Source organism: Rutidosis leptorrhynchoides, chromosome 4, assembly GCF_046630445.1.
Source record: "Rutidosis leptorrhynchoides isolate AG116_Rl617_1_P2 chromosome 4, CSIRO_AGI_Rlap_v1, whole genome shotgun sequence".
Lineage (NCBI taxonomy): Eukaryota > Viridiplantae > Streptophyta > Magnoliopsida > Asterales > Asteraceae > Rutidosis > Rutidosis leptorrhynchoides.
Window position 1 is genome coordinate 228,597,927 of NC_092336.1, and position 72,089 is coordinate 228,670,015.

The 72,089-nt window shown below is 33.1% G+C and overlaps 1 protein-coding gene and 1 long non-coding RNA gene across 13 annotated transcripts; both read left to right on the top strand.

The window, feature by feature from the left end:
* The first annotated feature begins 36,148 nt into the window (after nt 1–36,148).
* Nucleotides 36,149–40,867, top strand: LOC139843355 (uncharacterized). 11 transcript variants are annotated; one of them, XR_011757529.1, is made up of 13 exons: nt 36,149–36,350; nt 36,451–36,499; nt 36,606–36,639; nt 36,718–36,802; nt 36,946–36,990; nt 37,411–37,762; nt 37,877–37,951; nt 38,500–38,748; nt 39,125–39,242; nt 39,652–39,812; nt 40,197–40,335; nt 40,473–40,574; nt 40,653–40,867. It is a non-coding gene; the product is annotated as an uncharacterized lncRNA (long non-coding RNA). The 11 variants fall into 11 exon arrangements; XR_011757528.1 differs by lacking the exon at nt 36,946–36,990; XR_011757533.1 differs by lacking the exon at nt 36,946–36,990 and having other exon boundaries at nt 39,703–39,812.
* Nucleotides 40,868–41,321: 454 nt separating this feature from the next.
* LOC139843357 (poly(ADP-ribose) glycohydrolase 1-like) lies at nt 41,322–47,392 on the top strand. 2 transcript variants are annotated; one of them, XM_071833438.1, is made up of 11 exons: nt 41,322–41,690; nt 42,569–42,769; nt 43,358–43,461; nt 43,657–43,861; nt 44,535–44,639; nt 44,922–45,040; nt 45,191–45,334; nt 45,422–45,563; nt 45,784–45,897; nt 46,553–46,615; nt 46,978–47,392. In XM_071833438.1, the coding sequence occupies exons 1-11, from the start codon at nt 41,442–41,444 to the stop codon at nt 47,140–47,142; spliced, it is 1,611 nt and encodes a 536-aa protein (XP_071689539.1). In that variant the 5' UTR covers nt 41,322–41,441; the 3' UTR covers nt 47,143–47,392. The 2 variants fall into 2 exon arrangements, with proteins under 2 accessions (XP_071689539.1, XP_071689540.1); XM_071833439.1 differs by lacking the exons at nt 46,553–46,615; nt 46,978–47,392 and adding an exon at nt 46,013–46,515.
* The last annotated feature ends 24,697 nt before the right edge of the window (nt 47,393–72,089 follow it).

Consider the following 72,089-nt stretch of genomic DNA (forward strand, 5'->3'; position numbering starts at 1 on the left):
TAGCTTTTTTCTGTTTCAAATACGAATTGCAGTTGATAATAATAGCTATAATTATTGATTGATAATAGTGATGGAATAATCGAAGGGTTTATCAATAATGTTGAGCTGATTGCTTGTCTTATAGAATTATGAAGTCGACAGAAAATTATAGAACAGACAGAAAAAAATAAAAAAAATGAAAGGGATATGAAACAGAGTCGTACTAATTTGATATCAATTTTCAACAATTTTTAGACCAGAAACAAAAAAAACACAACAGTTGAAAGTGATCTGCATTTGGACTTGGAATCTGTTTGTACGATTTTTTTTATTTTTTTATATATATAATTAATATTAATAATTAGTAAATGTAAATGTATTAATAATACTTTTAATATTACTAATAAGATTAAAAATAATAATACTAATATTAATATCAAGTACATTGATAATTATTAATAATAATGATATTAATAATAATAAGTTATTTTATATCAGTAATTATAAAATTTTTAGTAATTTTAGTAATAATGATAATACTAGTAATATTAAGAATAATTATATTAGTGATAATAAGAATAAATTAATAAAAAAATTATATCAATAATATTAATTATGATAACAATAATATTATTAATAATAATACTATAACAAATTAATTATATCAACTTTAATATCTATATATTATATGTTGAAAATAATAATATAATTAATATTGATTTTAATATTAATATTAATATTAATAATGAAAATAATAATATTAGTATAATAAATTAATATTAACATACTAATATTTACATAGACTAAAATATTCTAATTTCTTCATATAATATTTATAAATTATATATATACATATATCTATAATAATTAAGTATAGAAATTATGTAAATAATTTATATAATAACTTACAATTATATTTTGTATATTTATAACTATTCATTTTAAATAATAAAAATTATTATAATTCATAACGTTTATTATTATTTTTTTTAAAAATCTTAATTTAATATAATTCATTTATGTGCCAGCGTTTATTCTAGCTTCTCAAACATTCTAATTAACTTATCTAAATATCAATCGAATCAATAAGTAAATGGCACTAACGTTTACTAAGTAACTTGAAACTATATATTCAATATACTTAAACTCGTTTTTAAATACACGTTGTAAGTTATTTATACTATTTATATATCTAATTCTAACAGTTAATATTCTAACTTATTGTATATATCCAAATTACGTTATTTAAACAAAAACATTTTTTGTAATCAAATCCTATTGTATCGAGAAACGTTTTCGCACGTTTAAAACTAAATCAATTCAATATTATGAAATTTAGTCCTCTACTAACTTTTGTCTAGCTTTCGTTATTTGACACTTTGTTCCTACTTGCAGATCACTTTACCATATATTTCGAATATTGTTAAAAAGAAAAGATTTCTCAAATCACAGTGGACCTCACAACAGAAACTCGTAATCATATCACAATGTATCTGAATATTCAATCATTTGATATTATCTTCTAATTCCAAACATGTTGAACCAAATACGTTCATGTAAAGTATTATACCTAATACTTTGTTAAAGTTTTCAAGTTATAATATACACACATATACATATATAATCATAACCGTTCATTTAATGGTTCGTGAATCGTTGGAATTTGGTCGAGGTTAAATGAATATATGAACATAGCTTAGAATTTTTGAGATTCAACTTAACAAACTTTGCTTATCGTGTCGGAAACATATAAAGATTAAAGTTTAAATTTGGTCGGAAATTTTCGGGTTGTCACAATAAGCCCTTCCGGCTGAACCATATATACGTCCTCGCTTAGGTCTCCATTTAGGAAAGCGGTTTTGACATCCATTAGCCATATTTTATTATCATGAAAAGTAAACATGGCAATAAGTATCCTAATTGTTTTAAGACTCGCGACTGGTGAAAAACTTTCATCATAACCTTTTCTCACTAATCGAGCTTTAAAAGTGTTTACATTACCGTCTATATCAGTCTTCCTTTGAAGACCCATTTTTACCTCATTGTCTTACAATTGGGTAGAAGATCAATCAAGTCTCATACTTGATTATCCTTCATGGACTGCATATCTGTATACATAGAATCTAGTCATTTTCAGATTCAGGATCTGATATGGCCTCACGCAGATAGAGGGTTCATCATAATCCCTTAGTTGAGGTTTATCTGAATTAATCAGATAATTAAACCTCATAAGCCGATGAGTTCTATTAGATCTATAAAGTGCAGGTGTAACACGTTCTGGCTCACCAACAGTGCGCTCAGTTTCAACGTGTGGATTGCTAGTGCTTACTGAAGGTATGTTACTTTAAAGTACTTAAATTTCTTCAAGATCTACTTTACTCCTACTAACTTCTTGTAAGAGAAGATCTCTTTCCAGGAATTCAGCAGACCGAGCAGAAGACACGTTGTCTTCAGCTTGGTAGTAAAAGTAGTAACCCATTGTTTCCTTTATGTATCGTACAAAGTAACATTAGATAGTTCTGGGTTCTAATTTGTTTGAAGTGTCATGCTTCACGTACGCTTTACAACCCCAGACTTTCAGATAAGACAACTTGGGATTCTTCCCATGCCATAACTCATATGGTGTCTTTTCTACCTTCATAGTTGGAATCACATTGAGTATGCCTGCAGCAGACTCTCATGCATATCCCTAAAAGACGGTAGTAGAGAAATCAGACTCATCATAAATCAAACTATATCAAGTAAAGTTTGATTCCTCTTACTTAGACACACCATCGTGTTGTGGTGTGTAAGGTAGAGTGAACTATGAGACAATCCCACAATTCTTTAGAGTCCAAAAAACTCTTGACTCGTAAACTTACTTACTCCATCGAAGTGCTTTAATGGTCTTTCCAAGCTGATTATCTACTTCATTTTGGAATACTTTTGAATGTTAAAATAGCTTTATGTTTATGTTTCAGCAAGTGAACATAATCATAGCTACCGTACTCATCAGTAAATGTAATGAAGTAAAATTAACTAAATCTATACATTGTTCTTAAAGGGCTACATACAACAGTATGTATTAGTCCTAAAATATCTTTAGCTCTTTTACCTAAATTGGAGAAAGAAGCATTTGTAATCTTTTCACATAAACATGACTCGCATACATCAAATGACTCAGAGTCAATTGATTCCAAAAGTCCATTAGATTGGAGTTTTGAAATGCATTGTTTGTTTATATGACCAATATGACAATGTCATAGATAGGTCTTATTCAAGTCTTGCTTGAAGACTTTGGCGATGTAGGTATACACAGAATTCTCATTTGAAATTACACTATGCATATCAATTTCAAAAATACCATCACGTGGATAGGTATTAAGATAAATATATTATCCTTAGAAACTAAAATACCTAAGTGTGTAAATGCAAGTTCAAAACTAGCATCTTTCAAACTATGTCGCTCAAAGTATTGAGATCATAATGCTATTGTTCCAACAAAACAATAAGACCACTTAGAGAAGTAAGTTCAGAGGTACCAATAGCTTTAACAAAAGCTTGATCCCCCTTGTCTACTTGCAAATCCAGTGTGTCTTTCTTCAGTCTATTACTTCTTCTCATTCCCTTCATATTGTTACAGGTGTGAAGGCTACGACCAGTTAACAAAGATCTAGGAATCACTAGAAGAAGTATATAACTATATATGGAATATACCTGATTTGCTAGTCTCACCAGCGTTGCCTTTTCTCAGTTCAGATTGGAAGATAGGACAACTTCCTTCTCCAATTGCCAACCTTTCCACAATGGAAACATTCGGCGTCTTTTGTTAGGCTTTCCTTCTTGGAAGATGGAATATTTTTCCAAGCAAATGATTTGTCATTTCCCTTCCACAAAGTATTCCGCTTATTCTTTTTCACCCTTCAATCCTATTTCTTCCTGATCATCGAACACCATTCGATAAGCATTTTGCTGAGCAGTAGCAACTGCCACAACAGGAAGAAAGGATATGTGTTCTAAACTTTATTCAACTTCTATTTATGTTTGAAAACAGTTCTCAGATTGCGGTGTCAGTTTGGGAAGTTTGAACATTGAGTTTATCCTTCTCCAACAAAGAAGAAAGTGTTTTGGTTTGTGTTTTGATTGTTTGACATCTACAACAGATATATGATTCAATATAGTATTTTCGATATTGAGCTTTAATAAATTAACTACCCAAGTTTTTATAATATTTTATAAAAACAATTAATTTACAAAAGCCTAAGATCCACATAAAGGTTCCATAGCCACATCTGTTGATCAGCTAGCAGTTATGGAGTCTATTGGTAGGTAGCGGGTATCAATTACATTACAAGTGCAACTCTTAGATCTTTATGAGACCTTGAAATATATGTAGTTCAACAAACCACTATTATCTACTGATATGTTTGTCTCATCCTTGCCTCGAACTCATGTCTCACCGTGAATACGATTAAGTCGTCCAATTTGGAAACAGTGGAAATTCACGCCAGTCTTACTAGATTAGAAATTCCACCTCGTGGTTATAATTCACACTAGTCTTAATAGGTTAGAAAAATAACGAGGAGTGTTTGCAAGCTCATTGGATGGCATGACCTAATTTTGACGGGTATTTGAAAATGTTTGTGTCAACGAATAATGCATGCACACAAGATTCGCTACACTATTTGTTAAAAACCATTTTAACCAATTATGTATATAAGTCATGTTTATGTGTCGGGTTTGTTATTTAATTTCTAACACAAAAATAACAAATACACAAACATTTATCGTTTTAAAACAGTTTTAAAAAATGTCGTCCATATATATTATCTGAGTTTCAAAAAATATTTAACATTAAACTCGTTAGAGTTTAACTTATTTTAAAATCATCAATTTTAATCTTTGAAACTCGTTTAGAGTTTTAGTTAATGTTTCCATCAAAAAACATATACATAATTTGAGTCTCAAAATTATTTAACTTTAAACTCGTTTAGAGTTTAACTTTTTAAAATCATCAATTTTAATCTTTGAAACTCGTTACCGGTTTTATTTGATGTTTTCATCAAAAACATTATGCATATATATTAATCAACAATTATATATGAATACGAAAATAAAACACAACCATGCATCACACACACATAGCCTAGCCCAAAAATCCTATGCTTGATCTCATGAGCTGACATGAGATCAAGAGGTCAAACTAAGGACAATATCATAGCTCCCACTTGATCCAAGAACCAAGTGAAAACTTAACGAACACCATCGTTGTTAACTTGATCCATCCTCCATTTTCTAAGCCAGACTCCATGTTGTATTTTATCTTCAATCTTCATCTTGTTACATTTATTTAAAATTAAAAACTACAACTAATCTAGCACTTTTACAAATTTAAATAAATCTAAATACAATACTATGAAATTGAAAAATAAATATATACAACTTTGGCTTCAAAATGGCCTTTCTATTAGAATAAATAACCAAAATGACATAATATTGTCATAATCAACAATCACAACAATCTCACATAGGTCGGGGCATTATGGGCTATGTGTGCAATCATAATTTTAATAACTACATTATTAAAATCTAAGTATGGCTTGTCCATGGTTATAATGCATGTGTATAACCATGAAATAAAATAAACAACAATTATTCAAGCCATAGTAAATAAATTCAAAATTTAAAACTAGTGATGTTTCTTAGATCTTATTTATGCGTCGTGAGGTTAAAATCTAAATCAACTAAGTTGACTTTAAAAACCGTAAAGGTTTCAATTTTACCAATTCACCACAAAGCTAGATTTAAGAAAATCACATGACAATTAAAATGGTGTAAAAGCGGCTCTGATACCACTGATAGAAAATTGTGTGTACTTTTAAATCAAATTAACGCAGCGGATAGTAAAATAATAATCCTTTTATTATTATATAAAACTTTTACAAGATTAAATAATCACTTATTTAATAAAACATGCACACGATTAATCTATCCGAGTTTCCAGTTACACCATAATAATTGTCATGAATATAAAAACAAGATGAGTTAACGATATACCTTTCTTGAAGAAACTGATGAACGGAAAGAAACCTACAATCAAAGGATATGACCGTCTCTTTGGATAGTCCACTACACTTTCAAGCAACGTCAATGGATGCTAGTCCAAACTTAAGTAACTTATTATAATAATCAAATTATTATAATAAAACAATAAATTATAACACTCCGTATATATTATCAAGAAGAACTAAAACCATGTGTTTAGTGTTTGTATCATAACAACAATAACAAATTATTGGTTTTCTTTCGTACTCAAAAACAATACATGAAGGTTTCTATCTTTCTTTTTGTGAATATTACAAAAGGTTGTAATGTTTTGTATTTCCATCCGTATGTTTTTTTCACCCCAAAGCCAAAAGGCTAATATATAAGTTTTTGAACTAAATTAGTCAAAATCGATGGGCCAAAAAATATCTTTAAAAAGATTTCAAAATCAATTTTATTCTTGTAAATCACAAGATAAACATAAGCTAACAAAAACCCGTGATCACCAAATCAAGAAAATCAATTCCTTTGTTAACTTTACACGTAGTCAACAAGAAAGTCTATTTCCAATATAATCAATAGTTAATTAATTAATCTTTTTTGTTTTGTTACTTGAGTAATATATATATATATATATATATATATATATATATATATATATATATATATATATATTCATTTGACGTATAGGTGTATATATGTGTGACCTCAAAGGCTCAAATGAATTTAGTCATATAGTTATATGTTGTACCTTGCACATTAATCCTACACTTACAACATGAAGCAATTAGAAATATCGAAGTCTAGAAGTATACGATATTAACATTATATCTCACATTATACTTACTATATACTAAATATAAATATGGAGAATCGGTGACCAATCATGCCCTGCCACCTCAGCAAATTTACTGTTATACTGTAGTAAATTACTGTTACACTGTAGCAAAATCACGGTAGCATTTTTTATTTCTTTTTTTTTTTACAAAACCTTCTTTACTAATTACACAACCACCGTCGTCACCACCAGCGATCATCAATATACAACAGCTAATTCCAGCAACTATGGTCGGCAACAACATCCGGCAACCATCACCGTCTCCTAGATCACCAATACTCTCTTCCTCGTATCCATTACCTCATGATTATTTGCGTGGATCCCGTGTATTCCAAATCGACCTCCGTTCTGGTTATCATCAATTGGGGGTTAAGGGAGACGATGTCTCCTAAGCCATTTTCCGAGCTCGCAACGTTAGTTGTAAATCCCTCTTAGTACCGTTTGATTTATTTAGGACTCCGTCCGTATTCATGAACCTCCTAAACCACGTATGCAACTTATCTAGACAAATCTGTTATCATATTTATAGATGACATCTTAACTTATTCAAGTAAAGAAGGAAAACGAACAACATCACCATCTTAAGCTCGAACTTTTGAGAAAAGAGCAACTCTATACCAAATTCTCCGAGTGAGAATTTCTGTTGAACGAAGTCCAATTTTCTAGACCATGATGTTAATGGTCAAGGCATTACAATCAATCTCGAAATCAAGCCACATGTAATCAGGAAACTCTCCCAACTCAGACTTATATTCGTAAAAATATTAGATCTCACCGGTTGTTACCGAAGATTCATTTCTGACTTTTCTCGTGTGTTATCGCCAAGAAAAAGCCGTGCGCCTGCGGGCAAAGCGGACAATATTGTGGTCATGTTAAGCTGGGGTGTTACAGAATGGTATCACACGGTGTCACACGACTTTTAAACTCGTTAACTCACTAAGGAAAACTTTAAACCTCTCCGTGTTCGAACCTTGAGCGTGATTCTTCACACCAACCTTCCTAGCTAAATTCGTATAGCACTAGATGGAACTCAAACATGGAAATATTTCTACTTGAACGCCGAAAGCCATACTCTCTCGATTCAAAATCAACGTAACTAAAATTCGTTATTTTGCGCGAAGAATTCGAATACTAAATTGTGGATCCGATCAACTTTCTCGTCATCACGTACCACACTACATACCTATGTTATTTCACCGTTACCGTCTGATATTACTGGAATTTAAGATAACACACAATCCAACGATACTTCACTCTTCTTTGACTTAACGTCCTTGTGTTTCTGATAATCGGCCAACTATTATTCAACCCCGAACTATACAATTACGTGTACTATCTTGTTTCTCTTCCAGACTTCAATTTTCGACAACTAGAGGCGCGTTATGGCAACCTCGAGATGCAAGCTCATCCTATTCTAAGTCCTCATTTCACTCCTATCTTTATCGCTCGCATTTCCGTTAAAGAAACTCCTTGTAACATTCCTCCATGGATAGAGAAATTCCTCATATTACATTAGTATTCGCCACGAGGGTGAATAGTCCTAACGAACATTTTTCGAACCCTAACTGACTTGTTCAAACATATCTTAAGAGATTCTACACCAACACGGTGTATCTTCGTCATTTATCCTGTATCGAAATACTCGTTTCACTTCTAGTGTTACAAGAAACCTTGGGAACCCGCTTAGACACATGTACCGCGTATCTCCCACAACCGACGAACCGAGCAAACGTACGATTCAATCTTGGAAAGACATGTTACAGACTGGTATTGTCACCTTCAGTAGTTCCTCTTACAACGACAGCTATCACTCGTATATTAACGCAGCACTTTTCGAAACCCTATATGACCGCTAATGTCATACCCCTGTTCATTTAACCAAAGCATCAACCACCGAAATCTGAACTCCATCAAGAAACAACAATTGAGATCGTTCAAGTCCGAGAAGGGCTCGAGACAACCCATTGTCGCCAGAAGAGTTATGCCGAACTTAGATGAAAACCCCACCAAACCCAGTGTGTGACCGCGTAGTATTGAGAAACCGCACTTTGGAAAGGTGTAATTCATTTCGGGAAATGGAGGAAGGTTATATCCGCAATATTGAACCTTTTGAAACCTTGGGGCGTATTGGAGCCGCTTCCTACCATTTAGAACTGCCGACTCAATTAAGTTTCCGTTTACCTTACATTTCGTGTAACAAACTTAGAAACGTGTCCTGCGGAACAGGAACTTGCAATCCTTCTAGATGCACCAGCTATTGATGACAAACTTCTCTTCATAGGAAAACCAGTTGAAACCGGGGATCGTAAAAATCCAAATTCATGAGAACACTCAAGGACGTACCTTCACTTATTCATAGCATTGACATCTCCGGTCTCGAGTGAGAGGTATCGATTATTATTTCCAACTAAATTTCGGGACGAAATTTCTTTTGAGGTGTGGATAATGTAACATCCCGCATTTTTCCGTTAAATTATTTTAACGCCCGTCTTTTTTTTTTTAAATAATACCTTTCGTTATTTAAATTCGTAGTTTCCGTTGACTAACGTTCATAATAATTCCGTCATTTAATTATAACACCTCTCGTTAACTTGCGTTTTAAAAATATTCGATCGGTTAAATCCCGCACCCGCTTCTAAACTCGAGGGACTAAAATTGACACGGGGCAAACTAGTTGACTAGGTCAACTAGTCCACCCCAATCACCACCATTCAATCACCTCCATCTCTCTCTCTTTCTCTCTAGCAAGAACACACACACAAACACCCAATTCAATCATTCATCATCTAAATTCGATCTAGGAGGCTTACAACAAAACAAATTACATATTTGGAATCCTCTCTTCATCCTCTACAATTTGATACCAACTTCATCTCGTTTGGGTAACATTTCTAAAACTCTAGATTTCTCTAAATTCGTGTTTTTGATTTGAAATGGTGTTAGTTAGTGTCTATGGCTCGTGTCTAGCATGAATATATGATTTACTTGCTCGATTTATTGTTTTGAGTAACTAGTTTGAACATTTGAAATGGGTTTGCTTAATCTTGCATTTTGGAAGATTAAATGTTGTTTGATTGTTAAAGTTCATGTTTTAATTGTGTTACTAGTATCACTAGCTTCGTTTTGATGCGTAGGTTGATTAAGAAAACTTCAAAAACCCGATTATTGATTTTTGTGAATTTTGGTTAGGGTTTGTTAGACTTTGAAATGAACTTTTGATGCGTTGAATGCTTGTTAATGTTGTTAGTAAGTGTTTAGATGCAATGTATGCTTAATTACCTTCGAAACGGCATATCGTATGTGTAAATTGGATTCCCGAATCATAAAATACGTTTTACGAACTTGAAACTTTGAAAATAAACCTTTCTTGATCAATTTACGAGTTTTCGGTTATTGTAATTGATGTTTTTGCTTGTGAAAGGTAGTTAGTTGTATTCCTCGTCAAAATACCTTTTCGACGATATATGATAGGCATTATAAGTGTTTGCGGGTCAAGAGTTGGGTTGGAAAATGTTTTGGTTCGTGACTTGGACCATTTTTCTGCAAACTGCATGATTCCCCGGTATTGCGCGCCGCGCATTTACCCGCGCGTCGCGCAGAATCAGAGATCCCAGATGTTTGCCTTCTTGGTTGAGTTCTGACCAGAAATCGCACTTGGGTGCGCGCCGCGCAACCCAGTGCGCGCCGCGCAAAAGCCCCAGGCCACTCTCTTTTGTTTTTAAATGTCACAAAAATGTTTCCGCTTAACTAAAACTTCGTTTAACATGAAACTTGACTATTAGGCTCTTATATGACTTCTCGTCTTGGGAAAATTGTCGGATACCCAACCCGACCCCGTTGACTTTGACTTTGACCAAGTTTGACTTTTAGTCAAACTTAACCAAACGATTATACAATCGTTCTAACATACTTAACTACTTGTATCGTGCATGAAACTTGACAAATTGATTCACATGCTATATTAATCGAGTCGTAACGAGCCATAGGACTAATTGAACATCTTTGACCGTTTTGTGTTTACCGTTATTGATATAACCTATATGTTTAGGTCAAGACTAGCTTTGTCTTTGCACGCGTTTACTCGTTGAAGTACTTTATTAACTCTTGCGCTCAAGGTGAGATCATAGTCCCACCTTTTCAACAACTTTTATACTTTTAAATCGTGGGCTGAGAAAACATATACTTTGTTACATCTTGTACTACTTACTTTTATGTTTTGAACACAAGTGTGAAAACAAACATTCCACGTGCGAGTTAGAACAAAAATGCCTCAATTCGATTATCATTAGTTACACTTGCAGGGTGTAAGCGAGAACTTATATTGTGTGGCCATACGGGTTTAACAAACCCTCATTCGGACGGTTCGCTACCGTTATGCGGATGAAATATATTTTTGTGTTTTAGTGTGGGTTCTAGCACTGTGTGATGGGGTAACGTTGGTTAAGTTTTGATAATTGAGTGCTCGCGTATAACAACACTTTTGGAATGCAAATGATTTGGATAATCTACGTTATGGAAATACAAAATCTTGTGGTTCAAAAACAACGTTTAATACTTACTAAACCTATGATTTCACCAACGTTTTCGTTGACAGATTTCTATGTTTTTCTCAGGTCTTGCACGATATGTGATACATGCTTCCGCTCATTATTTGATACTTGCATTGGATGTCGAGTATACATGCTTTTCATGGAGCGTCTTATGACTTTACTTTAAACCGTGTCGCCTAGATTTCCTTTGTACTTATAACCTTGTAACTTAACTTTTGGTTGAACAATTCTTGTAAACTTTGGGAACAATCTTTATTTTGAAATGAAGGCGACATATTTTGGTCAAGCTTTGTCTTAAAGACTTATGACCATGCAATGGGACCTACGTAGACGACGCCGTCACTTGACGATTTGTCGGGGTCGCTACAAGTGGTATCAGAGCCTTGGTTGTAGGGATTTAGAGTTCATTTGTGTTCACCCCGAGTCATAGGGTACATAGGTGAATCTAGACTACAACCGGCATATAGACTGAAGTAGGAATTACTTGACTATTTGTGCATCTATACTCGAACTCTTCTATCATATCTAACTCGTATTCGATCTTGATCTTACGATTGATAAATTTTGTTGACGCGCCACCTTGACTTTATGAGGTAATGTTAAATGCACATGAGAATCAGGGTAATATAATTTCCGGGATTATATTACGGTGATTCATATGGACATTCCGACATTATGACATAAAGAATTTAAGGCGAGTCAAGGAAAATTTTCTCTACATCATCATTCCCTATCATGATTAGTATTATTGAGAATACTAATCAACGATATTCTTGTGTCTTGAAGGAACAATGCCTCCCCGTCGCGGACCACGTAATGAAACTTCCGAACAAGCTTTTCAACGCATGATAGCCACCGCCATAGGTGCGGCTATGGCTAGTATCTCCTCCGACATCAATAACAACCACAACCACAACAACCATGGAGCCGGTAATTCAAACGAGGGTTGCTCCTACAAAACTTTCATGGGGTGCAAACCTCACACCTTCGATGGGACCGGAGGACCGGTTGTGCTCACCCGATGGTTTGAACAAACAGAAGCCGTTTTTAGCATAAGCGGTTGTCGGGACCAAGACAAAGTCAAATATTCCACCCACACTTTTGCCGGTATCGCCCTCACATGGTGGAATACGTATGTGCTGTCGGTGGGTATCGATGAAGCCCACACACTCTCATGGGCCGACTTAAAGAAAAAGATGATCACCGAATACTTCCCGCGCGAAGAGACCCGTAAGCTCGAACACGAACTAAGAACTTTAAAAGCGGTCGGGAATGACCTAAAGGCATATAATCAACGATTTTCTGAGCTATCCTTGATGTGCCCAAACCTCGTGACCCCCGAACCTCTAAGGGTTGAACTTTACATGGATGGTCTTCCCAAGAGCATCAAACAAGGAGTAATGTCATCCAAACCCAGTAATCACCAAGAGGCCCTGAATATGGCCCGTCAATTGATCGAAACGGTAGACGAGATTGAAGTGCCGGCACCTAAAGCCGAGGATGAGTCGGGTGACAACAAAAGAAAATGGGAAGCCCCCCAATCGAGTAACTACAACTACAACTTTGCCAAGGAACCTCTCACCCCCGTCGGCAAGAAAAGTTATGCCGGGACACGACCTTTTTGCAACAAATGCCACAAGCATCATTTTGGTGAATGTGGCAAGCTAATTTGCCATCGGTGCCAAGGTAGTGGTCATATTGCCAAGTATTGTGGAAGTACCGCCCCCGTCACTCAAAAGGGGCCCGACGCACCAAAGCCGAGTATTTGCTACAAATGTGGCCAATCGGGTCATTTTAGGAATGAATGCCCAAAGAATAAAGCAAAAACCAACGCGCGCCGTTGAACTTACAACATCGACACCTAGGATGCCCGAGACGATGATGGACTAGTCACGGGTACGTTTCTTCACAACAAACCGTATATTTCATACTTATTCGATTCGAGTACCGTTAGACGTTTTATAACCAAGGATTTGACTCGTGCTCTTTATATTCCACCTCTTTCCCCCAGATACTACTTAGACGGTTTAAGTGACCGACGGAATATATTGCGTGCCTATAAATTTTATCGGAGGATATGCGTTAAGAAATTGGACTCGACACCTATAGAACTAAGGAACTCAAAACCTATTCATTAAGGAGAAATTGTTGCCCTACATTTATGTATAGATTATTGTGAACTAAGTAACTTTCGGTTGGAAACCAATACTCTCTTCCTCGTATCCATTACCTCATGATTATTTGCGTGGATCCCGTGTATTCCAAATCGACCTCCGTTCTGGTTATCATCAATTGGGGGTTAAGGGAGACGATGTCTCCTAAGCCATTTTCCGAGCTCGCAACGTTAGTTGTAAATCCCTCTTAGTACCGTTTGATTTATTTAGGACTCCGTCCGTATTCATGAACCTCCTAAACCACGTATGCAACTTATCTAGACAAATCTGTTATCATATTTATAGATGACATCTTAACTTATTCAAGTAAAGAAGGAAAACGAACAGCATCACCATCTTAAGCTCGAACTTTTGAGAAAAGAGCAACTCTATACCAAATTCTCCGAGTGAGAATTTCTGTTGAACGAAGTCCAATTTTCTAGACCATGATGTTAATGGTCAAGGCATTACAATCAATCTCGAAATCAAGCCACATGTAATCAGGAAACTCTCCCAACTCAGACTTATATTCGTAAAAATATTAGATCTCACCGGTTGTTACCGAAGATTCATTTCTGACTTTTCTCGTGTGTTATCGCCAAGAAAAAGCCGTGCGCCTGCGGGCAAAGCGGACAATATTGTGGTCATGTTAAGCTGGGGTGTTACAGAATGGTATCACACGGTGTCACACGACTTTTAAACTCGTTAACTCACTAAGGAAAACTTTAAACCTCTCCGTGTTCGAACCTTGAGCGTGATTCTTCACACCAACCTTCCTAGCTAAATTCGTATAGCACTAGATGGAACTCAAACATGGAAATATTTCTACTTGAACGCCGAAAGCCATACTCTCTCGATTCAAAATCAACGTAACTAAAATTCGTTATTTTGCGCGAAGAATTCGAATACTAAATTGTGGATCCGATCAACTTTCTCGTCATCACGTACCACACTACATACCTATGTTATTTCACCGTTACCGTCTGATATTACTGGAATTTAAGATAACACACAATCCAACGATACTTCACTCTTCTTTGACTTAACGTCCTTGTGTTTCTGATAATCGGCCAACTATTATTCAACCCCGAACTATACAATTACGTGTACTATCTTGTTTCTCTTCCAAACTTCAATTTTCGACAACTAGAGGCGCGTTATGGCAACCTCGAGATGCAAGCTCATCCTATTCTAAGTCCTCATTTCACTCCTATCTTTATCGCTCGCATTTCCGTTAAAGAAACTCCTTGTAACATTCCTCCATGGATAGAGAAATTCCTCATATTACATTAGTATTCGCCACGAGGGTGAATAGTCCTAACGAACATTTTTCGAACCCTAACTGACTTGTTCAAACATATCTTAAGAGATTCTACACCAACACGGTGTATCTTCGTCATTTATCCTGTATCGAAATACTCGTTTCACTTCTAGTGTTACAAGAAACCTTGGGAACCCGCTTAGACACATGTACCGCGTATCTCCCACAACCGATGAACCGAGCAAACATACGATTCAATCTTGGAAAGACATGTTACAGACTGGTATTGTCACCTTCAGTAGTTCCTCTTACAACGACAGCTATCACTCGTATATTAACGCAGCACTTTCCGAAACCCTATATGACCGCTAATGTCATACCCCTGTTCATTTAACCAAAGCATCAACCACCGAAATCTGAACTCCATCAAGAAACAACAATTGAGATCGTTCAAGTCCGAGAAGGGCTCGAGACAACCCATTGTCGCCAGAAGAGTTATGCCGAACTTAGATGAAAACCCCACCAAACCCAGTGTGTGACCGCGTAGTATTGAGAAACCGCACTTTGGAAAGGTGTAATTCATTTCGGGAAATCGAGGAAGGTTATATCCGCAATATTGAACCTTTTGAAACCTTGGGGCGTATTGGAGCCGCTTCCTACCATTTAGAACTGCCGACTCAATTAAGTTTCCGTTTACCTTACATTTCGTGTAACAAACTTAGAAACGTGTCCTGCGGAACAGGAACTTGCAATCCTTCTAGATGCACCAGCTATTGATGACAAACTTCTCTTCATAGGAAAACCAGTTGAAACCGGGGATCGTAAAAATCCAAATTCATGAGAACACTCAAGGACGTACCTTCACTTATTCATAGCATTGACATCTCCGGTCTCGAGTGAGAGGTATCGATTATTATTTCCAACTAAATTTCAGGACGAAATTTCTTTTGAGGTGTGGATAATGTAACATCCCGCATTTTTCCGTTAAATTATTTTAACGCCCGTCTTTTTTTTTTTTAAATAATACCTTTCGTTATTTAAATTCGTAGTTTCCGTTGACTAACGTTCATAATAATTCCGTCATTTAATTATAACACCTCTCGTTAACTTGCGTTTTAAAAATATTCGATCGGTTAAATCCCGCACCCGCTTCTAAACTCGAGGGACTAAAATTGACACGGGGCAAACTAGTTGACTAGGTCAACTAGTCCACCCCAATCACCACCATTCAATCACCTCCATCTCTCTCTCTTTCTCTCTAGCAAGAACACACACACAAACACCCAATTCAATCATTCATCATCTAAATTCGATCTAGGAGGCTTACAACAAAACAAATTACATATTTGGAATCCTCTCTTCATCCTCTACAATTTGATACCAACTTCATCTCGTTTGGGTAACATTTCTAAAACTCTAGATTTCTCTAAATTCGTGTTTTTGATTTGAAATGGTGTTAGTTAGTGTCTATGGCTCGTGTCTAGCATGAATATATGATTTACTTGCTCGATTTGTTGTTTTGAGTAACTAGTTTGAACATTTGAAATGGGTTTGCTTAATCTTGCATTTTGGAAGATTAAATGTTGTTTGATTGTTAAAGTTCATGTTTTAATTGTGTTACTAGTATCACTAGCTTCGTTTTGATGCGTAGGTTGATTAAGAAAACTTCAAAAACCCGATTATTGATTTTTGTGAATTTTGGTTAGGGTTTGTTAGACTTTGAAATGAACTTTTGATGCATTGAATGCTTGTTAATGTTGTTAGTAAGTGTTTAGATACAATGTATGCTTAATTACCTTCGAAACGGCATATCGTATGTGTAAATTGGATTCCCGAATCATAAAATACGTTTTACGAACTTGAAACTTTGAAAATAAACCTTTCTTGATCAATTGACGAGTTTTCGGTTATTGTAATTGATGTTTTTGCTTGTGAAAGGTAGTTAGTTGTATTCCTCGTCAAAATACCTTTTCGACGATATATGATAGGCATTATAAGTGTTTGCGGGTCAAGAGTTGGGTTGGAAAATGTTTTGGTTCGTGACTTGGACCATTTTTCTGCAAACTGCATGATTCCCCGGTATTGCGCGCCGCGCATTTACCCGCGCGCCGCGCAGAATCAGAGATCCCAGATGTTTGCCTTCTTGGTTGAGTTCTGACCAGAAATCGCACTTGGGTGCGCGCCGCGCAACCCAGTGCGCGCCGCGCAAAAGCCCCAGGCCACTCTCTTTTGTTTTTAAATGTCACAAAAATGTTTCCGCTTAACTAAAACTTCGTTTAACATGAAACTTGACTATTAGGCTCTTATATGACTTCTCGTCTTGGGAAAATTGTCGGATACCCAACCCGACCCCGTTGACTTTGACTTTGACCAAGTTTGACTTTTAGTCAAACTTAACCAAACGATTATACAATCGTTCTAACATACTTAACTACTTGTATCGTGCATGAAACTTGACAAATTGATTCACATGCTATATTAATCGAGTCGTAACGAGCCATAGGACTAATTGAACATCTTTGACCGTTTTGTGTTTACCGTTATTGATATAACCTATATGTTTAGGTCAAGACTAGCTTTGTCTTTGCACGCGTTTACTCGTTGAAGTACTTTATTAACTCTTGCGATCAAGGTGAGATCATAGTCCCACCTTTTCAACAAATTTTATACTTTTAAATCGTGGGCTGAGAAAACATATACTTTGTTACATCTTGTACTACTTACTTTTATGTTTTGAACACAAGTGTGAAAACAAACATTCCACGTGCGAGTTAGAACAAAAATGCCTCAATTCGATTATCATTAGTTACACTTGCAGGGTGTAAGCGAGAACTTATATTGTGTGGCCATACGGGTTTAACAAACCCTCATTCGGACGGTTCGCTACCGTTATGCGGATGAAATATATTTTTGTGTTTTAGTGTGGGTTCTAGCACTGTGTGATGGGGTAACGTTGGTTAAGTTTTGATAATTGAGTGCTCGCGTATAACAACACTTTTGGAATGCAAATGATTTGGATAATCTACGTTATGGAAATACAAAATCTTGTGGTTCAAAAACAACGTTTAATACTTACTAAACCTATGATTTCACCAACGTTTTCGTTGACAGATTTCTATGTTTTTCTCAGGTCTTGCACGATATGTGATACATGCTTCCGCTCATTATTTGATACTTGCATTGGATGTCGAGTATACATGCTTTTCATGGAGCGTCTTATGACTTTACTTTAAACCGTGTCGCCTAGATTTCCTTTGTACTTATAACCTTGTAACTTAACTTTTGGTTGAACAATTCTTGTAAACTTTGGGAACAATCTTTATTTTGAAATGAAGGCGACATATTTTGGTCAAGCTTTGTCTTAAAGACTTATGACCATGCAATGGGACCTACGTAGACGACGCCGTCACTTGACGATTTGTCGGGGTCGCTACAAGTGGTATCAGAGCCTTGGTTGTAGGGATTTAGAGTTCATTTGTGTTCACCCCGAGTCATAGGGTACATAGGTGAATCTAGACTACAACCGGCATATAGACTGAAGTAGGAATTACTTGACTATTTGTGCATCTATACTCGAACTCTTCTATCATATCTAACTCGTATTCGATCTTGATCTTACGATTGATAAATTTTGTTGACGCGCCACCTTGACTTTATGAGGTAATGTTAAATGCACATGAGAATCAGGGTAATATAATTTCCGGGATTATATTACGGTGATTTATATGGACATTCCGACATTATGACATAAAGAATTTAAGGCGAGTCAAGGAAAATTTTCTCTACATCATCATTCCCTATCATGATTAGTATTATTGAGAATACTAATCAACGATATTCTTGTGTCTTGAAGGAACAATGCCTCCCCGTCGCGGACCACGTAATGAAACTTCCGAACAAGCTTTTCAACGCATGATAGCCACCGCCATAGGTGCGGCTATGGCTAGTATCTCCTCCGACATCAATAACAACCACAACCACAACAACCATGGAGCCGGTAATTCAAACGAGGGTTGCTCCTACAAAACTTTCATGGGGTGCAAACCTCACACCTTCGATGGGACCGGAGGACCGGTTGTGCTCACCCGATGGTTTGAGCAAACAGAAGCCGTTTTTAGCATAAGCGGTTGTCGGGACCAAGACAAAGTCAAATATTCCACCCACACTTTTGCCGGTATCGCCCTCACATGGTGGAATACGTATGTGCTGTCGGTGGGTATCGATGAAGCCCACACACTCTCATGGGCCGACTTAAAGAAAAAGATGATCACCGAATACTTCCCGCGCGAAGAGACCCGTAAGCTCGAACACGAACTAAGAACTTTAAAAGCGGTCGGGAATGACCTAAAGGCATATAATCAACGATTTTCTGAGCTATCCTTGATGTGCCCAAACCTCGTGACCCCCGAACCTCTAAGGGTTGAACTTTACATGGATGGTCTTCCCAAGAGCATCAAACAAGGAGTAATGTCATCCAAACCCAGTAATCACCAAGAGGCCCTGAATATGGCCCGTCAATTGATCGAAACGGTAGACGAGATTGAAGTGCCGGCACCTAAAGCCGAGGATGAGTCGGGTGACAACAAAAGAAAATGGGAAGCCCCCCAATCGAGTAACTACAACTACAACTTTGCCAAGGAACCTCTCACCCCCGTCGGCAAGAAAAGTTATGCCGGGACACGACCTTTTTGCAACAAATGCCACAAGCATCATTTTGGTGAATGTGGCAAGCTAATTTGCCATCGGTGCCAAGGTAGTGGTCATATTGCCAAGTATTGTGGAAGTACCGCCCCCGTCACTCAAAAGGGGCCCGACGCACCAAAGCCGAGTATTTGCTACAAATGTGGCCAATCGGGTCATTTTAGGAATGAATGCCCAAAGAATAAAGCAAAAACCAACGCGCGCCGTTGAACTTACAACATCGACACCTAGGATGCCCGAGACGATGATGGACTAGTCACGGGTACGTTTCTTCACAACAAACCGTATATTTCATACTTATTCGATTCGAGTACCGTTAGACGTTTTATAACCAAGGATTTGACTCGTGCTCTTTATATTCCACCTCTTTCCCCCAGATACTACTTAGACGGTTTAAGTGACCGACGGAATATATTGCGTGCCTATAAATTTTATCGGAGGATATGCGTTAAGAAATTGGACTCGACACCTATAGAACTAAGGAACTCAAAACCTATTCATTAAGGAGAAATTGTTGCCCTACATTTATGTATAGATTATTGTGAACTAAGTAACTTTCGGTTGGAAACCAATAATCTCTTCCTCGTATCCATTACCTCATGATTATTTGCGTGGATCCCGTGTATTCCAAATCGACCTCCGTTCTGGTTATCATCAATTGGGGGTTAAGGGAGACGATGTCTCCTAAGCCATTTTCCGAGCTCGCAACGTTAGTTGTAAATCCCTCTTAGTACCGTTTGATTTATTTAGGACTCCGTCCGTATTCATGAACCTCCTAAACCACGTATGCAACTTATCTAGACAAATCTGTTATCATATTTATAGATGACATCTTAACTTATTCAAGTAAAGAAGGAAAACGAACAACATCACCATCTTAAGCTCGAACTTTTGAGAAAAGAGCAACTCTATACCAAATTCTCCGAGTGAGAATTTCTGTTGAACGAAGTCCAATTTTCTAGACCATGATGTTAATGGTCAAGGCATTACAATCAATCTCGAAATCAAGCCACATGTAATCAGGAAACTCTCCCAACTCAGACTTATATTCGTAAAAATATTAGATCTCACCGGTTGTTACCGAAGATTCATTTCTGACTTTTCTCGTGTGTTATCGCCAAGAAAAAGCCGTGCGCCTGCGGGCAAAGCGGACAATATTGTGGTCATGTTAAGCTGGGGTGTTACAGAATGGTATCACACGGTGTCACACGACTTTTAAACTCGTTAACTCACTAAGGAAAACTTTAAACCTCTCCGTGTTCTAACCTTGAGCGTGATTCTTCACACCAACCTTCCTAGCTAAATTCGTATAGCACTAGATGGAACTCAAACATGGAAATATTTCTACTTGAACGCCGAAAGCCATACTCTCTCGATTCAAAATCAACGTAACTAAAATTCGTTATTTTGCGCGAAGAATTCGAATACTAAATTGTGGATCCGATCAACTTTCTCGTCATCACGTACCACACTACATACCTATGTTATTTCACCGTTACCGTCTGATATTACTGGAATTTAAGATAACACACAATCCAATGATACTTCACTCTTCTTTGACTTAACGTCCTTGTGTTTCTGATAATCGGCCAACTATTATTCAACCCCGAACTATACAATTACGTGTACTATCTTGTTTCTCTTCCAGACTTCAATTTTCGACAACTAGAGGCGCGTTATGGCAACCTCGAGATGCAAGCTCATCCTATTCTAAGTCCTCATTTCACTCCTATCTTTATCGCTCGCATTTCTGTTAAAGAAACTCCTTGTAACATTCCTCCATGGATAGAGAAATTCCTCATATTACATTAGTATTCGCCACGAGGGTGAATAGTCCTAACGAACATTTTTCGAACCCTAACTGACTTGTTCAAACATATCTTAAGAGATTCTACACCAACACGGTGTATCTTCGTCATTTATCCTGTATCGAAATACTCGTTTCACTTCTAGTGTTACAAGAAACCTTGGGAACCCGCTTAGACACATGTACCGCGTATCTCCCACAACCGACGAACCGAGCAAACGTACGATTCAATCTTGGAAAGACATGTTACAGACTGGTATTGTCACCTTCAGTAGTTCCTCTTACAACGACAGCTATCACTCGTATATTAACGCAGCACTTTCCGAAACCCTATATGACCGCTAATGTCATACCCCTGTTCATTTAACCAAAGCATCAACCACCGAAATCTGAACTCCATCAAGAAACAACAATTGAGATCGTTCAAGTCCGAGAAGGGCTCGAGACAACCCATTGTCGCCAGAAGAGTTATGCCGAACTTAGATGAAAACCCCACCAAACCCAGTGTGTGACCGCGTAGTATTGAGAAACCGCACTTTGGAAAGGTGTAATTCATTTCGGGAAATCGAGGAAGGTTATATCCGCAATATTGAACCTTTTGAAACCTTGGGGCGTATTGGAGCCGCTTCCTACCATTTAGAACTGCCGACTCAATTAAGTTTCCGTTTACCTTACATTTCGTGTAACAAACTTAGAAACGTGTCCTGCGGAACAGGAACTTGCAATCCTTCTAGATGCACCAGCTATTGATGACAAACTTCTCTTCATAGGAAAACCAGTTGAAACCGGGGATCGTAAAAATCCAAATTCATGAGAACACTCAAGGACGTACCTTCACTTATTCATAGCATTGACATCTCCGGTCTCGAGTGAGAGGTATCGATTATTATTTCCAACTAAATTTCGGGACGAAATTTCTTTTGAGGTGTGGATAATGTAACATCCCGCATTTTTCCGTTAAATTATTTTAACGCCCGTCTTTTTTTTTTTTAAATAATACCTTTCGTTATTTAAATTCGTAGTTTCCGTTGACTAACGTTCATAATAATTCCGTCATTTAATTATAACACCTCTCGTTAACTTGCGTTTTAAAAATATTCGATCGGTTAAATCCCGCACCCGCTTCTAAACTCGAGGGACTAAAATTGACACGGGGCAAACTAGTTGACTAGGTCAACTAGTCCACCCCAATCACCACCATTCAATCACCTCCATCTCTCTCTCTTTCTCTCTAGCAAGAACACACACACAAACACCCAATTCAATCATTCATCATCTAAATTCGATCTAGGAGGCTTACAACAAAACAAATTACATATTTGGAATCCTCTCTTCATCCTCTACAATTTGATACCAACTTCATCTCGTTTGGGTAACATTTCTAAAACTCTAGATTTCTCTAAATTCGTGTTTTTGATTTGAAATGGTGTTAGTTAGTGTCTATGGCTCGTGTCTAGCATGAATATATGATTTACTTGCTCGATTTGTTGTTTTGAGTAACTAGTTTGAACATTTGAAATGGGTTTGCTTAATCTTGCATTTTGGAAGATTAAATGTTGTTTGATTGTTAAAGTTCATGTTTTAATTGTGTTACTAGTATCACTAGCTTCGTTTTGATGCGTAGGTTGATTAAGAAAACTTCAAAAACCCGATTATTGATTTTTGTGAATTTTGGTTAGGGTTTGTTAGACTTTGAAATGAACTTTTGATGCGTTGAATGCTTGTTAATGTTGTTAGTAAGTGTTTAGATGCAATGTATGCTTAATTACCTTCGAAACGGCATATCGTATGTGTAAATTGGATTCCCGAATCATAAAATACGTTTTACGAACTTGAAACTTTGAAAATAAACCTTTCTTGATCAATTGACGAGTTTTCGGTTATTGTAATTGATGTTTTTGCTTGTGAAAGGTAGTTAGTTGTATTCCTCGTCAAAATACCTTTTCGACGATATATGATAGGCATTATAAGTGTTTGCGGGTCAAGAGTTGGGTTGGAAAATGTTTTGGTTCGTGACTTGGACCATTTTTCTGCAAACTGCATGATTCCCAGGTATTGCGCGCCGCGCATTTACCCGCGCGCCGCGCAGAATCAGAGATCCCAGATGTTTGCCTTCTTGGTTGAGTTCTGACCAGAAATCGCACTTGGGTGCGCGCCGCGCAACCCAGTGCGCGCCGCGCAAAAGCCCCAGGCCACTCTCTTTTGTTTTTAAATGTCACAAAAATGTTTCCGCTTAACTAAAACTCCGTTTAACATGAAACTTGACTATTAGGCTCTTATATGACTTCTCGTCTTGGGAAAATTGTCGGATACCCAACCCGACCCCGTTGACTTTGACTTTGACCAAGTTTGACTTTTAGTCAAACTTAACCAAACGATTATACAATCGTTCTAACATACTTAACTACTTGTATCGTGCATGAAACTTGACAAATTGATTCACATGCTATATTAATCGAGTCGTAACGAGCCATAGGACTAATTGAACATCTTTGACCGTTTTGTGTTTACCGTTATTGATATAACCTATATGTTTAGGTCAAGACTAGCTTTGTCTTTGCACGCGTTTACTCGTTGAAGTACTTTATTAACTCTTGCGCTCAAGGTGAGATCATAGTCCCACCTTTTCAACAACTTTTATACTTTTAAATCGTGGGCTGAGAAAACATATACTTTGTTACATCTTGTACTACTTACTTTTATGTTTTGAACACAAGTGTGAAAACAAACATTCCACGTGCGAGTTAGAACAAAAATGCCTCAATTCGATTATCATTAGTTACACTTGCAGGGTGTAAGCGAGAACTTATATTGTGTGGCCATACGGGTTTAACAAACCCTCATTCGGACGGTTCGCTACCGTTATGCGGATGAAATATATTTTTGTGTTTTAGTGTGGGTTCTAGCACTGTGTGATGGGGTAACGTTGGTTAAGTTTTGATAATTGAGTGCTCGCGTATAACAACACTTTTGGAATGCAAATGATTTGGATAATCTACGTTATGGAAATACAAAATCTTGTGGTTCAAAAACAACGTTTAATACTTACTAAACCTATGATTTCACCAACGTTTTCGTTGACAGATTTCTATGTTTTTCTCAGGTCTTGCACGATATGTGATACATGCTTCCGCTCATTATTTGATACTTGCATTGGATGTCGAGTATACATGCTTTTCATGGAGCATCTTATGACTTTACTTTAAACCGTGTCGCCTAGATTTCCTTTGTACTTATAACCTTGTAACTTAACTTTTGGTTGAACAATTCTTGTAAACTTTGGGAACAATCTTTATTTTGAAATGAAGGCGACATATTTTGGTCAAGCTTTGTCTTAAAGACTTATGACCATGCAATGGGACCTACGTAGACGACGCCGTCACTTGACGATTTGTCGGGGTCGTTACACCGCCAATGACTTTCAAACACCACCAAATCTGAACATAAAAGAAACAAAATTTGCCTTATTTAGCCACTCGTAATTTCACCTCTTTCATTTTTTTTATCAAATTTAAAGCCACATATGTTTCATGACCCGTCCTAATCCATCTGGACGAATACATTACATTTTATTACATCGCGAGGTACTTGACCTCTATATGATACATTTTACAAACATTGCATTTGTTTTTAAAAGACAAACTTTCATTACATCGACAGTTGACGGCATGCATACCATTTCATAATATATCCAACTATAATTAACCTATTAATAATCTTGATGAACTCGACGACTCGAATGCAACGTCTTTTGAAATATGTCATGAATGACTCCAAGTAATATCTCTAATATGAGCAAATGCACAGCGGAAGATTTCTTTCATACCTGAGAATAAACATGCTTTAAAGTGTCAACCAAAAGGTTGGTGAGTTCATTAGTTTAACATAATTAATCATTTCCATCATTTTAATAGACCATAAGATTTTCATTTTCAGTTCTCATAAATATACGTCCCATGCATAGAGACAAAAATCATTCATATGGATTGAACACCTGGTAACCGACATTAACAAGATGCATATAAGAATATCCCCTATCATTCCGGGAGATCCATCGGACATGATATAAAAACTCGAAGTACTAAAGCATCCGCTACAACGGATGGGGTTTGTTGGGCCCAATAGATCTATCTTTAGGATTCTCGTCAATTAGTAGACTGGTTTACTAATTCTTAGGTCACCAAGCAAAAGAGGCATATTCAGCTTCGATCATTCAACCATATAATGTAGTTTCGATTACTTGTGTCTATTTCGTAAAACATTTATAAAAGCGCATGTATTCTCAGTCCCAAAAATATATATTGCAAAAGCATTTAAAAAGGGAGTAATGAAACTCACAATACTGTATTTTGTAGTAAAAATACATATGATAATATTGAACAATGCAGGGTTGGCCTCAGATTCACGAACCTATATCAATTGTATATCTATTAACACGTATCATCGTAATCAAACAGATTTATATATTATAGTCTTAAATTATATATCTTATATATATTTAATATAGTTAATATTTATATAGTTATATTAATATATCCATATTTATATATATAATTGTTTAGTGTTATTTTTAAAAATCAATAGTTTGTTATATGCAAATATTTATATAATTAATATTAATAGGTTTGATATATATATATATATATATATATATATATATATATATATATATATATATATATATATATAGTTATGTAAAATATTAATATAATTATACTATATATGTAATAAGTATATTTTATGCACAAAATATACATTTGTTTTAAAAAAATAGTTTTGTTAATAATAATGATTTACTAATAATAATAATAATAACTTTATTAATAATAATACTAATAATGATTTTTGTTAATACTGACACTTATAATAATAGTAATAAGCATCTCATTAATACTGATAATCATATCACTTAATAATAATATTTATTTTGATAATAATATTAGTAATAACAATAATAATAATAATATTCATAATTGTAACTAGGGTTATGGTAATAATAATAAATGGTAGTTATACTTACATTAGTAATAATAACATTAATAATTAATATTCATAATACTTAATAATAATAGTTTTTATACTTAATGATAATAATAATAATATCCAAATCATAATAATACTTATATCGATATTATCACTACTAATAATAATAACCCTAATAATTTTTTTTAATGATGTTACTAGGTAACAAAATGATAATAATATTAATATTATCTATAATTATAACTATATTCACATTAATAATAATAACACTTATTTTTAGCGTTATTAATAATAATTATTATAATACTTGCAATAATAATAATAATAATAATAATAATAATAATAATAATAATAATAATAATAATAATAATAACTAATAATAACAATACTAATAACAATAATAGAAATAATATTTATAATACTAATAATAACAATAACAATAATAATAATAACAATAACAATAACAATAACAATAATAATAATAATAATAATAATAATAATAATAATAATAATAATAATAATAATAATAATAATAATAATAATAATAATAATAATAATAGAGATAAAATAAAAGTGTATACCCCTTCCTAAGCTTTTTGCAAAAGAAATGCCCATAGCCGAGCTCGAACCCGCGACCTCCCGCTACCCATAACCACACCCTAACCATTCTGCTGTCGCTTGCTTTTCTGAATATAACTAGGTTCAATTAAGGATAAACCATATTAATCTGTTTCTAATTTCCTTCTTCTTCTTCTAATCGATCAGAACCCAGAACTCCAGATTAACATTGACTTTATTTATATATTTTTTTTAAAACTTGTAATTTAAATAAAACGACTTGTTGTAAACGTTTTGTATTAATGGAGAACAAAAACAAAACCAAAAAAAAAATACATATACAGCAAAAAAAATAAAACAGTTCCCGAAGTTCATGATGAACTCAAATTCAATTTTTAAAATTTCGAATGTTTCAGAAAAAGTTTACAACATGAAAAAGTTTTGAAATCATGTTTAGAAACTATAGTAATCGTTAATTGAACGTAATTCATAACATAAACTTCGAATTTTGTTCAAGAACAGATCCTTTGACTTTTTAAATCGAACTTTGACCTCAAAATTCGAATTCGATATGATAAATTGACATTTGAAATTTTGCAGAAAGTTTAAACACATGATTTCCAATGATTCTGCATTTAAAGATTTTAAAACTCAAAATGAATTCGTGTTTTGGCTAAAAAGTGGAAGAACAGGGAAAAATCTTTTATTTTCTGTTAAATTAAAGGATTGTGGTGCTAATTGGATGTCTCAGAGTGATTGAACGAATTATAATACATATGTTTGATCCTAATTTGTTTGTATTGTGATTGGATTAGGACTTGTAACAACATTGAGTCATATTCGTATGAGCAGAAGAAAAAAATAACAAGAGGATAAGAAAAATAAAGCTTGATCGTGACTGATTTTTGTTATATCTGTTATTAAGTTCGTTTGGTACCCAAATCAGATACAGGAGCATCAATCTAGAACAGTTTGATAGTTATAGGAAATAAGATCGTACGATTTTTATTTATTTATTTATATATTTTATATAATTAATATTAATAATTATTAATTATATTAATAATAATAATTAATAATAATAATAACAATAATAATACTCATGAAAATAATAATAATAATAATAATAATAATATTAATGATAATAATAATAAATTGTATTATTTTCTTATAATTATAGTAATAATGGTAATAATCATAATCTATGATAATAATATTAAGTCTTTATAATAATAATAATACCTAATAATAATAATAATAATAATAATAATAATAATAATAATAATAATAATAATAATAATAATAATAATAATAATAATAATAATAATAATAATAATAATAATAATAATAATAATAATAATAATAATCTTAATGATAATAATATCAAAATAATATTTAAGATCATGATTTTATTACTAGTTATAATATTAATGTTATTAGAAATGATAACTTATAATTATAACAATGAATTTTAATGTTAATAGTAATTATGAAAGTAATAATATTAATAAGACTAATAGTATTAATAACAATAACACAAACATTTATATATGACAAAATTCATATCTACATGTTATATATCTAACATAATATTATCAATGATACTAATATTGATTTTAACTATTGAAAATACTATAATAATTATATTTTGACTTTAATTATATTTTATATAATAATATTATATATTATTAATCATATACTATTTAGTGATTATTTATAATATCTTATATTGAGTATTAATGTTAGATATCTTTTAGTATAGCTTACATTATTCATATAATAATGATTATGTGTAGAAAATATATATAATATATATTCATCATACTTTATATATATATATATATATATATATATATATATATATATATATATAGAGATTTATAGTAATATCATATATTATTTTATTTACAAAATTACTTAACTCATATAGATTTATATTTCAAATTAATATATATATATATATATATATATATATATATATATAATTAGTGGTTCGTGAATCGTTGGGAATAATCAAAGGTGAAATGAATCAATGTAAACAGTTCCAAAATTTTAAGACTCAACATTATAGATTTTGCTTATCATGTCGGATACATATAAAGATCAAGTTTAAATTTGGTCGGAAATTTCTGGGTCGTCACAATATGAGCTTAAGACGAAGATGTAAAAAAATATACTGCAAAAGAGTTAATGGTTAAAGTTCAAACAACAAAATTGAATAAAAAGTTCAAGCCACAAAATTGAATAAGTAATTTAAGGATATTTAATCACAAAAATTTGAAATTAAGGCACTTAAATATACCAAAACCATGATCCAAGATTACAGATCCATACCTTTAGGAGAAAAATAATATCTTAAAGATATAATTAGATGTGCGAGTCTAATAACTTTTGACAAATTTTCTTTGAGGACTTTCTACAAACAGATAGAAGAACGTGAAGTAAATCAAAAAGAAAAAAAAGGGTAGGTTGTACGAACTCTGTTCTCCGACTCGAAGCAAACATTAAATTAAATTTAGCTCAACAAACCAGGGGAAGGTGGAAATAAAGAATAGAAAAAGTCTAGACTCTAAAGTTTTGCCCCCTTCACCTATTCATATGTAACATTACTGTTTGTTCCATTGACTTTTTCACAGTTCATTCATTTTTGGTTCAAAACGATAGCCCAGCCCACTGAAACTATGCCAAAGCCCGTTACAGCCCAATGATCTTTGCATTATTAACTCAGGTGCATTAATCATTAATGTCGCCTTCGATTGCTAGCATTTTTGTATTTTTTTTCTTTCTTTTGTGAATCCTACTTTGTATTTGATCACTTGATTTTACTGCCCCTAATTAGTACAAACTAAACCGTTCAAGATCAACGCTTGCATCCGGAGATAGATGAGCTGAAGATGGAAGAAAGCCCTTAATGTAAGAAAGTAGGTTAACGTAAGAGAGTTCGACAAAGTCTTCTAAGTGGGCCATGGGACAAAAAGCCGGGAGCAAGCCGGATTTTAAAATGAAATTTTCTTTTTAAAAAAAAAAATACTCTTTTTCCAAACTTTTTTATTTTATTTTTTAAACGTCCAATTAACTTATCATTAACCGATTAAAACCACCGCATTATAAACAGAGATATTAGAGATGCAGTTGTGGATTTTGTTGTTGTGTTCCATCGATCTACTGCTAATTTCGCTGCTGCTTTCCATCGATAGATCTGCTGGCCTGGTTGTGGTAATTTATTGTAGAGAAATGAAGATGAAAGTTTAATTGTGGAGAGAAGAAAATGAGATGGTCATGTGGTGGAGATTGGAAAGAAGATAAGTTATACTGTAATTTTTCTTTAATTTTAAATCATGTGGATGAGATGAAATGTGGGAAACAGCTGGAGTTTTTTGACTTTTTAGACATAGCCCGCTCAAAAGTAAAAGCAAATAACATGGAGAGCGGTTTGTTTTTTAAAAGGGGTTTGGAAAGTGAAAACCGGTTTTTAATAAGGAATCGGTTTCTAAAATAGGCTTTTGGAACCGGTTTTAAAAAAAACCGGTTCCCCAATTCCGTAAAATAAAAAACTGGTTGCATTTACCTTTAGAAACCGGTTTTAAGCTACTACCCACAAAATCGGTTTGTAAAAGGGGTTTCTGTACTCTTTTTTGTAGTAGTGTTTGATGGTTCATAAACGATAAGCTAATATCGGAACATATGGTGGTTTGATGGTTGATAAAAAAAATTAAAAACATACCTGAAAAGTTTTAGTGGATAGCATTTTTGTATCGTTTTTTTAACGACCATTATCTTTATTCCTATTTTTATTTCTTCGTGATGCCCAAATTTTAAATGTTGTGGCCGGAATTTAAAATGGTCGGTTAGCCGAAAAACGAAACCACCGTCAGATCTAAAAGAAAACGGATCTATAAAAAAAAACTACGAGATCTAAAAAGAATTTTGGTTAAGATCGGCATAGGTCGGAAGTAGAGTTGTCGAAAGAGACAGGTGAAGAACGGCAGAGTTATGGCAGCGGCAACAGTACTGAGAGGAGAAAGAGAGTTCTTTTGGTTTAGGATTTGAGATAGATATATGAAGTAAATTGAACAAACTGTCTTTGAGAAGGGAAAAACAAAAAAGATACTACTGAGTATAAATTTAAACTATAAAGTGAATTGAAAAAACTGTTTCCAATCACGTAAAGACTTTTGGCTATTTTTTAATAGACTTTTACGCACTACATTTACTTAAAAATAATTAAATGAATGCTTTGAATGCGTAAACCATTAAGTTTTAGGAACATGTAATAAAATATTATGGGGTTCTTTTTTAAATGTTTCAAACAAATTTTAGTATCGAATTTTAAAGTGTGGAAGACAAAAAGGTGCTGAAGGAAGAGGTGATGGTTATGACTTATGATGAAGTGTCTGGAATGCAAAGGAAGTTATGGTGAGAACAATAAGATGGCTGAGAGAGGTAATTTAGTAAACTCATATTGAAGGGTTTTTTTTTTCTTTTATTTTTTTTTTTTTTTTGGTTATGTGAAGTTAAACACGTAGAAATTGACACTTTCTATGTATGTGTAGCAAAACTGACATGAAATCGCCAAGTGTTGTATTCTAATGTGAAAAGAAGCAATGTTGCATCAACCCAAATTTATCAGGTAGTGTACAACTTGAATCACATTTTGCATCATAAATCTGGCACACGAATATAAAATTAAAGGACGATTTTTGACATAAATACTATCCGAAATTATGGAGGACGCTTGATAATATTCTTTTCCTTGAAAGGCGGCGAATTTGAAACAATAATGGTCATCCAACGATATCTACTGGGACTGAAATAAATTGACGACTCTAACAATCTGAACAGAGACTATTTAACACTGTTTGAGTATATGTGGCGATGGGCTCAGATCCCGTGAATTAGTCGAAACAGTATGTACCAAATTTTGTAACTAGCAACCCTAGCGGGGCATTTACATATAATCTTATACAAGTAGGCGTTATGAAATACCATGTACAAAACTTATATGAGTTGCCGGAACAAAATGATGGGTATAACCACGTCGTCACCCAATCCACCGCAGCGCGCGGACCACTAACACTAGTTTTAAACTTAAATTTAGTAAACCCTAGATTATTTGATCGAATAGATTACCTGACGTGATACAAACAGAACGTTGTCGATGTTTGTGAAAATGAGAGATGATGTGGAGTCTTGAACAATCCACAGCTTCTTTCTTTCTTTGGTTTGAAATCGGAAAATCGGATATATGAAGTGAGGAAACGGAGCAAACAAAAAAAAGTACCTACTGGCAGTAAATTCTATTTTGGGATGCGCTTACCTTTTTGGTAGTGGAGCGATATCAAACAAAACAAGGAAATGGTACTAAAATATTGCATCCCACAGAGGGCATCTGACCCCTCTGGGTAGACAACATGCGCAATGTTATTTACTCTAAATATGTCTGTGTATATATATATCATTCTAATAAATATATACATCCTTCATCTCAATTTGAATGTGGATGTGAGGGTTCGATCCCTATGAACAAGGTTGCAAAATTCGTTAGTCGGGGATTAATCAGTCCGGACTTTGGAAGGATTAATCGGAAATTCGGGGATTAATCGGAGATTAATCGAATTATACTATATACATTTAAATAGTAAATTTTAAAAATTATATGTGTAACTATATAAAAAAACCATAAATATAAAGATAATTTTTAACATAATTGTTTAAAATTGTTCATTTTGCTTCAAAACTATAAAATTCTATTTTAAATTCATGTTAAAATGTTAACCATTTTTTATTTTGACTAACTTTGATTATCAAATTCGATTTTGATCCATCAATCGACGTTGACCGTTTAATTAAACGGATTTTTGAAAATCGGAACGGATTGCTCCTAGAAATGATTAATCGGGGATTAATCGGCGAGTAATCGGGTTTTTTACAACACTGCCTATGAATGATGAGAGGCAAAATATTTCGATTGAAGTTACCCGCTCATTTTATGGGTCTTGAAAATTGTCGATTGCGTTCAAGCCTCATCCAAGGGGTTTTACCATAAGCGATATTCGTATGAATTCGTTGTGAGGGTTTCCTCCCAAGAGGCGGTATAACTGTAATGTTCGTTCTAAAAAATGATCCGGTGGATGGCTCCCGATATAGCGTTCGGACTCTGACTCTTAACTGCCGTTTAAAGAAAATGGATAAAAAGAATTTGATAAAAAAAATTTATGCACTAAATAAAAGTAAAGGGTATGACTAAAAAGTTTATATATATATATATATATATATATATATATATATATATAAATATATATACACACACACACACACACACTAGGTTTTTGAGTCTGTGCGTTGAACGGGTGTATAAAAAACCGTGCAAAAAATGTAATTTGCAGTTCATATTGTTATGTAAATAGCGATACTAAAAAAATAGGAAAAGTACAAAATTATTTAAGAGTCTGCGGTGTTGACAAATTATAAAGTTTCTTTTAAATTTAAGAGCCCGTGGTATTGACAAATTATAAAAATTCCTTTTGAGTTTAAGAGCCCATGGTGTTGACGAATTTTAAAAGTTCTTTTTAGTTTAAGAGCTCGTGGTGTTGAAAAGTTTAAAAATGGTTTTGGTAGTATTAGTGACTTAATGTCCACAATTTTTTTCTCACCATTAATATTTTTTTAATATATAAATTATATACTACCTTACATTTAGAGTACACTGAAAATTTGTCAAGGTACGTAACATTATTAAAATATAAGTTATATTATTTTAAAATTTTTATATACAATTATTTTTTTGAACAAAAGTGTAACTCGCGAGTTTAATTTTAGAAAACATGTTAGTCATTTCAGCAAAATAATGGTACTCAGGGGAGTCGTCATCTATAAATCTATAATCTATATTATAATAGTTATATTTGTGTGTACATAAATATTTTAAGGACTTAAACTGTAAATTCAAATGACTTCCATATTAATATGCATATATATCAGTAAATGTTCATTTTTGGAGATATACAATGAGCAAATACTTGGCGTGTTGGATCCTTCAGCTTCCAAATTACAGGTCACAATTTACTTGGCGTGTAATATTAGGTGCTTTTGGTGTATGTATAGATTTGATATGGTTGTCTTTTGAAGGTTACGCGTTATGTAAACGCAAGCTTGTCATGGTTTGTAATCTTAACAATTTGTGATGTAACTTAACTCTATAACCGATACCTTTGAATCTATGATGTTAAATTTTCAGCCGTATAACATTTTGCCAACCGTAGTGTATACAGAAATAAAGAATAAACATCACTAAATTTGATAGATTTAATTTGGCCTGTTGTAAGGTTACTCAAATCTGAGTTTTTTGGTTACAAATATATTAAAAGTGCCTTAACTGCCCATTTTGACACATTGACCCGTTTGGGCTATATAGTGTCAAAACGGGCATTAGTTGGTTTGTACACGTTCACAATGTCATGTAGTGTATTTGTAGGTCTTGCTCTTTATAGACTAGCAATCAATAATTCATAGCCGCGTAGCGCGTATCCCTAAATCTTGTTGACAAACAAATGTTTACAACCACAAATTACATGTTCAATTGTAAATTATACGAATTGTTCGCATGTTCACAAACATATATGCACATCTGAACAAGAAATTATATATTTGATTATTATGTAGTTAAATTATAGGTTTTTTTTAAAGTATTTTTTGTTCAATCTAACTTTCTATCAACATTTGTATATAATTCAACCTACTCACATATAAAAATCCTTGTAATTTAATGATTCTCACAATTCTCACAATTTTTTTGGTTCTCGTCTGAACTTATATATATATATATATATATATATATATATATATATATATATATATATATATATATATATATATATATATATATATATATATATCACTTTTTCTTAAACGATATGTTTTTTATTTGTAGACAATAAATTTGGGACAACCGGATAAATGTGCATCTTTAATATTTGAACATTTTAAGAATATTTACTCTGTATTTTAGCCTTTAATTTTGGTACTAAAGATTCCATATTTCTAGTTATGCTAACTAAATACGAGTAAAAGAGAAAGACACAATCAATGTATTTTTTTTTTCCTTTTACATAAAAACTATAACTTATAAAAATTCGAGGACAATCATCGAAAAAGATAAAGTCACTAAAAGAATACATTAATAGACATCAAAGCCTCCCAACGAAAACCATCACATACTATAAGCACAACCGCACTAAAACCAACCCCGACCAAGTCCTACACTAACCAAAAAAAGCAACAACCATCAACACAAGAAAAACACCACCATCTCATGACTCACATACGTATAAGAAAGGAAACGAGGCGAAACTTGAGGACGGCGAAAGGGTGTGAGGCCCGGTGCCATCGGCGCCCTGCAGGGCGCCGATGGCACCGGGCCTCACACCCTTTCGCCGTCCTCAAGTTTCGCCTCGTTTCCTTTCTTCCTCAAGCAGATTGTAGCACTGAAGTAAATTAATATAGTATGTCTCAATTTATTTGAGGATATATGTCATGGTTGAGAGTGTTTAGTCTCGTGTTGTTTCCGGTGAGAAAGTGTTGATGTGACAGCTAGTCATGGTGAGAAACATTGTCATGGTTTGGAGCCCTCTAAGAGTTCTACCATCGGTTGAGTGATGACCACCGCCCTCCTCGCCGCCCTAAAAGGCGCCATTGGCACCACCCCGCCCTCGTGCTTTTGCCTTGCCATCTTCGCCCTGCTTTTCGTCCTTCTCACGCACACTCTAGCACGGAAGAAAAGGTTGCATCACTTGTACATTTAGTTATAATATTTGTACCACACAATAATTATATAAATAAAGTGGGTACCAATTTATTTGAGGAAGTATATTATGATTAAGAGTGTCTAGTTCTGCATTAGTCTTGGTGAGAAAGTGCTGATGTAACGCAGATGTAATATGCTTATTATTGTTCAAAGCCCTATTACAATAAAAACAAAAAAATATCCAGAATCGACCACTCGCCAATCTATCTATACATACTATGAAAATTCTATCTGTATGACATCACTACATAATTTAAACCTTAGCTTAAAAAATATTTAAGGACACTTGGCACTTTGTAAGGACTTAATGCTTACATCATTAGTTTTAATTAAGTAATTAAAATAATTAAAATTATAATAATTAAAAACATCACGAGTAAAGCATTTGTCAAAAAATACGGCCTCGAGCTTTTTCATCCCTGCACACGCGTGCCTGACATATCGTTATCTCATCGGATTATAATCCCGTCTTTATTTTTTTTAAAATGTTATTTGGCACAACCCTAATTTAACACCATTCTCCTTTCTCTTGAACTCTAACCGCTGCGATTTATAGCCGCCACCATCTCCGCCATCGCACCACCACGGCTACCATCTACAGCTGCCGTCAATTTCAAAACCCTCACAAGAAACCACAACCCTAATCAGGCGATTTAATCCCAAAAATCATAGCCAGACGATTAAAAGAACAGGGTAAATGGATTTGAATTCGATTTTATAAAACTTTTTTTTAGATTTGTAGCACTTGAATTGTATACTAAATAATATTTATGTCTATCTGGATTTATCATAGGTTTTATGCGATGCGAAGGCTATCGTCTTTTGATTTTTGTAAGTACAAGGTTTGTGTAATTCTTTTTGAAGTTAACACTTTTATTATACATTCCATCTTCTTCTGATATATATTGATTAAATGTCTAAAAGAGAAATTGGTTTTCTTATATATAGTTTGGTTGTGCACACTAAACTCACTGTTGCAATGGTGAGATCTGTTTTCCTTTATTGCTTCTATAAATAAAAGTGACATGTATTTATCTCTGATAATTGTTCTCATATCCAGTTATTGTCATTGTGACTTCGAAAATGCTTCGAAAATAATATGGCTTAACATTATTGGTCAAAAAGGTTTGAAAAGTCAAACGAAGGTATGATGTAATGTAATTACATATATATATATATATATATATATATATATATATATATATATATATATATATATATAATGATGTATATGTATATGTGATGTATATGTGATGTTGAACTAAAACAAATTATTGTTTTTATGTAGTGATGTAATGTCAAATGATCAAATCATCATCCGCCTAACACAAGTGTATTTTGTATTTCTAATACCTTTTGTTAATACTGAAGCTATTTTACTATATGAGTAATTAGATATCACAATCTTGACCCACTTAAGTTAAAACTTTGTGTTTAGTTTTCATACATAATTGTATACGATTTATAGATAGTAATTTGGTTACGGAGGTCCTGGAGCTTTTTTAAAAACTTATCAAGAACTGATATGCTTTTGAAAGAGGTATCATATGTTTACTCAATAATCGAGTAAGATTTGTAACACACATTATATCAAATGGTGCTTTGCAATGGTTGATAATATAGCTGCCACATTTTAACACGTGTTAGGTTTCTCTCTTAGGTTGCTTAACTATATTAAGTCTCAATTTGGTTTGATTTGGTTGTTAAATTTGATTTTGATTGTGCTAACTGTGTCGTAATGACTCCTGTATAGGTTCACCAGCTACATCAAATGCATATCGGTGTAGAGTCTCTTTTCTTATAAAGTTTGGCATGTTCTTTTCAAACTCTTTATGAAGTATAATTGTCATGTCACTAATATACGAGTATTCTTTTGCTTTTTGATGAAATTTTCATTGTGTTCCTAATGCGTAAAATGTAACTTTGAGCTTTTTTTGTTACTGATTAAGCACGCTATTGCAAAGTTCTGAGCTTTTTTGTTATTTTGTTGGATGTTGTTTGTTGAGGTACATATTTGATTCAGTGTGAGGGTAATTTTTAGAAGAGAGGACTTTTGAAGTCGGGCAAAACATGATCTAATGGGCCAGGACACTGATGCAATTGATGTTAGTTATTTGAATTAATTCTTTAAAGTTGGTAAAAGTTCTATTATTATCTTGAATTTGGGATTTATCTGTGAAGTTTCTAATCTATTTTATTTATTGTGATGTGGTTACAAGGTTCGTCGAATTGATATGTGGGGCTGTAGATGTATTACAAGCCCATTTTGATCAACATGGAACTTGATTTATATGGTAAGTTTTCTTTTTGTTCACAAGTTTAGGTCTTTTTGTTATAGATTTACGCCTAACTATTTCCCTATAAATCTTGCAATCGTTGCCGTTGGGCCAGATGAGAAAATGTCATATTAGTTAAAAATTTGCAGGGTGTTGGCAATATGGTTTTGAAATAGTTCTGTGTAAATCTAATCGCTCTAAATGATCATTGTATGCATTCAATTTTATACTCCAAATTTGATAGTGGTCAATTCACAATTCTTCTTTATTACAACCTGCTTCTATCCAATATAATCAATATGATTTTTTTTTTTTTTTTGGATGAAGTAATCAATATGATTTTTGGACTGCTTTATTTTAACGAATTAACTTAGCTCAATATATAGTGAGATTTGTTTGATGATGAGTATTATTGTTGGTTTATTAAATAAGTTAATAGATTGTCTATTAATGCTATTAGTTTTTTAAAATTACTGTGAAGGATCAAGGATGTAAAAAGCCATACTATGTTTTTGTGGATTATTCTTATTGTTCAACTTCTTATACTTTTTGTTTTGTTAAATTAGGTGGCTAGATGTCTGATGATGTTGCAAGTACATCCAGCCTACATACACAATTACTACTAATGACTAACAGCTTTCTTGGTGATACTGATCCGGATTTCATTTGAGAAGATCCTACCGATGTGGTGTTTTACTATTGTTTGCTTGGGTTATTATTTGTACTATTTTTTAGATTTCTGCATGTTTGGATCCCAGATCCATGTTTGATCTCTTTAATCATATTCAGAAGAAATAATTCTTCCTAATGTTAAGGTATGTCGACCTCTATTTCAACATCTAAAGTCCTTCACCTAATAATATTTGTGAACTGAAAATGTGTTCTTGATGTTATTTGCTAATCAAGTGATTGCTTGAAGTTGTTATGGCATTGTGTTTTGTCTGCTTGAAAATATATACTTCGTATCTATTTGTTTTAGAATCATTGACGATAGAACACGCTGTAAGTGCTTCTATCTACTACATTCTATGAAAATGCCTATGGAATGACATCATTTTATAATTAAATATAAATATACTAAATGTGATTATGAGGTTCTTACCTAATTTCATATCATTTTCTAGAGGAAAAAAGAAATGAACATTTTGCATCTTTTTGTGTATCTTAAGTGGTCAGTTATTGTGTATGCAGTTGGAATACCAGTTGTGAGTTCTTCTCTTGATTGGATTGGCATGATGCATTTATTCTTTATCGGATTTTCTAAGCGGATCTCGAACCTCTTCAATACTGCTCGAATTTGTATGTGTTTGTAAGTTTCTATTTTTTTTATAAAAATGTTGTGTGCTTTACAAGCATCAAACAATAAAGACCAATATGAGTAAATAACATTGAATTGTATGCATTGTTCCTTAAAAAATCTTTGTTGAAACGATCCCTGCAAGTAACATATATGTAGTCTTACCTTCAATATTTTTTGGCTTACCTTTTAAATTTTTTCGTATGATGTATGATAATCCTCTGCTATATATGCCCATATTAGTTAATAGTGGATGGTTTGGTCATATATATGTACTAAATTGTTTCATGTTTAGTTTCTAATATGGTAGTGGTGAATCCATCACTATTACTTGCTACATGTAAATGCAAGTTACCTTTATATGATGTGTATATGTATGTATATGTATTGATATATATGATTGAATCTGTTTGCTTTGTAGAGTGGTGATTCTAGCCATAGGTTTAGTGTCAAATGGATTTGAGTAATGCAGGCGAATACTCCATAAGTACACAAATGAAGATGTATCCCTTGGTGCTTGGTTTATTGGTCTTGACGTTGATCATATTGATGATCGGAACATGCGTTGCGGGACTCCTCCTGGTTAGTACTTTAACTGTGTTTCATAAAAAAAGTCAACATTTGACTTTTTTTGTTCAAAGTCAGTCTTTACTCATTTTTTAGATTCATCCATGTTTTTACCTAAAGGTATTCTCATTTACTAAGAAAAACTAAAAAATACTGTTTTTCATCACTATGTAAATTTTAAATTAAAAAAAAGGGCTCGAATATAATACAAAATTACAGAAAACCATTCCTTTGGAACCACCTTATTGACCCATAAACCATTCCTTTGTAACCACCTTATTGACCCATTTCCTTAGTGGAAGAATGTAAGTAGCACTTTTTACACTAATATGTCATGTGTGCTGCTCAATAACTATAGATTAGCGTAAATAACATTTTAACCACTGCTGCTAAAAAAAGATTCATCGAATACAACCACATTGATCCACGACAAGATCAACAACCGAGATACATCTCAAGTCTGCATCAACAATCACACATCATAAGTCGCCACATTGATTGTTGTGTTAAGGAACTGATTTGGAAGATTTATATGAAGGTATGTTTTATTGAATTTAATTATCTGTATACACATTTAGTCTATGTTCATAAATTGAATTTAGTATACAAAATTTCCTTCGTGTCGTGTGTATGTGTCTATGTATATGTATTTATAATCTTATGACATGTTTATAGATAAAGTGGTGTCTTGCCAGTCTATTGTGACCACACAATTGGGTTTGAACACGGAAATGGATGTTATGATGATGCATTTGTTCATGTAGTTTTTGTTGGAATGTGAGTATTTAGAGGATTATTTCAAGTTTTTATGTTCTTTAATTGATTAAAAAGTTTGTTATTGTGTGGTGGATGCAGTGTACAAAAGAAGCTCATCGGCCTGTGGATTGTGAAACCATTTGGAAGTTGATAAGCACACATTGATTGTACAACCACAATTTTAGTAAGTTGTACACATAAGATAATACATTGATTGTACAACCACAAATGTATTATTTACGCTGTTTAAAGTGAAGTTGAATAGACTCATGAAAGATTTAAAAGAAAAACATGTATTGGGTGAGCTTGAAACATGTACTAATAATACTTCGTATAAGTTTTAAATCGGTGAACTTGACAAGTAATGAGCTTCCTACTACAAAGAAGATGTGATGATTTTTAAAAGTAATGAATTCTTAAACATGCTTTTCATTTTGTTTGTTCATGGTTTTGTAATTTCAAGACTACGCTTTTAGATTTCTTTTTGTAATTGTCGTTCTTTCAACAATTTGGTTAAACATTGTTGTTTTCTATCTCATATAACTTAATGAATTTCGTTACTTTATCTGCATGTTGATTATATAACGTATCATTAAAAAAAAAAAAAATTCTTTAAAAATCCGTGAATCCACGGGTCTCTGCACCAGTATGGTATATCCCTCCAACATTAAACTTAACCCCTACCCATAAACCTTTTGAACCTTGCACCTATTTTATCTTTGCTTTGGCGTTAGAACCAACTAAGCACTTTTTCCTTCAACACAGTCGTCGTTGACTCTCTGTAGTTCATCGCATTGACCACCTATTTTAAGGAGAAAATAAAAATAAATAACTTAACTCTGAAGTTGAAAGCAGTTAACAATTGTAGCACAATCAACTCATACTAAAATGGAGAACCGAGAAGATCTGAATTCCATACTAGAGTTTTTACCGGTGGTTCTCCGATCATCAACACTATTCTGGCCATCACAAGTTGTTGAAGCACTCAAAGCACTTTCCAGAGGTCCCCAACACAGCAAAGTTGACTCCGGCCAAGTCCTCTTCCTCGCAATTTCCGACCTCCGTCAATCGCTTAATCTTTCCGACGATGCCCTAGCCTTTTCCACCGCTGACGGTTTCTCTCTATTCTTCGATGACGTAAGCAATTCTAGAAATTATTATATCTATATCTATTTAACTATATTATTATACGTAAAACTAAACCTAATGGTACCTGCTTACATAAAATGATACACAATTTGTTGCTAATTTTTAGAAATGTGTTTTGAAAGGTAGTTATAGAAAATTGAATATCTGATGCTAAATATTACATGCGATTTATCAATCAATTAAACCTGATAATTAATGAGTTCCTGGGTACATGAATCGATAAAATCCTGACAGGTCAGAAGTTCCTGCTTACATGAACTCATAAATTGATATTAATTTTGCTGTTAATTTGGGCAAATGTGTTAGTGAAGTGATTATATTCACTGATAGAATATATGTAACACTGCTTCGTAATGAATAGTTATAGTTATTATGGTTAAAAGATTGAAGAAATAATGTGTTTAATACGAAACCATACATCCTGTCTCAATTTCTCATTATGAGATCAAACCAAGGACCTATGGAAGTCCGAGCTTAATTAGATATGAAAATTGTAGGATTGGTATACTTTTTGCTTATTTGGATGTTAGAAATATTAAATGAATCTAGTATATCCTGAGTTCCTGCATACAATAGTTGATCCCAATTCTGTAACTAAACTGTTGAATTGTGTTCAAAAAAGTAATTCTTGAATTATCTTCAAAACCACATCTTAAATCATTAATTGTTTCATATTCTATGGAATCAGTAATGTTATTTCATCGAATGCAAGTTTGAAACTAGCAGGGATGGTATACTTCTAGCTCTTAGTGGAATGTTAGTGATAGACTTATAGGTTATGGTTATATATGGTTTATTACTTTTCTTCAGGTTCACGGATTTATTGCTTGATTTTTTAAGAGTGTGTATGTTTTATATCTGACCAGCTGATATCACGTGCTGAAGCTAATAAGTGGTTTGGAGAGATACTTCCAGCCTTGTCAGATTTGTTGTTGCGGCTTCCGTCAATGCTAGAAGCTCATTATAAGAGTTCAGACTCCATTGGTTGTGTGGGTCATAGGGATGGACTTAAAACTAGTCTTCGCTTGTTGAAGTCACAAGAGGCTGGCATGGTTTTACTCAGTCAGGTATAAAAGCACAATTACAAATTGAAATGTTTATTGCATTCGTCTCTTGCCTCTTTACATGCAAGTTCTTGAAGCAAATCTTTCAACAGTTTTGTGAAATGGCGCATGGTTAAATGTTCTATATTGTTAGGTTTGTTGGGTTGTGTGATATTAGGTGCTGTTTAATTCTCAGGGTTTGTCTTGAACCATATACGTGATATTATTGTAAATTTTTTGTATTCTAATGAAATTTACCTGGAAGTAACCCTTACCTACAAATATAATCATTTAATACTATTCAAAAGATATTTATGTGCACAAAAAAAAAAAGGAACGATCAGATAGGAAACTAACTCACTGATTTCTAGAATGCAAGAAAGGTTGGATCTTTTAAGGGAAATTCATTTGCTATCTACCTTATGTTCGAGGCGTCACCTGAATAAGAATCATGTCTCATATTTATCGGCAGCAGAAAACATTCTCTCTGCATAATTTAAGATTCATCTGCTTTAATGTTTTTAGTTTTCATTTTGTGAGTCAATACCTTCGTATAATGTTTATACGTTGGGTACATGAGTTTTTAATTACAGTTTACAATTTATGAACCAGGAACTGATCAGTGCTCTTCTTGCATGCTCTTTTTTTTGTCTGTTTCCAACTGGTAGTAGAGGCGCCAACCATCTGCAAGTGATCAACTTTAATCATTTATTCGCGTATGTGTTTTCATTTATGAATTATCGTTAACCTTTTTTTTTATTATATACCACTTCTAACCTGTCGGCATATGATGTAGTTGATTCTAGTTTCAATTGTATGATAACCCTTTGTGTTAGCCCAACATATCTTCATGATTTTCCATTTTATAAATTTATTACTATTGCCCATACATCTGATTTGTTTGTCATCAGGAGTCTACATGACAACTACACTGAGCAACAGGAGAACAAGATAAAATGCATCATTCATTATTTTGAGAGAATTTGCTCAAGTATGCCAGCTGGCAATGTTTCATTTGAGAGGAAAGTACTTGCAGTCGATCATACTCTTGAGTACATTCCCTGCCCTGTTGCTGAATCATGGAGTAAATCTGCGGTGTCCCTATGTATGTTTGAGGTACGGTCTAGTATCTTTGCATATATGAAGCACTAAACATGTCACATTCATTTTTATTTCAAAATATCTTGGAGATAGGCTGGCAATGAAACTCGTCAGTTATATGATATAAATACTAGTACTTAATTTAAATTAATTTAGTTGTGTACAGTATACAAATCTTTTTCCCGTAAGAGTCTGCATTTGAGAGGGGGATTTGAAGAGATTTTTTCATCATCGTAGACCCTTTATCTTGCATGTGTGTGATGATTGTAGTACCTGTAGTCACTACTGTTTTTGTTTATCAAAGAATTATTAGCACACGTCATTATGATGTACTAAATGAACTTCATACTCTTCTCCTGAAGTTAACGGCACCACCTTTATTTTTTACCCATTGAGTTTTGTCTTTATACCCTTGCCCTTTCATGCCTTCTGCTTCAGAACCAATTTGTAGAGCTATGTATGTTCATGTACAAGGGTAAATCGTCTTTTGAATATATTGTTCATACTTATGTAATGTTTAAATTTTATGATTACCTTTTTATTTTCTTTTGTTCTGTTGTGAGTATTCTGCATTGGTTTCTCTTTCCGGTTGTTTCTGGTAATAACAAGTGCTTCCGATGATTAAACTATGGTTCTATATGTATCAAATGAATGAGATGTAAATAAAATCATTATTTCGTTCTTTTAGATTTGCAGTTCGGGATTAATAGAAGATCATTCTAAGGAAGCTCTTGAAGTAGATTTTGCAAACATGTACTTTGGTGGTGGTGCTCTATCTAGAGGCTGTGTTCAGGTTCACATGTCTTGTCCTTGATATGATTATTTAAAGGCGGTTTACTCTAGTGGAGGTTAATAAATTGTATCATATAGTAAATGTTTTGGTGGCTTTCATTTTTACAAAATTATAATCTCGGTGACTGGTTAATCCTTAATGAGATTCAACTACTTATAGTTGTTATCTGCTTATTATGATTATGATATAATATCAAAATTCTTTCTTTATTCTGCTGATTCTTTGCTTTAGTCCTTCCAACACTTATTTATAACCTTTTGTTATTGTGATTATATTTCTTAGGAAGAGATTCGTTTTATGATCAACCCAGAATTAATAGCCGGAATGCTTTTCTTGCCTTGTATGGCAGATAATGAGGCTATAGAAGTTTTTGGCGCTGAAAGATTCTCTAATTATACAGGGTAAGCATGATTATGTTGGTCTTTGGATTCAAAACTTTCTGTAAATAGATATCATGTCTTGATATTTAACTGGTTTCTTGGCTGCATGAGTATGTATTCGAGCTTTTTTAAATTAATACCTCTTATATACCTTTTGTGTGTTTGTTATAGTTATGCTTCTTCTTTCCGGTTTTGTGGTGACTTCCGGGATAAGAAAGAAATTGATATACTGGGAAGACGTAAAACCAGAATAGTTGCAATCGATGCTTTAGTCAATCCCGGAAGAAGACAATATGGACATGAATTTCTTTTGAGGTATACTGAATTTCTTCTAATACTAATTTTATTTTATGTGTTACTGTTGATTTATACTAATAGATTGATACACATTACTTTAATTAGGGAGGTCAACAAGGCATTTTGTGGCTTTTCTGATCCCTGCAAGTCTGAACGGTATAAGATTTTATTCAAAGTTGATAACCTTTCAGAAGCTCAACTGGGTCAAGATCATAAAAGGCTGGATAGCAAATCAGATATTGTTTTGGTGTGAGATTCTCTATATCTATCCTCAACAATTGTAATTTTCATAACTGTGAATATAATTTCAAGTAAAGAAATCTTGAATGACCACTTTGAAGCTAGTGATTAACATTATGCAAAAATGATTAACACTTTTGGGCGTTACTTGTTTACTGATCATAGCTTAGCACTCTAAATGATTACCGGTCGCAATATAATCAGAAGGCTAAACATGAAATTTTCAGTCCATAGGTACTCAAGAAGATGAAGTAGGGATTGCTACTGGGAATTGGGGTTGTGGAGCATTCGGGGGAGACCCTGAACTTAAGGCAATAATACAATGGCTTGCTGCTTCTCAGGTGTTGTTTTTCTGCTCAAAGCATGTTTTTACAACTTCGTATGGGTCTTTTGATGTACTAGTGGTTTCAACTATTAAATAAAAAGGTCGAAATTGACCAATTCACCTATGAACAGGGTTGTAGAAATCAGAAAACCTCAGCAAGTTCTCGGTTAAAAGTTCGGGCCAAGTACTCGGAAACTCGGGATTACTTGGAAAATTGTTGAAACTTGGTCGGAATAAGTCAAAGTCAAACTTGGTCGGAATGGGTCGAGGGAGACCTCTAACGTGTGAAACAGTTAAAAGTTAGGTCAATTCAGTCAAAAGTTGTCCAAATTTTATTTTGTTAGCATTAAACCCCTTATGTTATCTTATTCATAATTCATAAAGTAGATTATTATTTGAGTATTACACCTTTAAGTAGTTATATTTGATAGTTCACATACTAATACTATACTAATAGCAACTATCTATAAAAGAAACTAATACTTTCTGAAAAAAGTGTTACCTGACCCATACAAAATATGACACTTTACTCAACACGGCGGTCCTCCTATTTTGTTATATCTACCATACGTGTTTTTTTAATAATGGCTGTCCCCTAACTACAGACACTTCTCATGCATTACACATGTTTTTATACTTGCACTCTAATAATACAACGCAATTTTGTCCAGGCATTAAGGCCTTTTATGGTATACTATACATTTGGCTTGGATAAACTACAGACGCTCGACCAGGTATTCCTTTTCTATAACATGATTAAGCATCCCACACATGATTACATGATTTTATTCAATATTAGCCGGTCTGCATGCATCCCACACAAGCTTCTTGAGTATATCACTTGCAGTAATACACATGTATCTGTATGTCGAGTTTTTTTTTACTATGAAGTATGAAATGGAAGCTGAATGCAAGCTTTTTGTACGCTTATTTGTTTATTTTGACGTTTGACAAGTTGTCTGGTTGTCAGCCAAGTCACCTCGGGTTCAAAAACGTTAAGAGTCTTGGACATTATAAATACAAACTTGTTTTTTAAACCCCTATCTAGGTGTCAAAATGGGTAAAGGTGAAAACATGTTTGCTTAATTGTTGGCAGGTAACAAGTTGGATTAGTTCCCATAAATGGAGTGTCGGCGATCTTTGGAATATGGTTGTGGAATACTCGTCGCAAAGATCAAAAAGAGAAACTCGAGTTGGCTTCTTTAAATGGCTTCTTCCATTACTGTCTTCTTCTGATGACCCCATGTTATTGGATTTTTAATGCTTCTCAAGGTAATATTCTGTGTATCAGTAGTTGAAAATATATGATTATCAACACTTCATCTGTTAGAGTGATAGTTAAGTTAAAGCATGCATGCATGGGTGGACATGTGTACTTCTAGTTAGTAAGGTTTTCCTTCATTAGGGTGTCTATTTGATTTTACTGAGTAATTGTAATTCGTTACTTAGGGGGTGTTTGGATTTGCGTTTTGGAAAATGATTATATTTTTTAAATAATCAGAATTAAATAATCAGCTATATCAAAACGTGATTTATATTAATGGTGTTTGGATTTGATTATCCTGCTTGATATCGCAATAATCAGATAATCAGTTTTTTGAGTGTTTGGTTAAATCAGATTATTCGATAACTTAACGTATAAAATTACCAAAAAGGACATTCTTTTAAATTAATTATAAATAAATTATGAATATGAATTAAGGTGAAAATGTATAAAACAGGCTATGTGTACATTTCGTGTACATACAGTTTATGTGTACATTTTTGTTTGTAAAACTTGTAACTAAAATAATGGGAACTCAGACTTTTTTATTTGATTCTTTATAACTAGTGTTAGAATAGGATTAGTAAATAAATAAAACTTTTGCTGAAAAGTATCTATCAAGAAAAGAAAAATAGGCACAATTCACAATCAATTATATATATATATATATATATATATATATATATATATATATATATATATATATATATATATATATATATATAGTGGTAGGATCAAGAGGGAAGTAACCAATCGGGGGGAAGCGGGGGGAAGCAAAAACTTTTTTTTTCTTCATTTTTTGAAAAAACTTTGTTCACGAACATTATAGATGAGATGAAAATATGAACATTTAGTAGAGACACTTTTTGATAAATATTTTTATTTTGGCAGGAAAACGCTCGAAGAAGTAATATATAACAATTATCGTGTTTTTCGAGCGTATATTGAGGTTTTAGCTATTGGGGTTTAGATATTAGGGTTTATAGGGTTTAGAAATTTAGGGTTTATGGTTTAGATTTAGGGTTTAGATTTAGGATTTAGATTGAGTTTTTAACACGAACGGTTTAGAGTTTAGGGTTTAGCGTTTAGCGTTTAGGGTTTAGGGTTTGGTGTTTTGGGTTTATTCCTCTAAATCGGGCTAAATTTTACTTCACAAAACATGAAGAAAAAAAACGTTCATATTCTTCACGAACAATATTATCTTGAATGTTATTTTTTAAAATCGTTTTCCCGCCTAAATAATAACATTCATCACGAAGTGTCTCTTCTAAATGTTCATATTTTTGTGTGATCTTGATGCCGGAAAAAAAATTCCAAAAAAAACGAAAAAAAAAATAATTTTGCTTCCCCCCGCTTGGTTACTTCCCCATTGATCATGCCCATATATATATATATATATATATATATATATATATATATATATATATATATATATATATATATATATATATATATATATATATATATATATATATATATATATATATACATAGCAAACAGGAGCCAAGAGAAAATATGTTAACATGCGCACTCCATATTTTTCTGTTAAAAAGAGAGGTAGAAACAAGAGTAACCTGCAGTAGCTTGAGAAATAGAGGTAAGGACCATAAGGTTGATTATAAAAACGTTGGTTTATCAGGGCATAACAGTAATATTAGTTGATGGTAGTTTTTATTAGAAATTGCGTTCTCTAAACAGTAGGCTCTCACCTACTGCAGGAAAACTACGTTTTGGAGTCTCAAAAACGCAAAAAATCACTTTTTGTTATTTATTTGCCAAACACCAACAAAAGATTATTTACGATTTATAAACGTGATAATCAGAAAATCAGGTTTTAATCGCAAAGCCAAACACCCTCTTAAGCATCTGATAAATGAAATGTATCACTTAAGTGAACTTAATTATTACAAACGGATGGTGTGATATTTTCACTTACAAAATTGACAGATCCACTTCAAATGTGTATTATACACTTGTATAGTACAAGTACGCACAATTAAAAGTGGATTTATAAATTTTGAAAGTGGAAATATGAATGCCTTTGTTGCCGTTGTCTAATATTCTATTCTATTATAAATTATAATTATAATAAAAGAGGTTTTCCCTCGAGGTTACCATGACAGGGCGAGTTTTTTACTCAAATGTACATGATCGTTTCTGATTCTTTTCCTACTTACCTAAGATTTGTTGCTAGTGAGGTTTGAACATGTGATCTATTGCGTGGATCCCATAACCACCGGGTCATCTAGTCATCTAGTGATGGTTTTCCTATTCTTGTTCTCATCCATTGTATGTACTCAGATACCTTGTGGTCATTTACTCTACACATCGTTATTGGTAGCAACATACGCAAGTTGAGCAACTTAAATCCATTCGATGAGTTTGGACCAAAATCAGTAAATAATCAACGTGTCAAATTGCGTTGCTGCTTCAACGCTTAGTTTTATTCTATAGTTTCGAGAATTAATGTATAATATATGAAATGTGAATGCCTTCTAAATAACTATGACTTCGTTCTTTATCGAAAATGAACTTAAGACTATTTGTAGTGGTTGAGGGCGTGAGTTGGGGGCGTGAGTTGGGGGAGTGAGTTGCTTTTTGTACATTTTTAATGACTATGACGTGTGGGTTCTTTTTGTGGAGTAGTGGTGGTGTGGGGTTGGGTTAGTAGTATTGTGATGATGTGTTAGAATATGATTAGTATAGTGGATAAAAATTGAATTAAAATAATATATTAAAAATATTAACAAAAAAGCAACCAATCATGTTGCTTGCCTTGCCGTTGCTTGGGACGTGGCTATCCAAAGAACGATCAATAAAATTATAAATTAATGCCTTGATACGGGACATGGGGGAGGCGCTTGGAGCCACCTCACCCTTCCCACGCCGTTGAATGCCACCGCTACAAGCGGTCTAATAATGCGCAACTTGTTTTTTTCCGCTAAAACTACCAGTTTTACATATTTAACTTGTACCAGTTAAGTATATGTTTCAAATTGAGTCGATTGTACCAAATTAGTTGAAGTCCTCACGTCTATATTTACCCATCAAACAAAAATTAACATTTTAATTTCCTTATAGAAACATTAGACATCACAATAGTAGCAATTTAAGCAATCTTGTGAGCCCAAATTTGGAACCCTTGTCGATCACTCCACTTATTGGGCAATTTCTGCACAAAAATGCTAATACTGGGGACTTTTGTTGTACCAACTTATCTTTATTAGGACCACTTGATGCATTTTTTAAAAAGTAATCGATAGTCTTATTACCAAATGATCTACCAACCTAGGTGTGTTGTGATAATAAGATGCATTCCTTCTGTACGACATCAATCTCATGAGGACACGCAACTTGATAAAGCGCATATAACAAAATTTGTATTTTTATATTTGGTTCCTATTCGACATAATACGTCAATGCTAACACCTGATTGTCACTTACTTACCGGAGTGCTATAGTTGGTAGTCTCTCGTTTAATACGCTCCATATTATGATTTATGATGTTAATTATAACTAGAATGATTTTATTTTAAATTAAATCGAAATGAATCAATATGGTAGTATCTCATTTCGTGTTTGTTGCCTCTTGATAAATGATTCAACGCTCACATTTTTTTTTTTCTTTCGGGCCCGAGTTTCTGGCTCGTTTTGCGAGCTACCTAATCTCGAAGCGACAACTTGTTTTGCAAGCTGTCCGGAATCGTGCATGGTGGATCTTCGTGGCTATAAGGGGGTTTTTTCAACACTCATATTTTGAACTATTCAACGTTTAATCATTCTGTAAATGCGCCTCTTTGGGCTTAACACGTTTATTAGTGTCATCGAGTGTTGTATACGAGTCTCCTACTCGTTTTGCGAGCAGAGTAATCTCGAGAAGACAACTTGCTAAAGCAAGTTGTTCGGAGTCGTCCATGGTGAACCTTCGTGGTTATAAGGGGTTTTTCAACACTCCTTTAAACCATTCAACACTTAATCATTCTGTAAATGCACATATTTGGGCTTGACACGTTTACTAGTGTCATCAGGTGTTATATTTTGTCGTTCTCGAGTTCTTTTGAGATATACATTGCTTTTACTTGGTTCTTGTAATAAGATACCTCTCTCGAATAATAAACCATTTTTTTGTTGGGATTGTATTAGTAGTATCTCATCGTCTCCTCTCCTTTGAGCACTTCACCAAAAAAAACATTTGGAAAGTTCTAGACTATAATTTGTGAGAAGTCTCTCGTGTTAAATGAGCTTCGCGACCCCAAACTCTCAAGTAAGACAACGTTGTAGTAGATCCATATCGTAACTCGTACGGTGTCTCAAATACATTCTTGGTCGGAATCATATTGAGTATGTGCGACAAACTCTAACGCTTAGCCCCAAAAGGAGGGAGGTAGAAATGTTTGGCTCATTATAAACCAAACTATTTTTTTTTTCTCTCCAGACACACCATTGACATTGTGGTATCATAGGTGGAGTGAATTGTGAGATAATCTTGTGATAATTTTTTTGTTTCATAGGTGAATATGTGAACCTCTAGTTAGTAAAGAATCCATATACAAGGCTATTTGATTCTATGAACGAACCGTACCTAAACTTTATGATTGTTTCATTTATTACAAGATAATTATCCACCACTACAAGAAAATCTAACATTGGGGACGACAGTATTAGGGACGACATCAAGTTGTCCCAAAAAATACGCTAAAGGACAAAAAACTGGGCTGCTTTTTACCAAAAGTTTGACCATTTTATTAGGGACGACATGTCGTCCCGAAATAAAATTTATTTTTTTTTAATTATTTCTCGCGTCAGAAACTGGCTCCAAAAAACAAAAAAAATCGCGCCAATTTTTTAGGGACGACATGTCGTCCCTATATGTCGTTCCCAAAAAAAAAAACATTTTTTTTATTTTTTGACGGATGGAACAAAATTGGCTCCAAAAGAACAAAAAATTGGCGCCATATTTAGGGACGACATGTCGTCCCTAAAGCCTATTGGGGACGACATTTATTTACAGTTTTTTCGTATTTATAGAGTCCATTATCAACAACATTGCACACATCAAACACACCGAAAATGTTGACCATCATACAAAGTTACTGAATTAAATGAATGAAAAACGCAGTTATTTGTATTTTTTTTTATCATCGTCAAAAATCATTGTCATCATCATTTTTTTAAAAAGATCAACTAATATTATAAAAAGGAGCTAAAAGAGAATATAATAAGACGTCCGTGTGTTCGAACGGAATTGGAGTTGGAGTTGAGATACCCCACCAACACAATAATACCATCTGTCGGGCAATTGTCAAGGAGATAGGCAACTATAAGAAGCCTCCTAAACAAACCTTAATCAAACCCTAATTAAACCATAAACAAACTCTAACATTGTTAACTGGTGTATTTTTCTTTCGACGGGAAACTTTGGGTGGGAAAACATTGGTGAGAAAACGGATGGTGGTTTTTGGGTGGGAAAATTCTTCTATATAACAACCCCACTAGTCACAACACTAGATGACTGCAACAATATGGATGAAAATTACCAGTATGGTCCATGGGAAACTTTGGCTGTTAAGTCTTGTCGAACTTGTGGTTCAAAGATGGTTATCAAAACTTGTTTGACTGATGAATACCAGTACGGTCGACGATATTATGGTTGTGATGGTCGGTTCGGAAGCTTGATGTCTGAACGTTGTAGAAGGCGATAAATTTGGATTGATCCGCTCTGGTCTGATCGGGCGCTTGAAGTGATACCGTCATTGTTAAGGTCCAATAAAGCTCTCATACGTTCACTTGAAACCGCAAAACGTCAAGCAAACAGTTTGAAACTGATGTTAAATAGGCTTATATCATGTCGTATTATTATATGGGTCAAATAGGCTTATATCATGTCGTATTATTATATGATAGTACTAATATTAATATTTGTTAATTTTGTAGGATGCATTGGTGGATACAAAAGACAAAAATCCCGAAATGAGTGATGAAACTGTTTTGTTGAAAGTTTTGGGCAAAAGACGAGGGCACCGTAAAGGAGTGGGTAAAACGTTACCCGGAATGGCTAGTACTTCCTCATCTGCAACATCAACGGGTCGAGCTAGAAGACCACCACCACCAGGTGCTGAACAACCATTACTTAAAGCCGCGATTATCGACACTTTCAACTATAATGGTATGGCTATCCCACCCCAATGGCAACATTTTTTGGCGCCTCCTAATCCAACTCCTAGTACAACTCATGATGATGGTGAACCCGAAGGCGAAGATGAGGGTGACAGAGTTGGTCGATTTGAAGAAAACGAAGAAGAAGACGAAGAAGAAGAATTAAGGTAAGTATGGTATTTGAGTTTGCTACTCGGATATGCTTAACGTTTAATGTGTAAACTTTGTTTTGGATTAATGTAATCGTTAGATAATTGTTTAACTTGGAGACATGTTTTAATTTAATGTTATGGTTGTGTTTGCGAATTATCTTATGTTATTACAGCAGGTTTTTTGTTTGTTGGTATGGTGTCGTTTTTACGGATGGGCTGAAACAGCTAAAATAAGCTGAAATTTGTACAGCAGTTTATTGGGGACGACATCCCCAATCCATTTTCCAATTATATATTTTTAATTAAATAATTTCGTTCTAAAATATATATCAGATTTTTAGGGACGACATGTCGTCCCCAATGGTCGTTCCAAACATTTATATAATAAAATAATATTTATTAATCAAAAAAAATAAAATAATATGTTAGGGACGACATGTCGTCCCCATATGTCGTCCCGAAGTTTCTTCCCAACTGACAACAAGAAAGTCAAAAGTGGGCCCCAGTGTCGTCCCCAAAAAAATCAACCGTCGTTTCAAAAAAACTTTAGCGACGATGCAATAGGGACGACTGATTAGGGACGACATGTCGTCCCTAATGCCTGTTTAGGGACGACATGTCGTCCCTAATGGACAGATCATGTCGTTCCTAATGTACGATTTTCCTGTAGTGCACCTCGTTATAGTAATTGTATAATACTCGTATAATATAGTGTACTGCATATTAAATATCTCGTACTTGGACTATTCTCATTCATAACATAACTTTTTTTTATCACTAATTATCATCACCTCAGTATTACGTTAACACTTTCTCTCTATTATTAAAGAATAACATATCAATAACGTTCATGATATCATTCCTCAAACATATTGAACCCAATATATTAATTATATAATACAATGTATAACTATTAATTCATAACGTACAAGTAATAAAAGCATCACTATCCATTATGCCATTTGATTTTATTTATTTATTGGCAAAAAACGAAAAACTTATATAGAACTTAAGTCTTTCACAAAAATTGAAAGGACCTTGCAAGAAAACAAGAGACAAACTTGTTGGATGTGTGAAGGATATCAAAAACAAAGAAGAATTTCGTTGCAGCTTTAAGCTACGGCGCGGCTCCTTCAGCCACGGCGCGGCTCAACACTTGGATTGAGGTTCGAAAGTGCAAAGTTGTCGATTTTCGAAATCATGTCTTAAGCCACGGCGCAGCTCCTCCAGCCACGGCGCATCTTAAGCCTATCCGGGAGTCTGATGAGGAAAAACGCGTTTTCTTGTTCCCCAAGTTATTTCTTTGTTGTTTTACATCATATTGTAATCCTAAAGTGTATGTACGAAAATATCAATAAAAATCACTCTAGTTGGCCGTGGACTAAAGCAATCTAACCGATTGCATATAACCACGTAATTTCTTGTGTCGTTATCTCTACGTTCTATTTATCGTTCGTTTGTTGTTTGTGGGTTCACCAAATCTGAATTGATGATTGTTGTTTGGGTCCATAAATTCCTAACAACTGGTATCAGAGCATAGGTTCGATTAAAGGGCGCGATGGCAGACGAAGTAAAGTTAAGAATTGATCGGTTCGATGGGAAGGATTTCGGGTTTTTGAAGATGCAATAGAGGATTATTTGTATCAGAAAAAACTGCACTTACCTTTAAAGAAGAAGAAACCCGATGATGTTAAACCAGAGGATTGGGATCTACTAGATCGCCAAGCTTTAGGGGCGGTTAGGATGTCTCTTGCCAAAAACATTGCTTACAGCGTTATTAACGAGAAGACTACGTTTGGGTGCATTAACGCACTTACAAACATGTATGAGAAACCTAATGCTGCCAATAAGGTTTTTCTCATGCGTCAATTGTTCAACCAAAAGATGAAGGAGGGTGCTAGTGCTATGGATCATATCAATGATTTTAACAATATCATCTCAAGATTTGCTTTGGTGGAGATTGTATTTGATGATGAACTTCAGGCACTGATCTTGCTTTCATCTTTTCGTGAAAGTTGGTTGGGTACCGTTACGGCGGTTAGTAATTCTACGGGAACTTATAAACTTAAGTTTGAGGGGATTTGGGATTTGATTCTTGGAGAAGATACTCGTCGGAGGAATTTCGGGGAATCGTCAGGGTCGCTCTTGAATACTGACAACAGGGGCAGGAAGAATGATAAGGGTACGAAGAAGGGTAAGAAATTCAAGAAGAGGTAAAACTCTAAGGACCGAGAATCGGCGGTTTGTTGGAATTGCAATCAAAAGGGTCACTTTAGCACTCAATGTAAGAATCCAAAGCAGATAACGCTAGGGTGAACTTTACTTCTAGAGATACGGATGAAGCTTTGGTGTGTTGTGTTGCAAATTCGGTTGAAGCTTGGATCATGGATTCGGGTGCATCATTCTACGCTAATCCTAGTAAGGAGATGATGAAGAACTTTAAACCGTATCGGGGGAAAGTAAGATTGACGAATGACAAACGCCTATACATAAGAGGCATTGAAGACGTGATATTAAAGACATCTCAATCATCCGATTGGACGTTGAAAGATGTGAGGTACATTCCGGATTTAAAATCGAATGTGAGGTACATTCCGGATTTAAAATCGAAGCTTATCTCAGTTGTTCAATTGGATGAAGAAGGAAATCACACTACCTTTGGTGATCGCCAGTGGCATGTTAAAAGGGATAGTCGTTGATGAGAGGAACGTTCATGTTCTTAACTTTTAATAATATAAAAACAATGATCAAATAACCTAACCAATTATCACAAATGCCCGGGCAACAATAACCCGATCGTTATAGCAACTAGCAAGTATTCAGTCAAAGTTCATTCCACATGGAGTAGTGTATATGAATCTCAAAACACTAGCAATTATCCTAATTTGATTGGGGGTTTTGATAAAGATTTGATAAAGTGTTGACAAAGCTAAACTTAAACTAAAAGAAGTTAACAAATAAGATAAAAACGTGTCCACTTGATTATTCCACCTTTTGCCATGGTTTACCCAATTCATTCATTACACAACAATGTTCAAACATATAGTTTCATTTTCATTCGTCAACTTCCATAAAACCTTAATCAAATGAAATTCATTAACTCACGTAGACTCATTTCAAGAGATCAAACTATGTTTTGAGTGAGATCATTGAGACTCGATTTTGGATTAAAATCACTTAAAATCCTTTAATTATCAAAATCACTTAAGATAATCAAACACCACTATGTTGACTAAAGACCAATTGAAAACCAACCCAACCAAGAACACAATCACTTGAAATCCTCAATTTGGTTGTCTAGATCACACAAGGTGTTGTAGCACAAATTGTTTCACTAATCAAATCACTTAGAAAAGCTACACAATCTATGTAATCAAAGTAAAGTCTAAAACAAATGCATAGAAATAGATCATCAATCAAACACAATAATCATCAACTCATTCAAACACCCAAATCATAGATTAGGACAAAATCCAAGCATCAAGTTTACAAGTCAAGTGAATACAAGTAATCTAAGTTATAATCATAAGATAAACAAGAACAAAATCAATTAAAACTAAAGCATTCATCATTACAACTAAAATGGAGAAGAACTAGTGTTAAAAAGGAAAGAGATTACAAAAATGGAGATGGATGATGGAGATCTAGCTTCTAGCTTCACTAATCTTTGACTTGGGACATGAAATTAGGCTTTGATCTTGATGGAATCATGAAAAGGACCCTTTTAGGGTTCCATTTTGGACCCCAATCGCAGCTCTTCCACTCAAAAACCCCAAATATGCTTTTATAGGTCGGCTGAATTTTTTGGCTGAATCAGCGTCAGGAGCGGCGCTTTTGGGTAGGAGCAGCGCTTTTGGCACATATGAGCGGCGCTTTTGTGCTGGAGCGGCGCTTTTGGCTACTGATCTTTTTAACTCTCGTTTTAGCGCATAGGAGCGCCGTTTTTGACCTTAGAAGCGCCGCTTTTGACCTTGGAAATTCATTTTCACTCCAATGGTTCATTCCTTTGGCCCAAGGGTTGATTCCTTAGCATAAATATGAACTTTTAGACCACTTTTTTCCTAAAACGACTAAATACCACAAACCGCTCACTAATCATCACAACCCGTATCGAAATGCTACGAAAGTAGGGAGATATTGCGAAGATAAATATGTATATTTTGAGCAATATCAGTCATATCGTGGCATCGGGACATAAAAGGGGAACTTTATACATTGTCGAGGTATTTGATGATGATGAGGTTAATGTGACGAGTAATGTAGGGGCCGATTCTACTATATGGCACCGTCGTTTAGGACATGAGTGAGAAGGGGATGAAGTTGCTAGTTTCCAATGGGAAGATTCCTAATTTAAAGAAAGTGAATATCGGTTTTTGCGAACCATGTACTTTGGGGAAGCAAAAGAAGGTGTCATTCAGGAAATCGGGAATTGCACCAAAGAAGGAGAAGCTTGAACTTGTTCATTCCGATGTTTATGGACCTACAACGGTCGAGTCAGATGGTGGTTTTCGCTACTATGTCACTTTCATTGATGACTCCACAAGGAAGGCATAGGTTTACTTTCTTAAGGCTAAATCTGATGTATTTGCTACTTTTAAAGTGTGGAGAATTGCTGTTGAAAACGAGACTAACTTGAAAGCAGTGGCGGAAGCAGGATTTTTCTTCACCGGGGGCGAAATTTTTTTTAAAACCGTAGCAACTTTTTGGGCAAAATACGGAGTTTTTGGGACAAAAATTGGAGGTTTTTAGGCAAAATTTTGAGGTTTTTGGATAAAATTTGAAGGTTTGTGGGCAAAATTTGAAGGTTTTGAGGCAAAATATGTAGGTTTTGGGGCAAATGGCTTTTGGGTTTGGGGCAAAATGAAAAAAATCCAAATTTTTACACTAAAATTTAGAAATCGACTGGGGGCGGGCGCCCCCGCTGCCCCCACTCTAAATTCGCCCCTGCTTGAAAGTTAAGTGCTTGAAATCTGACAATGGAGGAGAATACAGCAGCAAAGAGTTTAAAGACTATTGTGCAGAACATGGTATTCGTACGTTGAAAACAGTTCTAAAAACACCACAGCACAATGGGGTTTTCGAACGCATCCACTGGACGCTCAATGAGCAGGTTAGGAGTATGCGGTTACATGCGGGTCTACCAAAGATGTTTTTGGCAGATGCCGTGAACACGGCAGCTTATTTGATTAATAGGGGACCCTCGACACAAATAGAGTTTCGAATTCCTTAAGAAGAATGGACCGGTAAAACGGTGAGTTTGGCTCACTTAAGGGTTTTCGGTTGTAATGTTTATGTGAAGATCAAAGACATTGACAAAGACAAGTTTGATGCAAAATCAAGAAGATGTACATTTATCGGGTATGATTTGGATGACATGGATTATAGGTATTGGGACAATGAGGCAAGGAAGGTGATTCGTAGTTGAGATGTTATCTTTGATGAAAACTCGTTGTATGGCACTAAGGTAACGGTAAATTCCAATTATGATCCTCTTATGTTCGATGAGTTTGTTGATGTGAATACAGTTTCTAGTGGGAGTTCGGAAACTATTGGATTGCCGATTAACGGTGAGGATCAAAATGATGGGGATGATTCAGAGAGTGGTGAAAGCTCTGAAAGTAGTGGGAGCTCTAATGGTGAATATAGTGGCGATGTAACTCAATCACCACAACCCTTTACACCACCATTGAGACGCTCAAGTAGAACGCCCAAACCTAATGTTAGGTTTTCTCCATCGGTAAACCATTTACTCTATACCAAAAATGGTGAACCCGATAGTTATTTTGAAGCAAGACATTCTAAAGAATCCATACAGTGGGAGCTTGTAGAGACCTATCCTAATCCACCTGGACGAAGTCTTCAACATTTGGTCCCATTGCGATGATTCGACGTATATATGCTATGAACGAATTCAAGTAATATCTTTAAAATGAGCAAATGCACAGCGGAAGATTTCTTTCATACCTGAGAATAAACATGCTTTAAAGTGTCAACCAAAAGGTTGGTGAGTTCATAGGTTTATCGTAAACAATAAAATTCATCATTTTAATAGACCACCAGATTTAATATTCCCATTTTCCATAACCATTATGCATAAAATTCATTCATATGGATTGAACACCTGGTAATCGACCTTAACAAATTGCATATAGAATATCCTTATCATTCCGGGACAACTTCGGACATGATAAATTTGCCATCATTCCGGGAAAACTTCGAAAATGATAAATTCAACATCATTCTGGGAAAACTTCGGACATGATAAATTCAACATCATTCAGGGAAAACTTCGGACATGATAAATTCAACATCATTCCGGGAAAACTTCGGACATGATAAATTCAACATCATTCCGGGAAAACATCGGACATGATAAATTCGCCATCATTCCGGGAAAACATCGGACATGATAAAAAGGGCACATTCGATTTCGATAATTCAACCATAGAATGTAGTTTCAATTACTTGTGTCTACTTTGTAAAAACAGTTATAAAAGTAGTTCATGTATTTGCAGTTCAAAATATATTTCAAAAGCATTTAACAAAACAGTTATAAAACAGCGCATGTATTCGCAGTCCCAAAAATGTAAAGAGTAAAAGGGAATCAAATGAACTCACCATACTGTATTTTGTAGTAAAAATACATATGACGACATTGAACAATGCAGGGTTGGTCTCGGATTCACGAACCTATATTATTCATATATGTATTAAAACATATTCTTGTAATCGAATAAATCTATATATTTTTTTATTAGTGATGTAATTTTTATATTTAATAATTTATAAGTTTTATTAGTTATTTATATATTTTTATTTTGTAAATAATAATATTAATATAGTTAAGTTAAGTATATTAAATATATATTTATATATAATCTTGTAATTTTTTTATAATTATTATCTTAACCAAATCTTTTAAACTTCTATTTTTATAATTATTATTATTTCAATAATAATAATATAGATATTACGGATAGTAATAATGATTGTTTGTAAGGATTACAAAAAGATAATTTTTGTAAAAATGACATTAATGATAATAACTTTTAATAATAGTAATACTAATAATTGAAAATTCATATTAATGATAATATTTATAATAATAATGTTAATACTTATTTTAATAATAAAACGATAAAGATCATAATTTAAATGATGATAATATTAGTTATAAGTAAGTTTATAATACTAAAGTTTATGAACGTTACAAATACTAATATTTATGAAAATAATTGTATTGTTTTGAGAATAACTATAATAATAATAATCATAATCATAAAAATAATAATAATACTTAAAATGATAAAATTAATAATAATAATAATAATAATAGTTATATAAATAACATTTATAATAATACTAATGATAATAATTCCTATAATACTTATAGGTATAATAATAATAATAATTATTATAATACAAATAATATCAATAAAAATATTCATAATACTAACAATAATAATTTTAATCATAATAATTAGTAGTAATAATAATAATGGAAATAAATTTAAAAGTGTATACCCTTAAAAGCTTTGTCTAAAAAGAAATGCTCCAGACAGGACTCGAACCCATGACCACCCGCTACCCCAAAGCACTCTGAACCATTTCGCTACTCTTTTTTATCTGAATTAATACATTACTTATTTTTTTATAACCCGTATTTGTTCAGCTCCTTCTTCCCTTCATTTTAAAAAAATAAAACGCCACAGATAGGGATTGTACTCGCGACCTCTAGCTTAAGCACAAACACACCTAAACTATCCCACCATTTTCATTTTTCCTGAATGAAAGCCATTTTAATTCTATTTAACCTTCTTATGTTTCATCTAATCGAGTTTCATCATAACGCCATTATCATTATCAAACTATCATCATCAACTTATCATCTAATCACCATCTATGTCATTATCTATGTTATTATCTGTTTTAACATCCAACTCGCCATCGTGACTGAATCAAAAATCACGATTCATCATCACTACCGTATCAAGCATCACGTATCATCATTCATCTCTTCATCATCATCATGAATACCATCATGACCATCATCATTCTCATCATGACCTTCACCATACCTTATGGTTTGTGGTTTATACAGAAAATGCAACAAAACAGTGGCCCAATTGAAAAAAAAAAGTAGTTGGGTCTTGGCCCAAGAATATAATTAACTAAGCCCAACATAATTAATCCATTACTTGAGTTGTTTGGTTCATTGTATGTATCGACAGAAGCATAAAAGGAAAAGAATTCACAAGTGTAATAGCGAAACACGCCTTAGTCTATCATCATCATTATGTCACGATTACCATCATCATGATTAGATGATCTTCATATCTCTCCCATCATCATCACGACATCATAACATCAATTATCATAAAATAGGCTCGATCATCTTGAATCGTGATTACCATCATCTCCATCTTCACTATATCATATATCGTTTATTCATATCATCTTCTTTCTGTTTGCAGTGGAATACAAACACCACAATAGTAGCATTCGATCAAAGCAGATGTGAGGTGTTCGAATGATGGTTTTGTGGGTGGTGTATTACGGCAGTAAATAGTAGCGCAGGCGACAGAAATATGAATGAAAACGAAATGGGTTTCGGTTACAAGAATTAAGAGAGAAAGAGAGAGAGGAGAGAGAAAAATGGAGAATGGTGATGGTGGTTGGTTTGTGGTGGAGTTAAAGGCCGAAAGAGTGGTGACCGGTGATGGTTTAGAAGGTGTTGAGGTGATGGCCGATTGAAGAAACGACGAAGGTGGTGGCGGCTATTAATGGGTTTAATAAATTCAAGATTTTAGAAAGAGAGAATCATAGAGAGAGAGAGAGTGAGGTGATGTTAACCGGCGGTTGTAGCTGCTTAGTGGTGGTTATTCATGGTAGAGGATGGTGGCAAATGGCAGTGGAAGGTGATGGAAAAGGATGACCCTCGTTTGATAAGTTTGGTCTTTCAAACTGATATAACATATATGTTATATATATAAATAAATTTGTATGATCCATTAGTATGTAGTAGATAGAATTTCATGACCCGTCCTAATCCATCTGGACGAATACATTACATTTGGTTACATCGCGAGGTATTTGACCTCTATATGATACATTTTACAAACATTACATTCGTTTTTAAAAGACAAACTTTCTTTACATTGAAAATTGACGGCATGCATACCATTTCATAATATATCCAACTATAATTGACCTAGTAATAATAATCTTGATGAACTCAACGACTCGAATGCAATGTCTTTTGAAATATGTCATGAATGACTCCAAGTAATATCTTTAAAATGAGTAAATGCACAGCGAAAGATTTCTTTCCTACCTGAGAATAAACATGCTTTCAAGTGTCAACCAAAAGGTTGGTGAGTTCATTAGTTTATCATAAACAATCATTTTCATTATTTTAATAGACCACAAGATTTCATTTTTTCCATAAACATACATCTCATATCAGGCATTTCGCAAACTGCATAGAGATAAAAATCATTCATATGGTGAACGCTTGATAACCGAACAAACAGGATGCATATAGAATATCCCCATCATTCCGGGACTCTCATCGGACATGATAATAGAAGTACTAAAGCATTCGTAACCCGAATGGGACATGTCAAGGTCCATAGATCTATCTTTAGAATTCGCGTCAATTAGGAGCCATTTCCCTAATTCTTAGGCTACCAAGCTAAAAAGGGGGAAATTCGATTCGATAATCCAACCATAGAATGTAGTTTCGATTACTTGTGTCTATTTTGTAAAACATTTATAAAAGCAGCGCATGTATTCTCAGTCCCAAAAATATATATTGCAAAAGCATTTAAAAAGGGAGCAAATAAAACTCACGATAATGTATTTTGTAGTAAAAATACATATGACGACATTGAACAATGCAGGGTTGGCCTCGGATTCACGAACCTATATCATTTGTATATTCATTAATACATATAACCGTACTCAAACAATTTCATATACTATCTCTTTATATATTATTTATTTAATTTATATATATATATATATATATATATATATATATATATATATATATATATATATATATATATATATATATATATATATATATATATATGTATATATATATATATATGTGTATATATATATATATGTGTGTGTGTGTGTGTGTGTGTGTGTAAATGATTATTACTTATATAGTTATATATATGGTTATGTTGTATATATATTTAAAATGATTAATATCTATATATATATATATATATATATATATATATATATATATATATATATATGGTTAGTATTATATCTAAAATTCATTGGTTTGTTATATATATAAGTATTTATGTAAATAATATTAATATGTTTTACATATAGGTATATAAACTATTAGTACAATTATAATATATATGTTAGGTCAAAATATTATCTATAACACAAATGATAGTTTTGAAAATTATGATTTACTAATAATAATAACGATATTATTTTTAGAAAAAAATACTTATGTTAATGATAGCATTAAAATGATAAGTTAATGATCATAATAATAATAATAAATGATAACGTCAGTAATGATTTTATTACTAATACTTTTGTTGATAATAACAATAATAATACTAACAATTTATAGAATGATACTAATAATAATATTTAAAATGATAAATTGTATTATGTTCATAATAATGATGATAATAATAATAATAATGATCATAATTATAATAACAATAATGCATATGTAATATTAGTAATAATAATATCAATAATACTTATAATAATACTAATGATAATTATAATACTTTTAGATATAATAACAATGATAATAATTATAACCTTAATAATAACAATAATAATAAATGATCATAAATCTTGTATTAGTAATAATAACATTACTAATAATAATCAATAACAATAATAATAATCATGGTAATAACAATAATAATAATAATAAATGAGAGTAACTACCTCATAAAGAAAAATTCCAAAAAAAACCATGTGTATATTACATATACCAATTTACACATAATATTAATTTTGTATAGAAACCATGTGTATATTACATATACCAATCTACCATTGTTAATATATATTTATTCGTTATTAATTTCATTGAGAAAGTAAAACTAGTATTTCTAAATACCGTGTTCAAAGTTTTAAATGTAAATTTGAAATATTATATATATATTTATTACTTAATAATTTTTTATTTTTTAAATCATAAACTATTTACATTTATAATTTCAACAACTAAACCGCCTAACATATTATTAATATATTTCAGTTTATAATATGCATATATATATATATATATATATATATATATATATATATATATATATAATTACATATCTATTTACATTCAGTTGTTCGTGAAACGTTGGAATAGTCGAAGGATAATTGAATATATGAACATCATTCTAAAATTTTCTAGACTCAACATTACATACTTTGCTTATCGTATCGAAATCATATAAAGATCAAGTTTAAATTTAGTCGGAAATTCCCGGGTCATCACAGTACCTACCCGTTAAAGAAATTTCGTCCCGAAATTTGAGTGAGGTCGTCATGGTTAACAATAAAAATATTTTCATGACGAATATGAGTCAATAAATAGAGTTTTATTACTATATAGTAATATGAATAAGACAATTCGATTACTCGAAGAGTACGAATGAAGCTATCACTAAATAGTGAAATGAGAAAGACAAATTTCATCATAACTTTTGACTAGTCATAGTTGAATTCCGGAATTCAAGGGATTTTAAAGAAAATCTTCGAAATCTAAAAGATTTGACTCTTCGGCGAGTAAGGAAATTAAGATCTCTATAATTAAATACAGTGACCTGCATCGATTACTCTGTCTGATATTTCCATTATAAATTAAACTTTTTCCGTTCCATTATTTTCCCCCACTCCCATTTTCTATACTTTCATTCTTAATTCTTACTTCTAAAAGATGTTGAAAATGTTTCATCCAGTTCTAATCATTGATAATTTTCCTAATTATCCTTTTTGTCATCCTTCTTTTTAATCTTTCACCAGAAGAATCCGTTTACTTCTACTATTACCTTGGGATGATACTATTCTTAATTCTACCGTGTCTTTATATTGCTATTCGCATTAATATCCACTGTTTGTAATCTCCGTGTTGTTATTGGGCTTTATATTTTCTCTTATATTTCGGTGTTCCTGCTTCTGTCTCCTATAATCATTATCATCCACAGTTAATGCTCTCTTTTATTTGCTGCGATTTATATCCCCTTTCTATTTCGGAGCTTCATACTTTTGTTTTCTTTTCGCAAGTATTGGTCTAGAATTTGTAGGTATGGAGTTCCGAATGAACTTAATGTTCTAAGCAAGAAAGAACGTAATAGCACGATTTGATTTGTCAAATTACCAGAATCACTGAGAATAGAACTATCAAGAATATATTTTCTTGATATGTTCAAAAGTTAATTTGAATGAAAGAGTTATGTAACATGGCACGTGATGATGATATGATCTGTGAATCATCACGTTCCATTAGAAACTCAGCATGACTTACTGTAATATAATCACATTGATCAAGTGTCATTATATTAAACTAATTCATGCATTAATTTCTTTACATTTCTCCAGAATTTATTCATAAATTAAACTTAGATTTTTCAGAAGTTTCCAATATAATGATACACAGGAAGCACGAAGAGGTATATAATTTCGGACGAGAATATTTATGAAAATATCCTCAGAAATATCGAAGATATTGATGATGATATTTTCGAATTTCTAAGTTCGATGGTTGATGGAGAAAGATTTTCCGCAAGATTTTAACATGACTTTGGAGCAAGATATTCTCTAAAGATTTCAACGGATCTAGAATTATCTGGATTCTTTGAATATAGGGTATGGTCCTTGTATTTTTCCTTGGTCTCATTCATGGTTAGCTCAATCCGTTTTCCAGTTCCAACGTTTCTAAGCTTTTCCAACATACTATTCTTTATCATCAAACTTCCGACGACTAAGGTCGTTTACGGTTGCCTACAATTTCTGCTGCTTCATTCAGCTTTTTCAACATTCAGAGTATCGATTCGTAAAATGGGTGCCTTTTCAAAATTTCAGAATTGAAGATCGTAATTCTAGGAGATAATTGTTATATGTATACATATAACTATTGATGTAGAAATGCTATGAGATTCGAAATATTGATGGCTGATTCTCGGTAATTGGTATGGCAATTATTGTTACAGGGTATAGATGAATACACGATGGGGTTTCAATGAATATAATGATTTTTCGGAAAGTCCAAATTCATTGAAGTTGCTGGTAATTTTACTGCTAATGTGGTGAAATATAAACGGTTCTCTGGTAACGATGACGACAGGCAAACTTATATATCGAGGTTATAATAAGGCTAATTCGAATGGAAGTCGAAGTTGATTTGTTGAAGCTGTGATAAAATTGGCTAATTTGAAAAAGAGTTGCAATGTTATTTTCGGTAATAACAATGCCAAAGGAGCTAACACAGACACGTGTTAAACTTTTGCTTAGGTTCCGGGAGTTTTCAGGTGCATAACTATATGCATCAATCTTTTCTTCCGTAGATGAAGTGTGGTTGGTTCATTCTCTCGATTGAGGTATTTTCAATAATCATGAAAGATTTGAACGCAGATTGTAATCGTTAAGATACAAATGAGGTTTAAGATGAAATCAAGTGGCAAACTTGAAGAAATGTTTAGTTTCATATGTTATAATCAATATTTTAATTTATTTTAATTGTCCAATGTTGGTAGTCCTCAGTTGATAGTCCACAGTTAGCAATTCAATAATTCATATATAGTTTAATATATAATATTCAAATTAATTAATACATATCGTGACCCGTGTACATGTCTCAGACTCAATCACAACTTAAACTATATATATTATTGTAGAATTAACCTCAACCCTGTATAGCTAACTCTCGCATTACCGCATATAGAGTGTCTATGGTTATTCCAAATAATATATATATATGCGTCGATATGATATGTCAAAACTTTGTATACGTGTCCCGATATTTAAGGTGCGTAAAATAAATAACAGAAATTAAATGACGATAAATAAAATTGCCAGAATATAAATTGCGATAATTAAATTGCAATAATAAAAATGTAATCAGTTAGCTAGGAACAGTTAGCGTGGATTCTTAACAAAATTTATCATAGTTAATTTGTTTGTTTCTAACAAATTTTATTTTGTCCAATGTTTTCTTCATTATGCCACTTGTTGGATTCTGATAGGTCAAAATCCAAATATGAAATTGAACGAAAATGGTTATTCTGCGGTGAACAGATACGTATATCTGTGGATGTAAGTAGGATAGTAAATAACTGTTGAATCAGATTCGAAGAAGTACAGTGTAACATATTAATGTGAAATCTAAATATTCCTCAGGTATTACCTACCCGTTAAAATATTTTCACCATTAACAGTTTGTACGAAAGAATTTTCAATTACAATCTTTATGAAAATATATATACATATATATTTTCTTCAGAGGTAATTATGAATTTAATGAGTCAATATGATATTAAACTCATTTGATTTTTTTTTTGGTTTGAGCTAGAATAAATAATCTCTAAAACTTTTAGAAACCACATATTCTTCGCAGAATATTTCTTCAATGAAGTTATGAATTAATACTTCATCGTTCATTATTGTTGGTACTCCTTGGTATCTATGGTGCGTATGATGTTGATGTTCTTGTGACAGATTCTGAAGTTGAGGCTTGCGATGCGGTTGTTGCTGGTGGTGGTAATGGTATTGTTGGCATTGATGATGGTGGTACTGGTTATGCTGCTGGTGCTGCTGCTGGTGTTTGTAACCTTTGCACCATATTCTCCAAAGACACTACCCGAGCACGAAGCTAGTTGACTTCTTCTATTACACCGGGGTGATTGTCGGTTCGGACGAGCGGATAAATATGATCTAAAATTTGGTATAATATATAATCGTGACGAGATACTCTGGAAATGAGAGAGAAAATGGTGTTTCGGACAGGTTCGCCGGTAAGTGCTTCAGGTTCTTCGCCAAGAGGGCAATGTGGTGGATGAAAAGGATCACCTTCTTCTTGTCTCCAATGATTGAGTAGACTACGAACCCATCCCCAATTCATCCAGAATAGATGATGGCTGATTGGTTGGTCCATTCTGGTCACACTGCTTTCGGAGCTTGAGTGGGACTCCATGTCGGAATCTGAGGGACTTGAACTTGTGACGAATTCCATTTCGTACGATTGAGTAAAGGATTTTTCGATATGAAATGATTTCTGGCTATCGGATGGTATTCTAATTACATAGAATATCTATATATAGCACAAAAGATTTCGTAGATTACGGAGGAATTTACAGAATATGTCAGGCAAGTTTACAGTAACAGATACGCTAAGATATGAATCTTGTCTATACACTATTCATGCAATCAATGCAATAAGATGTGTCTAGACTAAGAATGATAAGCATGTAATTTTCGACACGAAATGATATGCAAAACTTTTGACATGTAGACACGGTCGAAGTCCAGACTCACTAATGCATCCTAACAACTATCAGTTAGACACACTAATGCAAGACCTGGTTCGCTAAGACCACCGCTCTGATACCAACTTTCATGACCCGTCCTAATCCATCTGGACGAATACATTACATTTGGTTACATCGCGAGGTATTTGACCTCTATATGATACATTTTACAAACATTGCATTCATTTTTAAAAGACAAACTTTCTTTACATTGAAAATTGACGGCATGCATACCATTTCATAATATATCTAACTATAATTGACCTAGTAATAATAATCTTGATGAACTCAACGACTCGAATGCAATGTCTTTTGAAATATGTCATGAATGACTCCAAGTAATATCTTTAAAATGAGCAAATGCACAGCGGAAGATTTCTTTCGTACCTAAGAATAAACATGCTTTCAAGTGTCAACCAAAAGGTTGGTGAGTTCATTAGTTTATCATAAACAATCATTTCCATTATTTTAATAGACCACAAGATTTCATTTTTTCCATAAACATACATCTCATATCAGGCATTTCGCAAACTGCATAGAGATAAAAATCATTCATATGGTGAACGCTTGATAACCGAACTAACAGGATGCATATAGAATATCCCCATCATTTCGGGACTCTCATCAGACATGATAATCGAAGTACTAAAGCATTCGTAACCCGAATGGGACATGTCAAGGTCCATAGATCTATCTTTAGGATTCGCGTCAATTAGGGGCCATTTCCCTAATTCTGAGGCTACCAAGCTAAAAAGGGGCATATTCGATTCGATAATTCAACCATAGAATGTAGTTTCGATTACTTGTGTCTATTTCGTAAAATATTTATAAAAGCAGCGCATGTATTCTCAGTCCCAAAAATATATATTGCAAAAGTATTTAAAAAGGGAGCAAATGAAACTCACAATACTTTATTTTGTAGTAAAAATACATATGACGACATTGAACAATGCAGGGTTGGCCTCGGATTCATGAACCTATATCATTTGTATATTCATTAATACATATAACCGTACTCAAACAATTTCATATACTATCTCTTTATATATTATTTATTTAATTTGTATATATATATATATGTGTAAATGATTATTACTTATATTGTTATATATATGGTTATGTTGTATATATATTTAAAATGATTAATATCTATATATTTAATTATATTAATATATATATATATATATGTATATATATATATATATATATGTATATATATATACATATACTAACCATATATGTATATATATATACATATATATATATATATATATATATATATATATATATATATATATATATATATATATATATATATATATATATATATATATATGGTTAGTATTATATCTAAAATTCATTGGTTTGTTATATATATAAGTATTTATGTAAATAATATTAATATGTTTTACATATAGGTATATAAACTATTAGTACAATTATAATATATATGTTAGGTCAAAATATTATCTATAACAAAAATGATAGTTTTGAAAATTATGATTTACTAATAATAATAACGATATTATTTTTAGAAAAAAATACTTATGTTAATGATAGCATTAAAATAATAAGTTAATGATCATAATAATAATAATAAATGATAACGTCAGTAATGATTTTATTACTAATACTTTTGTTGATAATAACAATAATAATACTAACAATTTATAGAATGATACTAATAATAATATTTAAAATGATAAATTGTATTATGTTCATAATAATAATGATGATAATAATAATAATGATCATAATTATAATAACAATAATGCATATGTAATATTAGTAATAATAATATCAATAATACTTATAATAATACTAATGATAATTATAATACTTTTAGATATAATAACAATGATAATAATTATAACTTTAATAATAACAATAATAATAAATGATCATAAATCTTGTATTAGTAATAATAACAATACTAATAATAATCAATAACAATAATAATAATCATGGTAATAACAATAATAATAATAATAAATGAGAGTAACTACCTCATAAAGAAAAATTCCAAAAAAAAACTGCCCGCACCCGGGCTCGAACCCGTGACCTCACGTTCCCTAACCCACTGCCTAACCACTCCGCCAATTTGATTTTTCTGGTCATAAACATAATCTTAAATATATAACACATATCAAAACTGTTGCTTCTTCTTCATCTTCCTTATCAAAATCAAAATTGAACCATAATCTTTTAAAACTTATTAATGGTAAGAAAATCGATTATTGTATTTAATATCCACATGTAAACGATTATTTGATATAAAAAAAATGAAAGAAAAAGTGCTGCTGGCAGTCGCGGTTTTAAACAAAAAAAAAAGAAAATGATTTTTGATATTTAGATTGTTTTAGGCCAAGGTTTCTACACGAATTAGTTTACAAATCCATCCTAGGAACCTTATGGACCTTCAATTTGTTATGAAACACAAGAACGAATCCAAATTTGGATGAAGAACAAAGGTTGACTTTTTAGTTTAAAAACTTTGACTCGACAATTCTTGCTCGATATCAAGAATTGGAATTTGAAACTTCACAGATAGTTTTAGTTGATGATTCCTAACGTAACTGCATTTTTAGATTTTGCAAAATCATTCAAAATCAAAATTTGAATAAAAAATATGCGTAAGAAGAACAGAACCTGTTTCTCTTTGTTTTTCCGCTTAATTCAACAGAAAAAAATGCATATGTAATTGATAGATGAAATTCGAATGTATTAATGCCCAATTTATGAAGTGATTGATCTGGTTCTTGAAGCAAGTTGGTAGTCGACAAAGGGTCACAGGCACACAGAAAAATCAAATAATAGAACAGGTATTGATATTATATAATAACGCGTATGGATTAGTTTTTTTATATATTTGTACTTTATATATATATATATATATATATATATATATATATATATATATCAGTATTTTATATATTAATAAAAAAAATATATTAGTAATATTAATACTTTTAATAAATAATGATAATAAATAATAGTAATAATAGTAATAATACTAATTATAATAATACTAATATTATTAACGATAATAATAATATTAGTAATAATAATACTATAGTAATTTACATATTTCAAACATCCTATCTATATATTATAT

Excerpts from the sequence above, each read along its gene's own strand:
- LOC139843357 (XM_071833438.1), top strand. The coding sequence starts at position 41,442 with ATGGAGAACCGAGAAGATCTGAATTCCATACTAGAGTTTTTACCGGTG. Across the intron at positions 42,770-43,357 it reads GCATGGTTTTACTCAGTCAG|GAACTGATCAGTGCTCTTCT; the intron begins GTATAAAAGCAC and ends TTTATGAACCAG. Across the intron at positions 45,898-46,552 it reads AATGGCTTGCTGCTTCTCAG|GCATTAAGGCCTTTTATGGT; the intron begins GTGTTGTTTTTC and ends AATTTTGTCCAG.